We start from the raw sequence: 72089 nt of genomic DNA on the forward strand, positions 1-72089 counted from the left end.
ATTAATTTGTATTGACCTCTGGTGATTTTCTCTCATCTTTTCTAATATTCAAGGATCAAAATATATATAAAAAAAATGTTTAAGGTCAAAATATATTCTTCTAAAAACATAAAAAATCAAATATGCAAAAATTAAAACATCAAAGATCAAGGTGAAAATAAAAATAAAAACTATTTTTTGGTTAATTGTATTCCTTGTTCTTTTAATTATAATCTAAATTTTTATTTCACAGTATCAATTTTAATTTAATGCAAGAATATTCTCAAACACTATGAAAACATGCAAAAAAAATAAAATATCAACACAAAATTATGCTATGATGAAATTGTGCCTTCTTTTATAATAAATGAATATTGAAAACATTATTATTTTTAATTTATTTTATAATTGTAATAAATACCACTGCATTTTGCCTCTCCCTCTTTCCTAGCGTGCGAGAACACATTTGACTTTCCCCGATTCATGTTTCTTTTATACGCTTGTTTTCCCTTTTATAACGAGCCCGGCCCTTTCAAATAGTTGAATTTCCAAGATTTTCTGGGCAAGATATTTCTTTAGAAGGATGTTTCAGCAACTTGTCTGTCATCTATTACAAGAGTGCCATGTGGCCCTCCAAAACGATTCTTTGTCTTGTGTTGTTGAGTTCCAGTTTTTATCCATCTCAATTCCTCATGCAGATTGGTGGTGACTGCTTCAGAAGGAAGTCCAACAAGATTCTTTTTGTGAAGGGTTATGAGAGAAAAGTCCCTCCCCATTAAACCACCAGCTGCTGCAGCGAGCGAGATGGTGTGCGGTTTAAAAGAGGCAAGGTTTATTTGAATCCCACTTCACTTTTAATTTCCAAGATATTGGTTGATTGCCATTTATCACCAAAGGGTGGGCGTTTTAGGTTTTATAAAACCCTCTTACAAATAAAGCAGAGCTTCTTATGGCTTGGTATGCATCAGAAGGTTAAATATTTTCTGCAAAAGTATGATGTTTGCCAGCGGTTCAAAACAGATTATATGAAGCCAGCGAGATTGCTTCAGCCTCTATCAACCCCTACACAGATGTGGACTGATGTCTAAATGGACTTTATTAAAGGTTTTGCCATCTTCTCAAGGATATACTGTCCTCATGGTAGTGGTTGACCAATTGACGAAATACACCCACTCTGTTGCATTAAAACATCCATTTACTGCTGCAGTTGTTGCCAAGACGTTCATCGCCAATGTGCTTCGTTTATGTGGAATTCCATCATCAATTGTTAGTGACCGAGGCAACGTATTTATCAGTTCTTTTTTGCGAACATTGTTCCGGTTGCAGGGAACCAAGTTATGTATGAGTTCGAGTCATCATCCTCAATCTGACGGCCAAACTGAAGGTGTTAATCGCACCTTAGAGCAGTGTCTATGTTGTTTTGCTGGTGGTCAGCCACAAAAATGGCTCGAATGGATTCTCTGGGCTGAATTCAGTTACAATTGTAGCAAATTGTCAACATTTTCTCAATCACCCTATCCACTACCAACCACCCTCTCCTTTACAACCACTATATTTATGCTTCCCCTTCTCATGTAGACAGAAGAGAAAAACGAGAGAGAAGAGAGAGTGCAGTGTGTGTGCAGAGGAAGAAGAGAGAGTGCAACTGTGAGAGTGAAATAGTGCAGATTTGAGAGAAAAACTGAGTGTAAGAGTGAAACACTGGGTTTTGTGGGATTGTACTGGGTTGAGTTGAGTGTTTGTATCATTCCTTCAATAATATACAATCTGTTGCCTCCGTGGACGTACCCGGTTTTGGGGAACCACGTAAATCTGCTTGTTTGTGTTTTATTTGTGTTTGCTTTCGGTCCAGTATGCACAACAAATTGGTATCAGAGCATTAGGGAAGCTTAAACGCAGAAAAACACGTTTTTTAGCTCTCTGTTCAAAGTTGCAGAATTTTCAAAGTTCTCAGATCTTGCTTTTGACCAGCTGCGGAGATTCCTCTCGTCCATACGAATCCGGCGATATAAAGATCGTCGCAATCGGAGTTGAAACGAGCCCTGTAGAGCTCGCCGAAGTTTCGCCGGAAATCTGCCGGAAAAACCAGACAGTGCCGGAATTCTCGCCTGAGTCATCATCCACGTCATCCGACACGTAGGCGCTGAGTCATCATCCACGTCATCAACAGAGGGGCCACATCGCCCTGTCATCAGACACGTCATCAGCAATGTCATCTAACAGTGACAGAATATTTTCTTGACAGAATAAGAATATTCCGTTACCAGTAAGAGAATATTCCCGTGACAGAATATTCTTTATCAGAGACAGAATATTCCTTCCCTGAGTCAACTCGGTCAGATTGGTTTTTTGGCCAACTCAGTGATTTTTTGACCCGTTTTTGGCCGAGTCAAGTTGGTTCCTAGCATTTTCAACCATTCCGGACGCAACCGTGGTGTCCGTTTTGTTAAACAGCATACCGAAGTTACTGTTTTGGCACTTTTGAGCATAAAAGTGTGTGTTTTAACAATTTCGGGATTCCATTTGTAATCCAAAGACGTCCTAATGGCTGATATTCCAGAAGAAAAATCAGCGGGGAATGCTAGTATACCTCCACAATACATCCCGGTATCGAATACCAAATTTGAGGTGGAGAAGTTTGATGGGAAAGGTAATTTTGGCATGTGGAAATGTGAAGTCATGGATATGCTTGTCCAAATGAATTTGGATTTCACTTTAGAAGATAAACCGGAGGATTTGGATGATAAAAGCTGGGAAAGGATAAATCGGTTGGCTTGCAGTTCCATCCGACTTTGTCTTGTAAAGGATCAGAAGTACGCCTTTTCAGAACAAAACTCTGCAAAGGAATTATGGCAAGCACTGGAGGACAAGTTTATGAAGAACAGTATAGAGAATCGTCTCTACTTGAAGAAAAGGATCTTCCGTTTTCAGCACAAGAAAGGTACTTCTATGAATGAGCATCTAAATGATTTCAATAAAATGATAGCTGATTTGAAGAATTTAGATGTGGAAATTGATGATGAAGATAAAGCTCTATTGTTATTGAATTCACTGCCTGACACATATGAACATCTCGTCACCACTTTACTGTATGGTAAAGAAAAGATTAAATTCATTGATGTGTCCAATGCTTTGGTGAATAATGAGTACCGAAAGAAGGACCAGATTGTTCACAAGGAGTCAACGTCAGAAGCATTGACAGTTAGAGGCAGAACAAACCCCAGAAGATTTCGAGGGCGAGGGAGATCTCGCTCAAAATCCAGAGGAGAATCATCAAACAGACGATATCTTGCAAAAGATGAGTGTGCCTTTTGTCACAAAAAGGGGCACTGGAAGAAAGATTGTCCAATCAAGGGCAACAAGGAAAAAGATGAACCAACTGTGAACGTTGCACGAGATGAGGATGAACAAGACTCTGCATTCATGGTCTCATCACCAGAAAACCATTCTGGTGAATGGGTTCTTGATTCTGCATGTTCCTATCACATGTGCCCTAACAAGCACTTATTCTCGAGACTCGAGGAGTTCGATGGAGGAGGTGTGTTGATGGGTAATGATGATGTGAGTGAGATCAAAGGGATTGGGACTATCCATCTGAAGATGCATAATGGGGTAGTCAAGACACTAACAGATGTACGGTATGTACCTGACTTGAAGAAAAATCTCTTCTCACTTGGAGTTCTAGAATCCAGTGGTTATAAGATTATCATGTATGGTGGAGTCTTGAGAGCAATCCGTGGTGCATTAGTTGTCTTAAGAGGCACGAGGATAAGCAACTTATATTTCCTGGATGGATCTACAGTTACTGGTACAGCAGCTGTTTCCAAAAGTATAGAAGATGATAAAGCAGATAATTCCAGACTTTGGCACATGCGCTTAGGGCATGCTGGTGAAAAGGCTTTGCAAGGATTAGTCAAGCAAGGTCTATTAAAAGGCGCCAAGACTGGGAAGCATGGGTTCTGTGAGCATTGTGTTCTTGGAAAACAGACAAGGGTCAAGTTTGGCACTGCAGTACACAACACAAAAGGGATCCTAGATTATGTTCACACAGACGTATGGGGACCTTCAAAGAATGAATCTCTTGGAGGTAATCGTTGGTTTGTTACTTTTATTGATGATTTCTCAAGACGAGTATGGGTGTACATGATGAAACACAAGGATGAGGTCCTTGATATCTTTCTGAAATGGAAGAAAATGGTGGAGACTCAAACTGGAAGGAGAGTTAAGACTCTTCGGTCAGATAATGGTGGTGAGTACACTTCAGATCCTTTCTTTGAAGTTTGTCAGGATGAAGGGATCAAGCGACATTTTACTGTTCGCAAAACACCACAACAGAATGGAGTAGCGGAACGCATGAACCGCACATTAGTGGAGAAAGTCCGATGTATGCTATCACATTCGGGACTAAGCAAAGTGTTCTGGGGCGAGGCATTAAGCTATGCTCGTCATATTGTTAATCGGTTACCTTCAGCAGCATTAGATGGTAGAACCCCCTTGGAGGTATGGTCAGGCTCTCCTGCAAATGATTATGACTCTATGCGTATATTTGGTTGCTCAGCATATTATCATGTTACTGAGTCCAAGCTAGATCCTAGAGCCAAGAAAGCTATATTTTTGGGCTTTAGTGGAGGAGTAAAAGGCTACAGACTCTGGTGTTCTGAATCAAAGAAAGTGATCTTGAGTAGAGATGTCACTTTTGATGAGTCTGGCATGTTACAGCAAGAGAAATCACAGGAGAAGGAAAAACAGTCTGGTGATGCACAACAGGTGGAGTTGGAGACTTCAGTCATCCCTATAAAGACTGTTCAGACAATCTCTACTGAAGGAGATTCAGATGAAAGTTCAGATGAAGAGGATGCAACAACTCCAGCAACCACACAACAAGAATCCATTGCAACGAGTAAACCAAAAAGGGTTATCAAGAAACCTGCTCGGTATTGTAACATGGTGGCTTATGCACTTCCGGTGATTGATGATGGAATCCCCTACACCTACAAAGAAGCAGTACAGAGTGTAGAAAGTGCAAAATGGAACGAGGCAATGGATGAAGAGATGAAATCTCTCCACAAGAATCAGACTTGGGATTTGGTACAACTCCCTAGAGGAAAGAAGACAATTGGTTGTAAGTGGGTATATGCCAAGAAGGAAGGTAATCCTGGAAAAGACAACATCCGATTCAAAGCAAGATTGGTAGCAAAAGGCTATGCTCAGAAGGAGGGGATAGATTATAATGAGGTATTCTCTCCAGTTGTTAAGCATTCATCAATCCGTATTCTGTTAGCCTTGGTTGCACAATTTGATTTGGAGTTAGCCCAACTTGATGTGAAAACTGCCTTCCTACATGGAGATTTGGAAGAGGAAATTTACATGTCTCAGCCAGATGGTTTCAAAGTCACTGGGAAAGAGAATTGGGCTTGTAAACTGAAGAAGTCATTATACGGATTGAAACAATCTCCTCGCCAGTGGTATAAGCGATTTGATAAGTTCATGGCAGAACATGGATACACACGGAGTCAGTTTGATCACTGTGTATATTTTCGCAAACTTCTTGATGGTTCTTTCATCTATTTGCTCTTATATGTGGATGATATGTTGATCGCATCGAAGAGCAAGGTGGAGATTGACAGACTGAAAGCTCAATTGAGAACTGAGTTTGAAATGAAGGACCTTGGAGAAGCTAAGAAGATTCTTGGCATGGAGATTCAGAGAGACAGAAGAAAAGGCACAGTCTGTTTGACACAGACCCAATACTTGAAGAAAATTCTACAGAGATTTGGGGTAGATGGTAAGACCAAGCCTGTAAGCACACCTTTAGCTCCTCATTTTAAGCTAAGTGCTTCAATGTCTCCACGCACAGAGGAAGAGCGCAAGCATATGGCTCAAATTCCTTATGCAAATGCAGTTGGTGCATTAATGTATGCAATGGTTTGTACAAGACCAGATATTTCACATGCTGTCAGTATGGTGAGCAGGTATATGCATGATCCGGGAAAGGGTCACTGGCAGGCAGTTAAGTGGATTCTACGGTACATTCATGGCACAACTGATATTGGTTTGAAGTTTGAGAGGGATGATAGACTCGGACAAAATTTAGTTGGTTATGTGGACTCGGACTATGCTGGTGACTTAGACAAGCGTCGTTCCACAACAGGCTATGTGTTTACACTCGCTAAAGGGCCTGTAAGTTGGAGGTCAACGTTACAATCAACAGTAGCTTTGTCAACAACTGAGGCAGAGTACATGGCAGTAACAGAAGCTTTCAAGGAAGCTATTTGGTTACATGGGTTGATTGAAGATTTGGGAATTGTTCAAGAGCACGTGGATGTCCATTGTGATAGTCAAAGTGCTATTTGTCTTGCAAAGAATCAGGTTCATCATTCCCGCACCAAGCACATCGATGTTCGATTTCATTTTGTTCGAGAAATTGTGGATGAAGGGGATATTCTGCTACAGAAGATTGGTACTGCAGATAATCCAGCTGACATGCTCACAAAATGTGTCTCAGGGATCAAGTTCCAACATTGTTTGGACTTGGTCAACATCTCTCGGTGTTGAGCACCTTCAGGGTGCAGCGCCATACGGCGCGTTAGAGGCAGCATTGATTGATCACGAGGATTGCATGGAAAAATCTTGCCAAGGTGGAGATTTGTAGCAAATTGTCAACATTTTCTCAATCACCCTATCCACTACCAACCACCCTCTCCTTTACAACCACTATATTTATGATTCCCCTTCTCATGTAGACAGAAGAGAAAAACGAGAGAGAAGAGAGAGTGCAGTGTGTGTGCAGAGGAAGAAGAGAGAGTGCAACTGTGAGAGTGAAATAGTGCAGATTTGAGAGAAAAACTGAGTGTAAGAGTGAAACACTGGGTTTTGTGGGATTGTACTGGGTTGAGTTGAGTGTTTGTATCATTCCTTCAATAATATACAATCTGTTGCCTCCGTGGACGTACCCGGTTTTGGGGAACCACGTAAATCTGCTTGTTTGTGTTTTATTTGTGTTTGCTTTCGGTCCAGTATGCACAACAACAATAAATATATTCACCCCTCCACCAAGATGACTCCTTTTGAAGTTGTTTATGGAATTCCACCACCAGACCTGCTGGCTTATGTACCAGGCACTTCCCGCGTCCAAGCTGTAGATAAGTACCTACGTGATCGTGATGCAATTCTACGAGAGTTGCACCACAACCTTATACTAGCTCAAAATCGCATGAAATGTCAAGCAGAGTCAGCAGACCACCACCGACGTGAGATCTCTTACGTGTATCTAAGACTACAATCCTACAGGAAAACTTCTGTAGCTTTTCAGTCCTCCATGAAGCTCGCCCCTTTTTTTTGGTCCCTATAAAATCATTGAGAAAATCGATTATGTGGCTTGTATATTGGCTTTGCCCCCTGGTTCACAAATTCACGATGTATTTCATGTCAGCTTGTTGAAGAAGCAGATGGGGGGGGGGGGGGCAGTCCCTCCATCATCGTTCTAACACCCCCTGTCTCTGATACTTCAATATTCATCCTTTCCATAACATGAGGATATCTTAGATCGACGTGTGATTCGCAAGGGAAATTATCGTTCTATCGTCCCAAGTCTGGAGTTCTGGTTAAGTGGATAGAGGTATCATCAGAAGATGCAACTTGGGAGAATAAGTGGCGTTTCAATAAAAGCTATCCAGATTTCTTGTGAACAAGGATTCTTAAGCAGAAGGGATGATATGGCCATTTTAAAATGATTTATTTTTTAATATATTAAAATAATATTATTTATTTGTCCCATTAATTCATCAAAACAATTTAAAAATTTTAAAATAAAAAAATTTCAAAAACATAATTTTATCTCAAAAAGAAACACTACCTAATAGGGGTGTTCAAAAAAACCAAGTAACCGAAAAAACTGAGAAAACCGATGGAAAATTAACCGAGAAAACCGAACCGAGATGAAAAACCGATTAAATCGATTACTAAAACCAGAAATCTTTTCAGTTCGGTTTGATTTCGGTTTTACTACCAAAACCGGTGAACCGAACCGGCCACCCATAAAAATAAAGTTAGAAACAAGTAAATGACCTAGTATAAATAGTACAGTAAACCTAAACCTAAATGACATTACAAACTTACTGTTGTGGTGGTGGTGGTGGAGCTGGAGGAGCTTTGAGGAGTTTGGTGGTGGTGGAGGGAGGAGGAGAAGTGGAGAATGGTGGTGGATTTGCGGTTTCTGTGGTACTGGAAATGGAGGGGGGGGGGGTTACGTATAGAATGCCTGGACATTCAAATAATAACATATTAATTGAAAACACTATAACAAATGGTCCCGTGGTCTAGTGGTGAGGACATTGGACTCTGAATCCAGTAACCCGAGTTCAAATCTCGGCGGGACCTCCTTTTTATTTTTTTTAAATCAATTTTGATAAAGGCACTGTTTACTTTTAATTACATTACCGTGTCTGCTTCTTCCACCTGATTGTAGGTGACCCATCCGTGTCCAAAATGTGCATTCCACCGATAATACATCGCCGCTGGAGCCATCTAACTGGATTGTTGAACCAATCTTGGGACTGCGAACAATGGTTCATGGTACATCGTCCCAGTCTTTTCTTTTTGAAAAGGGGAAGATTTTGAATGATGAAATTCTTGACAATTACACTTGCATTGCACCAAAAAACGAAGCCGCCATGAACAAAGATCAATTAAGGATAAAAATGGGAGCTTGTTGTAGCTACAAACAAGCTGTCAAAACATAAAATGACCATAATAATCCCCACAAGCAACCCCTTGCCTCCTGACTCTTCTCAAATCTTGTCTATCCAATTAATCATGATGTAACCATTGCTGCTCCACAACAAAACTTTGGATAATCGTTTCCTGTTGAAGTAGATATGCACCTTCAACACCCCAAATATACCAAAAGGGCTTGAGACCTCAATCAACTCAAAAAAACCAGAGACAGCGCACTGGGGGCACCGACTAGCAGGCATTCAAATGGGAAGGCTGCTGTATTATTGACAAAGAATTAAGAAAAATAAACATATGTGCTAATTTTAATTCTGTCTCTCTACATCTTGTTCATCAGATGGTTCAGGGAAAATCTCTCTAGAATGCCGTCTCATTGAAGATGAATGGTTGCCGCTGCCATTTTGGCCACTACCCTGTGAATTTGAAGTTCCTGACCGTTTAAAACTACTTCCTCCTTCTGGCCTGGCACTAGAGGTTGCTGGAATGACTGCTACATCAGATGAGCTGTGACGCCAACTCCCAAATAGAGAAGCATTCCAAGATCTAGAAGATGTTGTTCTAAGCCTTGCGGAACCAGAATTTTCTTCCCTCACTACCTTCAAAGGATTTTCCAAAGCCTTAAGGATGTATCTCATAATGGGGCGCCTTGAAGGCTTTGGATTGAGGCAAGACCTCGCAACAATGGCCATCGCCCAAACTTCCTCCAACAGATCCTCGTCGATGATCAGAGATGGATCCACAATTTTGATTAGAAGTTCCTTGTCGTAGATGCTAATGTACGGTAGAATCTGTTCTGAAAATTCCTTAAGCTGGGCATCACTAGATGCACTAATGCCCAGCTTTCCAGTAACCAACTCAAGTAGTACCTTCCCAAAGCAATAAACATCGTAGGCACACGTGGCTGTCAATGAACCTGGCCATATTCAAGAAAAGATTAACTTCAGAAACATTAGTGAACTTTTAATTATATAACATCATAGTTAGTCAGAATCAAATGAGGAAAACTCATTCCTCCATGCAAGGATCATGTATCAAAAAAATTGACTGTTTGGTGACATTACGACTCTCAAAAGGAACTAAGTTCAGATTTGGTAATGAGAAGACATGCATAACAATTTTCCTTAAATTATGCTTTCTTTAGCACCAAACAGTTCAGAATGCTAATATGAACAGCAATTCTGCATGAGCACAACTGGGTAAAGTACAACACGGCAGGTTATATTATCCCTTTTTCCAAGGCAGGAAACCTGTTTACTCTGGTTAACAATTTTTATTTTTTTTTTTTTTTTTGGAAAAGCAGGGTATCCTAGACCAGCTTTTGTGCACCAAACTAAGTCCCTGCGGCCCGGAACCAGCCTCACACAGGGTGTTTTTCACCCTGCGGCCTGTGGCCCCAAGAATTTTGTTGGCAAGAGGATTCGAACTTGAGACCTAAAGAGAGCAAACACCCCTGGTTAACAACAAACCACATCAATAACTGAAGTACTGTTTTACGATGATAAACAACCCATCTCATAGTTCAATATGGTTAAAAAGGTCTGGATTGGAAATTTTATTGTCTTAAGAATGGATTTGATATTTCATGCTATTTAATCCTCAACCTGAGTTTTTTAATAATCATATGCTGTATAACATCATAAGTTCATAACAAGCTTTTTAAGTGGTGTGTGCATGACAAACTCTACAACGTATGGCTACTCCTAGCTAGATGAATTAATATGGAGAAGCCAAGTAACAAAACCAAATTGGTGATGTTTTACAGCTAAATCTTTACGTACCAGAAGTACCTTGTTCCAATGACCTGCAAATGATAAAGAAACACTGAAATCACTACCTTGATTATGCTAAAAAACACAAGCATACAATATACTCCTTACAATATATTGATGCAGCAAGTAGATATTACCAGGTATAGTCTAACCACAAATAGCAAAAGAAATAGCAACTGAAAATTATACGCTGGTAGTGCATCACCGTGAATTTCAAAGGCATTACATCATGCATAATCTAGCTCATGCTTTTCATTCATAATATACCAAGACAGTAGTTAAACCATAAAATTATGTCTAAGATCACAAGTATCTTTAACTACAATATGCTAGTGTTTTGACACTCTTCTTCTCAACTACACAATGTGAAGGCAAAGAAACAACTCAGATGTCTGCTGCTGAAATTTGAAATCTCCTGGTCTACAAAATCAAGAGCTACCCCAAAGGACAGAAAAGTTGATAAGATGAAATTTCCAAGTTTTCAGAAGACTACATCATAACTATGGAACATCTTATAGTTCAACATACCCAAAATTAAAGAGGATGCTACAGAAAACCCTAGCAGCACAGTTTCTGAAACTTTTCCATAAAAAAGGAAAAGATCAACAAAATCACCCACTTGATGTTGGTGGCAAGAAAATTTATTACATAAATAGTCACCATTTTCTGCCCACATATCTAATAACAATGAGAACCAAAGGAGGTTCATATCGGCAGATTACTAACAGAACTGCAGCGGTCAACAACTTCTGATGGAATGTCCCACTAAAAGCAACACCGTTGAAAAATAAATATGAGAAGTAATTTAACATGGCCAGTTATGGCCATAAGCTAGGTGGGAAAGAAAAAAACACAGAACCTTTCACCATCACAGATCACAAAATGAGGCAACTAATCTCATTGCAAACAACATGTCATGCAGATAAGCAAAATGTTTACATGTTATATGCAAGTGAAGATAGCAAATAGACTAGACAACTTATAATACAGCACTTACTGAGGCAATCGCAGCAACCTGGAAATCCTGCTTTGATGGGTATCTCCTTCTTGTGTACAGACTTCACTCAGGCTCCCTAACCGCACTTCAAATTTATCATCAAGGAGTATACTGCTTGCTTGAACATCTCTTCAAGAAACCAAAAGAAAAATAGCTCATGACATTCATTTAATAGAATTTTAGATGTGCTACAATTTGTCCATGTTTTATTTTAGTTAAAAAGACTATATCAGGCACGTAACTAGGCATCTTCCTACATAATGCATGGAAACTTACTCACTGGAACGATAAGTTAAGTGATCTTACAGTTATTGTCAACAAAAAAGAAATCACAAAAAGAGAACAAAGCATAACAAGAAGCGAGTCTTTAGAGTACCTGTGCACAATGGGCGGCATGCATTCATGATGCAGATAAGATAGACTTTCAGCTGCTCCTATCGCAATTTTCAGTCTTGTTATCCAATCTAACGACTTCAAACCATCATCTTCTGAATCAGTTTTCCTGAACAAGGAACTTGACAAGTCTCCATTTGGAATATGTTTGTAAATCAGGAACTTCTCATTTTCTTTCTCCAAGCAGTGTCCCAAAAGGGGAACCAGTCTGGAATGTGAAACCTTACTATAAAAATCCAATTCCAATAAGTACGCTTCCTTCCTATGAGATTGCAAATCGATCTTTTTTATGACCACAGGAATCCCACTTTCCAGGATTCCCTTGTAGAGATCCCCTGAATGGCCATGTTTGATTAGGTTTACATCTCTAAAGTCACCAGTTGCTAGGAGAAGCTGCTGATATGTGAATGTGTCCCCTAAACTTGAAAAGTCAATTGATACTCCAGGAGGTGGTGGACTGCTCCCAGAAGGAACTGGAGTTACTGGACCGACCCCAACCCCTCCTTGGGTCATAGTGCCCCTCTTACGGATGCAAAAGAGTAGCAGTACCAGCAATATCACCAAAAGTAGAATGAGCCCAACTCCTCCCAAAACACTTGCCCATATAATGACCTTTTTGTTGTTCTTCCCTGTGTTTTCCCCAGCAGGAGGTTGCGTGGAGTTCGGGAGTCCGAAATTATCAAAAGTCAGGCCCTTTTCAGTATAGAAAGATGTACAATCAAGCAAACTCCTCTGATTTGACGAGTTTTGGAGACAATTGCTAACAAGAGAAGCATTGTCACTCACATAATCTGGAACTGTGCCTTCGAAATAATTGCCAGACAGGTCAACAACAAGGAACCTTCTTAGCGTAGGTGTAAGACCTCCATAAAACAAATTCTCAGATATATTCAACTCTGCAGAACTGGCATTGGCATTCAAGCTACCATTTGGCAGAATACCAGTGAAATTGTTGCCGGAGATATCAAGCAAGCGCAATTGAGGTATTGACCACAGCAAATCAGGGACCGAACCACTAAAACCATTGCGCTTCAAAACTACAGTCTGCAACTGACTTGGAACAGGAAATAAATTCACTGGCAAAAATCCACCAAGCAAATTGTTCCCAATCAGCATTCTCTGCAAATTCCTCAAGCCTCTCAATTCAGCAGGCAATGACCCAGACAGCGAATTAAAGCTCAGATCAAAGTCAGCCAAGTTACTAAGATCACCGAGCTGAGGAGGTATCGAAGACGACAAGTTGTTGCTCGAAAGATTCAAATACTGGAGCTTCGAAAGCATCCCAATGCCAAGTGGAATTGAACCGAATAAGAAATTCTTAGAAATATCAAGTCTTGTCAAATTCTGAAGCGAACCAAATGACACAGGAATAGATCCAGTAAACTTGTTTGCAGAAAGATCAAGTACTGAAAGCCCCACCAACAGTCCCAAACTTGACGGAATCATACCCGTGAAGTTATTATCATGCAAATAAAGACCAGTTAAACTGGTCAAATTCCCCAAACTCTCTGGAATGGCATTACTTATCAAGCAAGAAGAAAGATCAAGAACTTGAAGGGAAACAAGCCTTTGACCAAACCAATCAGGAATTGAACCAGGAAGATAAAAACCAGAAGCATTAAAAGATTTAAGTCTTGTTAAATTAACAAGAGAATCAACGCTAAATTGTGGGTTTTGAGAACCAAGTCTAGTCCTTCTAAACCCTGAAATGTTAATTTCACTGACACTACCATTCTCACATTTGATGCCATTCCAAACTGAACAAGGGTCTGCCTTTCTTGGCCAGTCCTTGCTTCTTAACCCCAAAGAAGATCTTAGTTCAAGTAAAGCTGCTCTCTCTATGGGTGAATTAAGCCTCTCTTGTTGTTGTTGCTCAAATGTAGACTCAAAAAACAGCACCAAAAGCAAAAACTTTAGTGCTAATACAATCTTTTGATCCACCATGGCTTATGGGGATTGAATTTCCAATACAAATACTCTCTTCTTCATATCAAAGATTGAAACTTTACATGTAATAAGCATAAATTAGTACAAACAAAAATGTGGGTTTTTTATGTTTTTTCTTTTTCTTGGCTTTCTCTCACCATAAGTTTGTTTCATTCTAGCTTTTTCTCTCACAAAAAAGAAACATAAAAGAGACTAAACTGGAGAGACAGACTCTTACCTCAATCACAAGGTTTTGATTCAATCTTCTTCAAAATTTCTTGGTAACCAATCTGAATCACACTATCTCTCTACCTACTCCCTCTTTCCCTTTCTAAATTCCAGTTTCTTTAGTTGACATTTGACAGGAGAAACAAAAGATTTTTTTCTTAAAAAAAAACAGCAATCATGTAGATATAATATTTGTTTAAAAAATAATTAGAAAGTTAAAAATGGCTGGTCAAGGATACTGTGTGTGGACTACCACACACTCTCTCTCTCTTAAAACTCCTTTAAAAGGAAATTAAAAAAAAAAGATGGCTCAAAAAGGGCTTTCGGGTATTGAGTTTTTAAGCTTTGACAATTCATAAAGCAAAAGATTGATAGTGGCTTAAGCTTGCAAGAAGAGGCATGAACCAGGGCTGAGCTCGTGGGTCAGGAATAACGGACCGGTGGTTCAGGGAAACTGGTCCGTTGGTGCTGAGGTTGTGTTGGTTTGGTACCTCCGGCACTCATGCACTTGCCAGCTAAGTTCAGAACTGCTGCTCCTGGCACTTCCTTCTATTATTTATAGTTTATACTACAAAGTACAAACACACTAATACCCTAACGTGTATCCCCCTCTCTCTCTCTACAAGTATGTATGAAGTGATTTTTATTTTATTTTTTCGTGTGTGGATGTCTTTTAATTTAAGGGAGGAAATAAAGGATGAATTTATGTCACCCAACTGTTCGAGGAAGGTTTACTTCGGAGACTTGCTAAGGTTGGGGGCTCGAAAGTTGGGGGGACCTGTGACATTTAAACCAAATATGTTTTTCCAAGATAGAAACAAGAGTTTACGGGCTAAGTAATGCTAATTCGATAAAAAAAGTTTTTCAAGCTTATTTTTTTAAAAAAAATACAATAATTTATTAGATTTATTCAATGTACGCAATTTTCGTGATAAGACGATCATCGGACTTTAAATGTTTATTCACATAGCAAAATGATTGCTTTTCAAAGCATTAGAGTTCAAACACAAGGGAAGTATTATTTCATGAAGAAAAAAAATATAATCCGTCCAATCGTGCGAGTATTTTGAGTTCCATGAACCCAATAGCTTATCGTTGAAGAAAAAAAAATCATGAATTCTCCATCTGGGATACAAAGTAGCTTGTCAGGAAAATGAAAATGAAAGGGGTGGTGACCTGCTGGTTCTATTGTGGTGGTGGTTAAAATTAAAAATAATAATAATAATAAAAGAATGCTGACCAAGATGGACATCATCACACATAGGCAAACAATTTGATCTCGACGTCTCGCAATAAAAGTCTCTAATTTTAAAGAAGACTTTTGCTTTTTAGCTTGTTAATGTAAAGGGATTTGTTAGGTTTTAAGCAGTAATGTGCCCTTTATTTTTATTTTTATTTTTATTTTTGTTTTTGTTTTTGTTTTTGTTTTAAAGTATATTTATTTAAGAAATGCATCACATGCTTTTGCCCTTTTGCTTGTTAGCATATCATATGTTAATATATGACATGTTAATAGAAATAAACAAAATTCTATTTCTTAATTCAAGATCATTAGCATTTTTTATGGGAAATAGGATTTTCAAAAAAAAATAAATAAATAAACAAGCTATGGATAAATCCAAACGAAACGATTTTTTTAAGCCCAAGCGATCTTTTTGTAAGTGTCTGCCCCCGATTGGATCGGGAAAGCGAATTAATTATAGAAACATGAGTTTAATTAGTTGATTTATTAGTGAACAAGGAAAAAAATCGATTAATTAGTGAAGAGATTCATTAGGTTTTACATAGCAATGTGCCCTTTCGTTTTTGTTTTTATTTTTATTTTAAAGTATGTTTGTTTAAGAGATATACTGAGCGTCACAATTCACATGCAAACACATTTATTTATCTACATTTTAGGTGTTTAACCCTTTTTTTTAGTTTCTTTTCAATTCGATGAGATGAATAGTTTAAGCAGTAGATGCATTGGCACGATAGTTGCGAAAGGGAGGTTAGCAGATGTAGCAGCAATTGTTGCCAAAAAGTAGGTGGCCTGAGTAAACCCACAGTTGAAAGATGTGCTGTGCAGTAGGATTTCCATATGCACTCGTGCTTACACTGCTGGCAATTATTGTTTGAGCTGGCTTTATAATTTTTGGTAAATTTATTTTTTTTCTCAGTCACTTGCTTAATCTTAATCCTTCAAAATAAATAAAGGTTCTAGACTTCTTTTATTATTATTATTATTATTAATGTGAGTGTCTGGGCCAGCTTACGTACATCTCGACTAATTCCACGGGCCCTGAAATTAACGATCATGTAAGTCGCTAGCCCATAATAATTAACAATGTGTCATACATTCTCACAGTAATGTTTAGTTACTGTTTTACAACAGAAGATACAAAGACAAACAAAATTAGTTTAGTTTTGAAAAAAACAGAGAGAAAACATAAAATAAATATTTTTAAGGTAATTTTGAAATAAATTTTTACTACTCTTCCTTCTTGGTTTTTCTCAATCCATTTTTCTTCGTGAGACTCTTATACGAAGTTATTAAAACATACTATTTTGGAGGCAATTTCTCTTGCTTAACCAAGTCAATCTTCTCATGGCTTCTGTTGCAGCAAATAAAGCTTAGCGAATATTCTCGTACTTGCTTCCTTAGTGAAGAAGAGCTTTCTTTCCTTCCTTCCTTCTTTCTTTTTGTCCTATCATGAATGGGCAGTTGCGTTATGTTGTTACGAAAAATAATGGCCTTCCTGCTGATTCTACATGGAAGAGTAGAATTTCCTTTGTTCTTCTTTAAACCCATTGTTGGTTTTTCTTACAATCTTGAAGGTTACTATAAAAATAGAAAAAAAAGGTTGAGAAATTATGGACTAGATCTATTTTGAAGGGTTTAAATTAGCCAAACACAGTATATTATGTTTTAAGAGGGTACGTGAGAGATCTCAATTCATTTTTTTCAGTTTTCTTTTGATGGACTTTGCTAATAAATTTTTATATCAAAATTGAATTTTGAACAACTAAAAGGACCGATCACATATAAAACTAAAAAAAATAAGGGATGAAAATAAAATTTTTATATGAACTTCAAAGCCACTATCTATTTTACCTGTCATTTTCAATTTGATCCTCTTGGTTTAAATCCAACCCTTCCTTCCAAAAAAATTATGCAACGGGGTGTAAATTTGGGTTTAAAATGGCTAAATTGTGCTAAAAAAAAGTTTGAGGATCATATTAAAAATTTTATTTACTACAATCCATGGTAATATGTGAAAGGGTGAATAGTATTTGCATCTATATTATGATGAACAGTATTTGCATCTACATTGTTTTTCTCACTTGGCTTAGTTTCTATTAATATGTGAACAAAAGCAAGGAACGTAATATGCCAATAGGCCAATAAGAAGTTTTTATTTTTTATATGTCCTATTAGAAGTTTCACTTTTGCCCTGAATTTCTTTTGAGAAATTCAAAAAAAAAATATTTGTTTGACTCACGTTTCTTTACAGGTTAAATATTTATTTTTTCAAAACAAAATATAGGCTTTTCAAACACATTTTCTTAAAAAACAAATTATAATTATAATTGAAAAGTCTATACATGCATTTAATTAAATAAATCAAAAACCACATGTGTCAATAAATAAAAAAAAAGTGTTAATGTTTTTATTCGACTCAGCTCATTGTGGGTCGAATAATTTTTTTCTAATGCAAAACAATGAATGTGTAAGTGTTATTAACATATTTTTTGACATCGAGTAAAAAATATAATTGTGAATAAAAATAATTGATGCTTACATATAATAAAATAAAATGAATATCATATACGTTAATAAAGACGTATAAGATCTCAAATTAATTTTTAACATGGTAGAAAAATGGGACAATGTTACAATTGCTACAATGAAACACAATTTACTTTTAGTTTTGTATAATAATTTTTTAAAAAAAAAGTGTAAAGGAAAAATTACAAAAGAATAAAGAAAAGAACAAAAAAAATGGTATAAATAGGTTTAATGTAGAGTGATAAATATTTCAAGTGTAAAGAATAAAAAATAATATATTTTTTCCAAAAAAAAAAGTGTAAATAAAAAAAAAAACTAAAAAAATATTACAAATAGATGAAGATAAGAAAAAAAAAAGGTTATAAATAAGCCAAGTGTAGAGTGATAAATATGTCAAGTATAAAAAAAAAAAAAGAAACAAAATCTAAAATTTTTTCTAAAAAACCAAAAATTATAGATTTGTTACTGCTATAGTAAAAACAAAATAGAAAAAAAAATCAATTATGTCATTTCTACAATGAAATTGGGTTTCCTTTTAGTATATGTACTTTCTACAAATAATATCTTTTTTCCAGGAAAAAATGTAAAGAAAAAAAGATAAAACTAAAAAAATATTACACAAGAATTAAGATAAGAAAAAAATGATAATAAATAGGTCAAATATAAAATAATAAATATACCAAGTATAAATAAAAATAAAATCTAAGAAATTTGTTTTCTAAAAAAAAAAATTACAGATTTGCCACCATTATAGTATCCACTACAACAAAAAAAAATGGGATAAAAAATCTATTATGCCATTTCTTTAGTGAATCTAAAAACAAATAAAGAATTACAGATTTTCCACTACTACAATAAAAAAAAATGAAAAACAATTCAATTATGTCATTTTTACAGTGAAAAAGGTTTTCTTTTTAGGCTCTATTTGTTTGCTGGAAAGTAGTTTTCTTTTGCAAAGTGAATTCCGGGAAAGTGAATTATTTTTTTATATTTGGTAGTGTAATAGAAAATAAATTGGAAAATATTTTCTAGTGTTTAGTTATGTCATGAAAAATGAGCTGGAAAATAACTTATTAATGTTATATTTTTTTCAATTTTATTAAAATAATGAGGAACAAATCTTACAAATTAAAAAGTTGAATGAGAATGAAATTGAAAAAAAATATAATTTCATAAATTATCTCAAATAAAATAAATAATAATCAAAATAATAGAGATCAAATCTAAAAAATAAAAAAATTAAAAGATGAAGAAATTAAAATAATAATAATTAACATTTCATAAATTATTTCAAATAAAATACGTAATAATCAAAAGAATAAGAACCAAATTTGATAGATAAAAAATTTCAATTAAAAAATAATAAGCGAAAAGCAAATAACAATTATAAAAATGAGGACCAAAGTTAATATAAAAATTAAATTCTAAGGGATAAAATTGAAAAATAAATATTCAAAACAAAATATATATAGCAATCAAAAATTTAAGGACCAAATTTGATATAATCAGCAAATAATATGACATTTCTAAATTTTTCACAACTTCCGGAAAGTGTTTTCCGCCCAAAAAAAAAGGAAAATACTTTCCTGAAAACCAAGCAAAAATTTCCGTTGACCGGAAAGTGTTTTCCGTTGATCAACTTTTCTAATGGCAAACAAATACATGAAAGTTTGGAAAGTGGTTTCCCGGAACCACTTTCCGGAAAACAAACACAGCCTTAGTATATGTACAAGATTTTTTTTCCGATGCTACGCCATGGATCAAGTTATATTTATTTTAACATAAAAAAAGATGTATAAGCAATGATAACCCAAGTTAACTAAATTTAACTTAACAAAGACATTGTATACGAGATCAAGATACCTCGTAAAATGAAAAATAAAAAAATCACAAAACTCAAAGTCTAATAACGTTATCTCAAAGGATAAAATTGAAAAAAAAATCATTTTCAAAAAAGAAACGCCAATGAAAAAACTCGAATAAACATTGACTCACTCTACTAATTCGTCATCCATGACATGAGATTGAGATTAAAAAAAATTAAATGTCCTGGAAAAAAAGATTGAATTTAAATAAATAAAATAAACATTGAGAAAAAACCTAAGCCACCCCGAGTTAATTTCATTGACTCGCGACCCGAGATATGGAGGAAAAAAATCAAGAAAATGATATAAAAAAAAGCAATTAAAAGAATGATGATCAAAATTAGATAATAATAAATAAAATATTGAGGGACTAAATTGAAAAAAACAAATTAAAAAATAATAAAATAAGGAATGAAAAAAATAAGGATCAAAATATGATTAAAAAAATGAAATAAAATGTTGAGAGAAACAATTACAAGAAAAATCAAGAAAATAATAATAAAATAACAATAAAAAGAATAAGGACTATTAAAGAAATAAATGATAAGGGATGAAATTGAAAAAAAATTATTAATAAAAAAGGGTAAAATACACCAAAAAAAAAGCAATAAAAAAATAAGGACCAAATTGGATAAAAAAAATCTAAATGAAATAAAATGCCTAGGGACTAAATTGGAAAAAGAAACTTTAAAAAACATTAAAATCAAAAAAAAATTTAAAAAAAAAACAAGGGCCAAAATTGATAGAAATTAAATCTAAAGGACACAATTAATTTTTGAAAATGATGGCATGAATTTCTAGGGTAGGAGAGAGAAAAGAGATAGGAAAATAAAAATTAGTCATCAAAGCTGAACAACACCTCCGCCACGAACATGTATAATACTAGCACAAAGAGAACGATGCGTCACTCCAAACGCTGCCATGAACGATTGATTTTGGTAACTAGACGGCCCCGCATGCACCGCCTGAATAGCACAGGGGCTGCCACTCATTAATGCATGCAATTTTTCTAATAATATTTAATTTTGTAAAAGTACCAAAGCAACCCTAGGTTAACCCAAAAAAAAAAAAAAACATAAGTGAAAGATGAAAACTCCCTTGAAACCATGCTTATATTCTGTTTTTTAAGGGCAATTCCATAACTTAAATGTTCATGAAAATTAGAAAGATGAAAAAACCTTCTTGTGCAAGTTTAATGTTTTTTTTTCCTTTAAGAGCATCAATGTAATTCAACCATGCAAATAATATTAAAAAGACAAAAAAATTCCTGGGATCACAGGCTTGGATTTTTTTGCTTTTAAGGGCAACAAAAACATTTTATTATGCTAAAAAAATATGTATGAACTAATTTATCCTCAATTAATGTTGTGGTGTCCAATATATCCTATTGAAAAGATGATTTTACCCTGATTGCAAGCTTTGTATCATTTTATTGTTCTAATATACAGTAAAATGTGTGTTTTACCGATGAATTTTAATTTTTTTTGTAATAATAATTACCAGCAAAAATTTCCTTTCTCGGCTTAACCAACACAAAGAATTTGTCATTAAAGTTTTTCCACAACATTCCATTATTTTCTACTTGCAGATATTTATCTTTGCTTTATTAATATACTAGACATAAAAATACTCAAATGTTATGAAGGGATTAATTCATGTTCCACTTTGATTATATATGATCACTTTATACATACACAATTTCCCTGTGAACTATAGAAAGCACGATTTTCCAACTTTATTCTCACGTTCTGCCAATATTAAAAAATTAAATGAAGTTTTCCTGCGCATATTTCACACAATGAATTCCAAAATGTCATGAAAAATCCATAACAATTTTAACCTTATTTGAATTGTTGAATTTTCTGATGTATATACTCTTCTGGTTTCCGACGTGTGGAATTTTATACGTTGCTTGTCGTTTAATACGTTCCTTGCCATCTGAAGTCTTCTCAACACTTTGATTTTATTTTTTATTTTATTTTGCATTTAACACTTTAAATTGTCAAATGTAGCAAATGGATTTGTGAGGAAAACTTTGCAACGGGGGAGGGAGTTGAACAAGAGGGAGACAAAAAAAGAGGAGGCCACCCAAGTTGTCTAGAACGCGTCTTGTCACGCTCAAAAAACGAAAAATTCAATGTACGATATATGAAGACTATCGTTTTATATTAATACATTCAAATTATAAAAAATTATTTTAAAAAAAAAGGCCTAAAGTATACCACTTAACTATCCTTTTTTTAATTATGTTTGGATTTATTTTAAATATATATTTTGTAAAATAATGTTAAATTCATATTTTTTATATAATTTTAATGTACTAATATAAAAAATTTATATTAATATATTTTTAAACAAATAATATTTTTAAAAATTATTATACATCAAAATACTAAACACATATCCAGTAGTTTTATATATATATTTTTGATTTTAAGATATTTTCACACTCATTTATATGATGGATAAAATTAAATATTTTTTTTGAGCAATTTTAAGATAGTACAGAATTTAAATGATAGTTTTAAAATTTGAAAAAGGGAACAAACCTTTTTAAGTCAACTTATTAGAATTAAAACTACATGATTAATTAGTAATTTAGTATTGTAGATTCTAGTATTATTTCCTGATGTCCCATATTAATCCAATTGGCCATTCGGCAGACAGAAGAGGGAACCTTTTCTTTTTTTTGTTTTCCTATTCTTTTCTTTTCAGGCAAAGAGGAATAGTGTAGAGCCAAATGCGGGAATATTGTAGAGTTCAAGAGGTATGCGATCGAAATCGTGTTCCCACTAATTTTAATTATTATTATTTTGTTAAATTTTTTTTTATATTTTCAGATCATTTTGATTGTTTTAATATGCTAATCTTAAAAATAATTTTTTAAAAATAAAAAAATATATCATTTTTAATGTACAACAATCCACATAAATGCTTTAATATGCTCCTGACCCATTCCATTCCCAAATTAGTTTCCAACTTGGCTTATACAGTATTTTTAGTTCAATGTCTCCATTTAAGTAACATAAGCAGACTGAATAAAAAATATATCATTGGAAGAATTGCATCAGAAATATGAATCATGTTCCCTTATATTAGTTGAAGAAGAAAGGTAGCTAGCCATAACCATTTACACCCGCATTTGAATTAAATGACCAAACTCTCCCCGCCTCCTTTGATTATTAATAGATACCATCTCGGTAACAATCGCATTTAATATCTTCTTTGGTATCTCTTGCAAAACATGCATGGTTTATTAAAAGCCCTAATCCTTCCAGCAGTTATCCTTTCAAAATCGAATATTAGGAATAACTTGAGGTGCTCGGTAATAAACTAATAATCCTACGAAGCAACAGAGGTGTCAAAAATACTTCCCAAGATTTCCAAACCCACTTATTCCAAGAGTATTTTTCCTTTTTGTTGGGATTGTGGATATCTTGTCATACAATACAGTAGTCATGCCCTATTTAGAGCAGCAACAGCATGAAAATAAAAGCCTGTAAGAGTAATGTTGAAGAAATTCCAAATGGAAGTATTAATGTTGCCACCTGTTTCCTCTGTTCAGCGATTTAATTAGATCTCCTCCCTTGAACATGCTCAGAAGGTTGAGATGATACAGCAGTAGTGTAAAAGGGGAGCCAATTTCAGAGGGGAAGAGGAAGTGACAAGACACAGAAACCCATAAGATCTACTGCATTTGGAACCCATCTTTGCAGATTAAAGTTCAAAAGGTCCATACCAAGAATAACGTAGCCTCCTGCATTAAGTCATGGCGATAACCAAGAACTCAGGCAAGCGAGAAGGAATGGTTTAACTTTAGAACATGGAAAAATTACAAGTTCAATACTATGTTTACATAAATTATGTTTTTCTAGTTTTCGTGGACTCCAAGGTGCAAACCCTCTTCTTAAGAAAATTTGTTTTTTATGAATTAATTTTAAAATTAACATGGCCTGACACAACTAGCTGTAGATCTTGAAGAAGTAGTACATGTAACTCAAAGGAACTTACAGATATCTCAGTAACTGTAAATAAGCATCGCAGCTTCTGAGCATGAAACTCTTTCAAATCAACAAGCCAGTCAGTCAACCACGACTTGGTCCTAAGGTTCACCTGACCACTTGCATTGTGTCCCTCATTGTCGGCTGTCATGTCCTTGTCTAAAATAATTTCCCTTTCTCCAGTGATTTTCTTTATAAAAAAAAATTCCATGGTTTTTTTTATTTCAAAAATATTTTTAAAAAATATTAATTTTTTTTTTATATTTTCAGAGGTTGATGTACTGATATTAAAAATATTTTTTAAAAAATATATATATTATTTTAATACATTTACAACAAAAAAAAACTTTTAAAATCAACCATTAACATAATACCAATCAATCGGATTTTTAAGGTATGTTTGAGATAGATATATAGTTAAGTTTTTTTGTAGGATAAAAAAAACAACAAAAATTATATATTTTTTTACTTGAATGGAGCGTGATTTATACTTTAAATAGATTGCACCTAAAAAAAAGTTAATCACATTTCACCGTATCTCTATTCCCACGCACTAAAAAGACCGTTTGGGAACGCAGTTGAAACCGTATTCTCTTAAATTTCAAAAAAAAAATTAATAATTTTTTTTAATATTTTCAGATCGTTTTAATGTGTTGATCTCAAAAATAATTTTTAAAAAATAAAAAAAAATATTATTTTAATATATTTCTAAATAAAATCACTTTGAATCGCAACCACCATCACAATCTCAAATAAACATTAAACAATACCATGTTTTTTGTGGTTTGTTTTAAAACGAAAAGAAAAGTTAACAAATCATGTGAGTGTTTGATTTTACATTACAATATGTTTTTTAAAATTATTTTTTTAAAAAAATATTAAATTAAAATTTTTAAAAAAATTAATAATTTTGATTTACTGATGTTAAAAATTAAAATATATATATATATTTAAAATATTTTCAATAAAAAAAAAGATATTTTTAAAAATACCATGTACAACAACTATACACGCATAACACGGATACTTTCAATTTCCTCCCTTGAAAGGAACCACAGTAACCAAACTTTCGTCTTCCTGTGTCAGCCAAGTAAAGCAAACATTTAATTATCACACAAGGAACTTTAGTAGATCCCCAGAACCTTCCATAAAGATCACACTTGCAGGTCAAGCTACCATTAATCGCTGAAATCTTTTCAACTGTTCTATTTGATGGAGGCCTCCTGACCGTTCAATTACTTGCCCCTTGAGCACTCACAGGCAAGTAGTTTCAAGCAGCCCAGCCCCGGTATTTGTTTAATGCTCTTAGGCCGTGGACTTGAGATCAGTGGTCTTTTTTTAATAACAAAAGTAAAGAAAAAAAAAAAAGAGGGTATTTTGTTGATTAGGATATGATTCCAGGCAGCGAATGATACTTTGGCAATCTTTTATTTTAATATATATTTCATGATTTCTGACTCGATCAAGCGAGACCCACGTAAAACTAGATGCATCTTTTATTTTATTTTATTTTATTTTAGGTTTGATCCACATTAACACGTCATCATTGAATATTTCAATAATACCTTTTTGCATCTGATAAAAGGTGGTGGTCTTTCGGCATTTCTCTCTAGTTCTTGAAAGATCTTAAATTAATCACAGATGCTAGTTTTTAGTGATTTGCAGTTTTGCACCCAATCAACATGTGTGCCCGCCTGCGTGTGACATCAGCGGGGGAAGGGGCTGCCCGAGTCCCGACAGATAATTAATTTTTATTATTATCAGGTAAAAATTAGGCCCATGCTTCCCTTCTTATCTTTTCAGCAATTTTTTTCTTCCAAAATTGTCACTGTCCTTGGCTCCTTGTTATCGTCGAGAGAATTATCGATGCTCTCGTTTATTCTTTTATAACAAATATGCTAAAAGTGAAGGTGATCTCCCTGTAATAGACATACTTAATTATTCACTACAACAGTAGAGTGATGTTTATGTTCTTGGCTAAAAAAGAAATTGATTGGATTTGAATCGGCGTGTTTTAGTATTTTTACACGATATATTAGTTATTATTAACTTGTTTTACAGTTATTTTATTTATTTAATATTTTGATGAGCACAAAAATAACCAAAATATTACCGGGAGTAAAAAAAATCAATTGTTTCGGGTAGAGATATTTAGGTATTTTTGTTTTTTAATACATAGTACAATTATACATGTACTCTTATATCTAAGAAATTTAATTCATTGGGATCGGGAGTATTAGGTTCCTTTTGTCTTGGTTCTTTGTTAATTGTTGGTTTGGTTGAGGATGATGATATAATTTAACATTAAAATATTATGTTTTTATTCAGAAAAAGATAATGGTGCGTGGGAGCCTTCGTGTATGTTAGGCGGCGCATGCGGAGATTTCCGGTGGTAAAATTTAGGTTTTCACCGTATCATTTTATTCCTCGTCATCTTCTCTTCCATAATAAGTGACACACATAGTCAAAATATAATTGATTTATCGTCCGTAACCCTTTCTCTTTTTTTTCCCATTTGTTTCTCTCACTTACCCCTGAAAAGTACTACAGTCCTAAATTTTATTAGTATTTAGAATTTAGTCCTTTTAGTTTTGATTTTAGTATTTTTGTTATTTTCCTTTTCGTTAAAGATTTATTTATTTTTAATCTAACCATTGGTTTCTAATTTGTATATACAATATGTTTCGATTCGGTTCTTCTGCTTTTAATTTTTAATTTTTTACTTTATCCTTTTGTCAAAGTTTTTATTGCTTTTAATTATATCATTCAGATCAAGTTTATGATTTTTTTTTTCAATTACAATAATAATAATTTCAATTTGGTTCCTCTTCTTTTGATTTCTTGATCATTTTGTCAAGGTTTTTATAGTTTTTAATTCTATCATTTGAATCAAGTTCAAGGTTTTTATTTTTTCTAATATTAATAATAGTAGTAGTAGTTTATTATGATGGTGATAATAGTTGTAATTTTGATAATGATAATAATAGTAATGATAATGATAATTGTGATAGTAATAGTAATAGTAATAATAATTAAAAAAAATACTAGTAATAATAGTGATGATAATAATGATAGTAGAAGTAATAATAGTTTGTTATGATAATAATGGTAGTGGTAATAGTAATGATAATGGTAGCAATAATAATAAAAAAAATATATGGATAAGATATTAGTGATTATGGTATTAGTTGTCATAACCTATTTATGGGTTATTCTCTAAATTTATTTTTTTCTTTTCAAAATAAAAAATAAATAATAATAGCAAGAGAACCGGCAATGTGGCAAAAGCTAGCCGAAGAAGATCTCAGGTACATACAGAAAAATTGGGCTAAAATAATGAACAAATTTGGAGCATAATAATATCTCATTGTAGTCAAAACTGAAGAGACAATGCAAATTCAATGTCAATTTAAATAATCATTGGACGAATTTGTATAAAAATTAAATCCAATAATATAATTAGATTTTTAACAGGTCAATTTGATTTAATCATGGGTCAAATTAAAAGTTTAATTATGTTTAAGAATTAATTTGGGTCTAATTAAAGAATTTAATTAGATGTGAGGACTTAATTATACTTTAAATAGGTCAAATTAATTTTGTTAGAAACTTAATTGGTGAAAAATTAAGTTTGAGAGCTCAATTTGAGCTTAATTGAGAAGATTAGAATTTTAGAGAACCAAATTTAATTTTTACAAAGTCAATTGGCTCAAATCATGGGTGAAATCATAACAGAATCAAAGTTTTAGAGTCAATTAAGGGCTAAATTGAAGAAACTCGCAGCTAAGAATCATTTTGAAAAAGGCGTCAAACTCTAGGGATCCAATTGATTGAAATCAGGAGTGAAAATTGAAGAAAATTGAAAGTTTAATAGTCAATCAAGGGTCAATCTGCATAAATCTAAAACCAATGACTAATATGAAAAGGGCGCTAGAATTCAGGGTTGATATTGAAGTTCAACATGTACAAAATTGTATAAAATTAGAAGTTTAAGGTCATTTAGGGGTGCGATGGAAAGAAATTAAAAGTCGAATGACCAAATTAAACTTTGGCTAAATCCCTGAATTAAAACTTTAAAATCCAAAACGAGGCCGTTTTATTTAAATAAAATTGGGCATTTTGACCAAAACAACACTGTTTTTTACCCAAACAGTAAAAAAATGGACTCAACAATGCGTCATTTGGTTACTGTTCACTGTCTTCTTCCTTTTTAGCCTGAAAAGACTGCTCATGGGACTACCTTTTCAGAGCAGTTAATGCTTCATCTCTCAAGTCTCAACCAAACTAGACAAAATATATTTGTGGCCCCCTCGCATGTTTTTCCAACAATTTTGTATAATATCGGGTTATAGACTTACACTATAAGATACAGACCTAGTATTAAAAATACATGGTTTCCTCTAATACTTCAAAAACAATAAAAATAAAAATTAATTTGAAAAAACAAAAAAATATATTTTTATTATTTAAATTTTAGTCCTTATTTTTTAAAAAAAAATTCTTGGTCCTTTTAAGAATTTTTTACTTGTTTTCAATTTAGTCTTTCAATTACAATTTCTCATATATTATTTCTTCTGATTCAGTCCTTGTTTTTTGGATTTTTAATTTATTTCCTTTTCTACTTTCTTAAAGTCTTATTGGCTTTTAATTTCATTTTACAATCAAAGTTCATGGTGTAATATTGTGTTAATTTGGTCTTCATTCTTTTTTTTTTTTTGTTAAAGTTATTTTTCTCTTCGATTTAACTCTAAGTTGCCCTTTAATTTATTTTTTGTTTTAATTTTCATCATCATTATTTTAATTATACTTTTTTTTGTTTTGGATATTTTTATATAATTGATTTTTTTTTCTAAATTTAATCTTTCAGCATTTCATTTGTTGAAGATTGAGCTTCATTGTTTTTCCATTCATAATGTTTCCAGTCTAATGACTCAGATAACGAGTTTTGAAAGTTAACGCGAGTTGATATTTATTTTTTTATTATTTTTTTTAATTTCATTGTTCAATATTATTTTTTTAAAAAAATTTGGGTCTATAACACAAATCGTTTGTTTTGTTTTTTTATTCTTGAAACATACTTGTGGCACCTAGATTATCATTGTCTTTTTCTTCTTCTTTTTTTAATTCTGCTTTTGTTTTTTTTAATGTCTTTTATTTTTTAAATAATTTTATTAATTTATGCTTCAATTAATTTTCATTCTCTATGATTTTTTATTTTGTTTATTTAACTTTTTTACTAAAAGAGGTTTTTTCTTAGTTATTTTATATCTGTTTAATTTTTTAATATATTATTGTGATTCATCTATAAATATTTCATTATGTTTTATTAAGATTGAATTTATTTTTTAAAATAAAACATATTTATTTTTAGATCATATTTCTAACGTGTGCAGTTTTGCATAATATTTTTCTCCTTTTGTTTTATTTAATTAATTTTTTGTTTGTGTCTGTTTCTATTATCATTTGATTGAATAAAAAATTTATTTTGATAAACAAATTTGATAAACACAACTGAGTAAATATTTCATGTTGCGAGTCAAATATCTTGATCTACATCTGTCTCTCAATTTTTTTAGTTTTGTTTTTAGTTATCGTTAATGAATTTTTTTTCATGTATTTACACATATAGTTCTTGATTTATTTAATAAGATGTCTTTTTTATTTACATTTATAATTTTTTATTTAAAAAAACATGTCAATAAAATTTATATATATGATTTTTTATTGAAAAAAAATATAGCTCTCGTAGTAGTGTTGGCTAGGTAACTAGTTAGGTATTAGTCTAAAAGACATGAGTTTTTCACTGTGCAAGGCTCCACTGGTCATCCTACCACATATTAATGTTGATGGGCTATACAATTTTTTTTGTTTTTCAAATTTGGTCTTCAATTACTTTTTGACGATTTAATTCTAATTAAAGACCAATTGATTTTGATTTTTTTATGAAAATGTGAGATTAAAAGATGAGGGAACAAAATGAAAAGGAAGCCAAACATGGGTGACATGTCGTAAGTTTCATAAATGATGCACTTTGGTCCCTCAACTTTAAAAATCATGCAAATTATACAATTTAAGTACCTTAATATTTTTTTTCAATTCAATTTTGGTACAAAAGTTTATTTTTGTTATTTTTTAGTTCCTGATTGACAGAGAAGAGAGATAGGTCATTGAATTCCAGTGGTAGAGAGAGAAAAATATTGTTGACACCGATTTAGGTCATCAAAATAAACAATATTTATGTGAAATGGTTTCATTTGATGAGGAGGTTCATATTACGTGTTTTTTTACTTTTAAAATTTGTGAAAAGATAGATTTGAGCGAAGGTTGATTTCAGTTTTTTGTGCCCATAAATAAATTTATCACGATTCCTACGATGTTTTATAGGTGTTTTAGGTAAAAAAAAAATGAGTTGAAAACAAGTTTTTAGATAAAAGAAACTCGAGCCCTGATTTTCCAGCCACCATAATGGCTGAAATCTAGGCAAATTAGATGCGTCATCTGATTTGTTTTTCAAAATAATTTGGGGTGGACAATTGCAAACAAAAAAAAAATTAAGAGCCCAAGCAGGCTCGCATGTGATTCCTGACAAAACAGGTCAGGTGGGGTGGTCTGGCTTAATAGGCCTAGTAATGCCTGATCTTTGCTCTTTTTTTCTATTTTTTTAAATTAATAATTTTTTATGGATTTTTCTATTTTTTTAAATTTATATTTAAATTACTACCCCTTCTCTCTTTCATTTTGTTTAAAGAGTCTCTTTAAATGACGATTATTTTTTTAGTTATGCATTTAAATTTAAAGAGTTTTTTTGATTCATCTATAATTTTTTTTTTATCATTAGTATGGATGAATTTTATTTTTTAAAATAAAATAAAAATTATTTTCATATAATATTTCTAATATGTGCAACGTTGCATGATGTTTATTTCCTCTTTTATTTTATACGATCAATTTAATTTATGTCTTTATTTTTATTATTGTTTGCTTAAATAAAAAAATCTATCAAGTATAACCAGATAAATATCTCATCTTTCGAGATTACATATCTTGATTCACACCTGTCTTTCAATTTTTTAAGTTTTATTTTTAAATATCATTTATAATTTTTTATTTATTTATTCATACACATAATTCTTGATTTATTTAATTAAATGTATACATACAAGATTTTATTTGAAATGAAATTTTTTAAAATAAAAAATACATTGAAAAAACCTCTATATATAATATTTTTCTAAAAAATAAAAATATTTAACCAATTACAAAGCGGGGCTCACAAAACTAATTTTTTTAACTAGAAAAGGAAAGTCATGTCTTGTAAGGGCATAAAGGTAAACTAGGCCTAACTTTTTTTAACGTGAAACTCGTGGCAAGTAACTTGACAGTTTATGCACTTCCTACCTGTGGTGTATAAATTATAATATCAATCAATATAAATATATTCAGTGTAAAATAATTATTTTAATGATTTTAAATTTTTAAACATGATTTTAAGATATAATTTATATTATTTTTAATATATTTTTTAAGTGAAAATTTTTTGAACTCGAAACTTATAAAAATTCACATTACTTTATGTTTTATTTTGATCAAATAAATAAAGATGATGAGATTTAAATTTATGACCACTTGATTATTAAAACTCTGATATTATATTAAAATTTTAAATTAATTTAATAATTTAAATTTTTAAATAAACTCTTAATATATATTTTATATTATTTTCTAAGATTAAAATAAAAAACTATAATTACTGATTGTCTTTTTCGCTACGAAGTTGCTGAGAAAGCATGATCATGGACAACAATACGCGTTCTTTAACTTTTGTAACCATGCGTTTGATAATATAAAGTTAAAATGATTAAAAACATATTTTAAAAATTGTGAAGTGAAAATAACTTGTCTGGGTTGTGGGTGGGAAGGGAATCTGAGAGGAAGTAAAGCAAGGACAAAATTTATGCAGTCACACTCATCTCCTTCCTTTTGTGGTGAGAAAAGGAATTGAAAGACGAAGACTAGTTCTCCTGTCTTCTTCCTCCTAAAATTTAAAAATCAAAGATTGTTGTTTTTGACGAGGTAAGCTATTTCCTCTCCCCTCTGTTCTGGACCTTCTTTCAGCCCACATATCCATCTCTGTAGGGTCTATGGTGGTTCGTTAGACAGGCTAAGCCGTGGGTTTAGTAAGGTCAACGTATTTAAAACTGCACCTAATCCTTTACAGAAATATTTATGTGAAAATTGGGTGCCGAGCTATGCCCCGAGGGTGGGGAGCATGGATTCTCAATTTTCTTTTATTTATGTAAAATAAAAACCATGTTATTTTGAATAAAAATTAAAAAAACAGATATTGAAATTGACCCAATAGAATCTTATCTAGATTTAACCTAATCAATATCAAAAATAATTTATAAATAATATAGTTTAAGCTAAATTCTATACCAGTAAGTTATCAAGTTCGATTCAACTTTCAACAAATTAGCTATTTATTTGTCTATATATATATATATATATTATATAGTTTTAGAGTGGAAGAAAACAACATTTTTCACAATGACGTCCTACAAAATGGCTTGCAAGGCAAACTTATAATCATGTCATCCAACTAAACCCGAACTAAAAAATTAAAAAAAGAAGAAGAAGAAAGGTGATGGGGTTGAACGTCTCTAGCAGTTGCTAATTTCGTTGACAGTGAAAGAAGAAAACGGCGACACGCCACCACTTTGGTGTGGACATTGAACAACGCAAAACAAATACTTGAATCTGTGTTGTCATCACAACTGGTCAAGGCACTTCATAGTTTTTTTTTTTTGTTTTTGTGCAAAATGTTCACTCTCAGCCGATGCAGGTTCCAGCAGCAATCATAAATTTAACAAGTTGGACTTTGGATCTCAACGTCGACAGGCACGCCGCTCCTAAATCTACCTAAAATGACTGCGAGAGTGTAGACAATTAAAACAATTATAAAACTTGGAATCTTAAACCAGCACTCGATAAATTGTTTTCTCCATTCCAATGCTGACTTGATCCAGGTTATGAGGCTCCCTCACGACCCGTGATGAAATTAAGCTATTTTTTTTTATTGATTTATCGGTTAAGGATTGGACGATGTATTTAAAATTGGATTAAAAAGAATTTAGTATTAACAAATAAGGACCAAGTCTTATAATGTTAAAAATAAATTTTAAAAAATAAAAAATTATTATTTTAATATATTTCTAATAAAAAAATACATAAAATTTAAACAACTACTAGCATAACATCAAATAAACAATACATCGTTTGTATTATATGATCATGACTTGAATTAAGGTTAAATATATGTTCCACATCACTAAAAAGGCCTATGATTACAGAATAGCCCATAAGCCCAAATGAAGTCAACCCGCGTGGCTAGTTATTGGACAATGGCTTCTTCGATCTCATAATTACACGGGTCGTCGACCAGCTAATAGTCCAAATATTTGTAGTGGGCTTCCCCCCATGGCCCATTAGGCCCTTGATAGCCCACAATTGTTCAAGCAATCAACATCCTTGGCTGTAATATAAAGCATCAATGGACCATTATAGTTTTTCAGATCATTCGAATCTCCATTTGCGGATATTAATATATTTTTATTGTGAAAAAGATATTATTACTATGTTTAGAAAAATAGAAAGAAATCAGCGTTATATTTCAATTTCTTGACAGGGACGATGCCAGGCTATTTTTGGAAGTGTAGATTGCAGTTAACCTAAAACATTTATTTATCGGCATATTTGTGGTTCATGATCAAGGGACCACAAAAAACCGATACAAACGACGAGCAGGTCGGCTGCTCTTTAAAGCCTTGTACTCTTATCCAAAGAAATTATGGAGTTTATTAGAGAGCTGTGGTTATTTTTTAAAATATTTTTTATTTAAAAATATATAAAAATAATATATATTTTTTTAAAATATATTTTTAATATTATCATATAAAAATGATCTGAAAATATTAAAAAAATATTAATTTAAAATAAAAAAAATAAAAATATTTTTAAAAAATTTAAAAATATTTTTGAAATGCAACAAAAAAGAGCCGGCACCAACGTAGAGGGGCAAAGTTGTAATGTCGAATGATATTTAGGAAACTATATTTTAAACCTTATAAATTTTATAATATTAATTTTGATCCCTCAGACTGGAGCATTGAAAAAATCATAAAATGGAACCGTAAAAATCAAATAATATTAGCACAAAATATAATATACATAATCAGGGATCACATTGAAGCTTGAACTTTTAGGGAGGCATGAATGAAACACTGATAACACGTGGGGATGAAAATGAAATTTACCCTAGATATTTTCGAAGCCTGTAGATATTTCTGTAGCTGTATCCCCTTAGCAGCCGCGTGTGTGGACCCCGCTTGACCCCACGCTTTCTGCGCGCTAACTCATGCCACCGCGTTTCGCTAACCATGGTTTACCGGGCCAAAAGAAGGCAAAAGTGGTTGTTAATTTGAATATGATTGCGACTAGGGTAGGGTACGCGGAACCTGGATAGGATAGCTAATTCCTGTTTTTGGCACCAAATCCTGCTGCTGCTGCTGTAACTTTACGTCATGTGTTTTTTTTTTTCTTCTTTTTCTTTTTTTCATATGAGCGGCGGAGTTATCCATTATGAAGCAAATTAACTTGATTTATTAGACCGAAACATCAAATCTATAAAAATCATAAAATTTAATTTTCTATCAATTAAATATTTAAAAATAAAAATAAAAAATAATTTTAATTATACAAATTTTTTTAAAAAAAATTACAATTACAATAACAAAGAACAAAATTAAAATACAAAATAAATTTTATATTTAATTAAATGATAAAATTGAGGGAAAAATTTAATTTAGTAAAAGGACAAAAAAAGAATGAGCATAAAAAATAAAAATAACATTGTAATTAAAGGGTAAAATTAAAAAATAAATTTATAAAAGGGCTAAGAAAAAAAATTAAAAATCAAAACAATAAGAACCAAATTGAAAAACATAATACAATTAATTTGAATTGAATAATGAAATTAAAAACCATCAAAACTTTTATAAAATGACCAATAATAAAAATTAGAAATCTAAAGAACGAGGATTACATTGGAAAATGCTTCGAACAACATGGTGGAAGGTCATTTTAGGACACAGGGAGACGCTGCTCAAACAAGATTTATATTTTTTTACTTAAAAACTCATTTTCAACCTATTTGACCCAAAACATCCGAAAAGAAGCCCAAACACCTGCACAAAACCATAAATGCCCTAAAAAACAAAAAACCACACAAAGACTCGAAATCAACCCCAACCAAAAAAACTTTTTAAGTTTAAATATGGTTTTTTTTATGCAATTTAAAAGTGAAGAAATATCGAAGTGGAACTCTTATCATCAAATGAAACTTATTAACACCAAAATCAATTATTTTAATAGCAGGAATTGGTGTTAACACTGATTTTCTTTCTCTACCATTAGAATCTAGTAATTTCCCTCTCTCCCTCCCTATGTAAAATCAATGACTAAAAAATTAAACTTATGTATCGTGTTTAATTTTTTGAAATATAAAAAGACTTAAATTGTATAAATTATATTATTTTTTAAGACAGGGGACCTAAATGTATTTTTTGCTAAAAATTTGGAACTCCATTTATTTTTTACATCGTTTTTATCTTGATCTCTCTTCTTTCAATCCCATCATTACTTAAAATTCAAAAGCAATTGATCTTCAATTAAGATCAAATTACCAAAAAAAACTTCAATATCTAAATAAATTATTAAAAAATAAATAACGAGTTTTCATCTACAATTATAATATCACACTTTAAGTGTTTTCTATAATAATAGCATTCATGGAATTTTTAATTTCATATGACATCCAATCCATGTAGTGTTAAAATTATATAAAGCACATATAAAAAATATATAATGTTATAGCTATTGATTTCAGTACCCCGCATATAAAAGCGAAAAATTTAGTTTACCTTGCCACTATAATGCACCCACTAGAAGTCAACTTGCCCCTGGCCAAACGCCCAGGATACATATATTCAACACCAGACACTAACGATTCCCTCGTAACCAAACAAGCTCACACATTCACCGCTTCGAAATTTAACCCCAGTTAACTCCCAATGCGCGCAATACGCACCCGCTCCCATCTATAAAGCCATCATCCAGCTCTCGTGATTTCCTCATCCTTTTCTATTCTAATTAACCCCTCGTCTTTATCAAAAATATCGTAGGGTTTCTCAATGGCTGCTGAGGTTGAGTACAGGTGCTTTGTTGGTGGCCTCGCATGGGCCACTACTGACCAATCCCTTCAAGAAGCGTTTAGCCAGTACGGTGAAATCATCGATTCGAAGGTCCGTTTGCCTTCGCAGAAACGGATCTGACCCGGCCCGATCGGTTTCGGCTCTGGCGATCCATTATCTGTTTGATCTGTTTGTGTTACTATTTGTTACTGTTCTCTGTTCTCTTTTATGTTACTGTCACTAACCACCAATCGGTACGTTCATCTTCAGTGCTCTGGCTCGAAGATCGATCGATTTGTTCATTTTCTCTCTCTTTATCACGATACTCCCTTTAGATCTGATCAGGTTTTAATTGTCCGCAGATTATAAACGATCGTGAAACTGGAAGATCTCGCGGCTTTGGATTTGTTACCTTCAACAACGAGAAGGCAATGAGAGATGCGATTGATGGAATGAACGGCCAAGACCTTGATGGGCGTAACATCACCGTGAATGAAGCACAATCCCGCGGAAGCGGCGGTGGTGGCGGAGGTGGGGGCTACAGCCGTGGAGGCGGTGGCGGTTACGGAGGTCGCCGTGAAGGTGGCGGAGGCGGTTATAGCCGTGGTGGAGGTGGATACGGCGGTGGTGGAGGTGGATACGGCGGCGGCGGTGGTGGTTATGGTGGTGGACGTGACCGTGGGTACGGTGATGGTGGATCAAGGTATTCTTCCAGGGGCGGATCTGATGGTGGTAGCTGGAGGGACTAGGTTTGGGAGGCACGTGGTTGTTTTATGATTTTAATGGCTTAGTTTTAGTTGTGGTTCTGTTTGGTTACGGGATCTCTCGTGTTCTGATTATCTGGTTGTTGCTTTTTTGACCGATGGTTACTTATCGTGTTCACCCTGTTAAGAAAATTGAAATGAAGTAATAGATCTTCGTTTGCGAACTTTTACTGCTTGTTTTGTTATATTGACTTTTACCCTCCCTTGCTTTCGTTCTCATACGCATCCAAAAGTCATATAATTAGGTTGCTCGGCGTATAAAAAAATATTAACCTCAAGAGTTGTAATGTAAAAAGAAAATCAGAGAATAAAAAACTAAGATGACCAAAATAAATAAATAAATAAAAGAACAATGTAAACACTGGATTCGGTTCGACTGCTTTCCTGATTAGTGTACAGACTATTCTTTATTATGGTCTTCTTCCAAGTGGGTATAGTTGCTAGGCATGTAACGCCAAACAACAACCAGAAGCAACATTAATAATGCCAAGCAAATGTGAAGGAAAAAACGTGTTGCTAGGGAAGTATAGTGCGAAACAACAGCTCTGATTGGGTGGGTGTGTAGATGCGAAAGATCGGATGATGATGTCAAGGATATATCTCTTGCTTGGCAATGTCAAAAGAAAAAAGAGTAGGATTTGTGCGAGGAAAGGTAGGATAAAAAAGAGACCAGCTGGATGGTGTTTTAAATAAAACATGCTGACAGTTTTCTTTGTGGCCACGTCGTCATAAAGACCAAAAATGAAAATCTAAATTATAGTAAGGAGCTATAACAAAAATTACTAGAGAACTTTTATTCATTTTAAACAGAGAAAGCCACCTTCAATTATTGCATTTCTTCCAAGCCACTAAAAGAGAGCCCAGCGTGCCGACTTGAAAAAAAAAAAAAAAACCCACGTTTAGATCTAATAAAAAATAATTATGAGGTAATGGTTTTTTTTTTTTTTTGAAAATATATTAAAATATATTTTTTAAAAAAATTATTTTTGATCTCAAAATATTAAAATAATATAAAAACATAAAAAAATATTAATTTAAATCTAAACAAACCTTTTAATTTTTTCAAACACAAAAAAACAGTTCTTCCATTGACTAAAGAAAGCTTGACTAAAAAAGAGATTCATTCATTTTAGTATGGGAAAGAGACGAGGGTTTGTACCAATCAAGAAGTTACCGGAGAACAAAATACTAAATCGAATCAGAAAGCAAACAAAATGTTAGACTGAAATTTGAAGTCCAAGTACGGGCTAGTTACATACCTGGAGTGATAGCTAGAGAGATCACGGATTGAGTCTTTCTAGAACCACTTTTAAACATAAAAGAACACTTTTCAGGTAGTAGTTGTGGTTTGGAAAATCAAGTCAGACTCATTTTTAATTTAAAACTCATTTGTAAAAAATCTTTAAAAACACCTACAAAATATATATAGACTAATTTATTAACCTAAAAAAACTAGAAAATAATTCTATCAAATCGAGTTATATCTGTTTTTTTCAATTTCAATATATTATTTTTAGGTAACATTGAGGTTTTGAACAACTATCATAAAATTATTTTCTTTAAATAAAACCTGTGGAAGCCAAGATAAACCAATTTGGTGGTCAGAACATTTGAAAACAACAACTTTCTTTCTTTACTGAAATTCAACAAAACTTTCTCTCATTCATAAACCACATAATTGAAAATATTAAAAATAAAATTCTACACTAAAATTAAATTTAGAAAAAAATAAAGGACCGAATAAGTTGTAATGTTTAAAATTGAAAGACTACATTTTACTTTTCATGCCACCTTTAAACACACTACTTGTTTTTAGTGTTTTTCTAAGTTGGTCCTCCTTTCAATTCTGTCCCTAACCAACAAATACTAATCAATTTGCTATTTACTTTGGAATTAAAAAACTCAATTGATAAAAACAAAAGTTCAGGAAACAAAACAAAAAGAAAAACATTGCTCCGGTTCATGTTACATTATGAGTGTGTGAACAATCTTCAACATTTTCTTATTTTATTTTTTTATACACAATTTTTCTAGAAAAAAATCATTAATAGAAATAATTTGATAGAAAATATATGTAATAACATGAATTTTTATAAAATTTAACATCTATTTAAATTAGAAGTTTTAGGAAATCACTAAACCTATTTAAACAGATTTCTTGATATTTTGTTGATGGAATGGTAAGATTAAAATGATCATGTGACGTGAACAGCAAAATTGATCAATTGATTTGTTATTAATAACATCGAAAACCATCCTAATAGATTAAAAAAAGGGTACTTTTAGACTTTTATTACAGTAAATTACAAATTGTTTTCTATAATTCTACAAGATAAGTTAAATGGTTTTTCTAATTTAAAAGATTTATTAATTAGTTCATATGTTTTTAAATCTATTTATAACTTAATCATGTTCCTTTTAATTTAATTTATTCTTTATTTTAAGAAGTAGAAGAATAAAAAAAAATGATTCGAAAAGATTGAAGGAAAAGTTATATAATGATTGGCTGCAGTTACTTTTCAAAATGCTTTTTACTCGGAAATACATCAAAATAATATATTTTTTATTTTTTAAAATTTATTTTTGACATCAGCATATCAAAATGATTTGAAAATACCAAAAAATATATTAATTTAAAGTGAAAAAAATAAAATTTTTTTATTTTTTTTAAAAATATTTTTAAAACAAAAAAACAAACACAACCGAATTCATAGGAAAGGCAGTAAATGAAGGTTGATGCTGGCAACTTGAAAACGAGAAAGCAAATGAAAAAAATAAAAAGTAAAAAAAATCGAACAATTAAAGTTATAGAAACACAAGAAAGTGTTAGTGCACAACCTTTTACTTTATAATGTGTTGATGTACAAAACAAAGCGAGAAAAACAAGGAGTCCAAATATAAAGTTGTGTCGGAAATATTCTAATATTGTGCAAAGCGTATATTATGGATGTTTTAAAAAAGGAGAATCAACATATAAATAAATTTAATATGATTAATGATTCGAATAATTATCTACTTTTATAATTTCGTAAATTGTACTATAACCAAAAGAAGTATAAATTATAAAGTGAATAACTCCTGTTGGGAAGCTCCACTGTACAAGGAGCACTTCTTTCTTACCATCCAATTTACAAAAGAACCAACAGCACAATTTGTAATGGTTATCTCCAATTTATCTGGAATGAGAAGTCATCTTGGATGATTGTTTATATATATTTTTTAGGATTTGATTAATTTTGGTTTTATACTAGCTATTTGACCTGTATCGAATATTTTTTTTTTCTAAAAAATATACTTACATGGTTTTATGACGTGTTTTTATACACAAAAAAATCCTAAATGAAATTCAAAAACTTTATATATGTATCTAATTAATTAAATTGAGAATCATTGATGCAATAAAAAAATCAGGAACCCGATCCCTACTCAGCTAAAGTCAATCAACCAAACTCGTGATATGGATCATGAACTCAATTGGGTTTAATATTTTTTTTTTATCTAAAATAAACATCTATAAAATTAAGAACCGACCCAATGTCAAGGTGATTGGAAAAAAAAATTAAATCGAAATAAATTATGTTACTCGATTAATAATCAACCAAATATTAAGTGATGAAATTTAAAAAAAAACAAGATTTTTTTTAAAAATCCAATTGTAATGGATAAGAAAGGAAAAAAAAAAGACTCAATCTTTCGGGTTAGGAAGGCCTAAAGCTCCTGGGCTTCCAGAAAAAGACCCAAGCATGCGAGCCTAATTTTTTTTAAAATATTTTTTAATGGATGGGCGACAAGTTGTTTGCCCTTTAATTATTTGAAAAAAAATTATAGTCGACGCGTTGCCTGCCCTACCCATATTCTAGTGATCTCTGGTAATCAAAAAATCAAATTGGCCTATTTCAGATCAAGAAAAATTTGTTTTCAACTATATTTTGACCTGAGAAAAATAAACCTAAACACATAAAACATATTCATAGCCTCAAACAATCTAAAAATTGATTCAAAGACCCACAATCAACTCGAAATCAAAATTCTTTTTAGATTCAGATCTACCGTTTCAGGCAAGTTTAAGGAAAACACCTTGGATAAACTCTTCACATAAAAAAAACATATTGACATCAAAATCATTCATTTTTGTGGTAAAAATCAGTCTCAACCAAGTTCTTTTTTCTCTACCATTAAAATTTAGCTATTTTCTTTGTTCTCTTTTAAACCAAATACCAAAAAATAAAAAAAATAAAGTCTGCGATTAAAATTGAATTTAATAAATTATTAGAAAATGAAAGTTTATAATTTTAAAAGTTGGAGAACCAAAATATATATTAAGCCCCAAGTCTTAAAAACACCATCTTTTTTTGTTGTGATTTTTATTTTAGTCCCTTATCTCTTAATCTTTCTATTCTTTAATAAATATGTTTTAATTTTCCATTAATTTAGGTTTATAAGAGTGTGTAATTAGAAAAAAAAAAAAAAAAGGACAGGCTTGAGGGACAAAATTTTCCCCAGTTTCTTTTATCTTTCCGGTGGTGAGTAGAATCGTTGCAGATGTAGGCCCAATTCATTCTCGCTCTGATGTCCTTGGAACTTGGAACCATAAAAACTGGGCGTGCGTTTCTTGTGCATTCGTACTCCAATGAAGAAGCAGATTTTGGTGGGCTTAGGCCAGATTTGAAGCTGGCCCAACTTAATGAAGAAGATGGCGTGAAAAAGTGCCCATTTCAATGTAATACACCCCGAGAAGGAAGTATTGGGCTTGTCTAGATAGTTTGAAGCTTTAACTGAATCTTGCTTTGATCTGTGCATGGTCTATGTGAATGGGGCTAAGGCCCTTCAGTTAATGAAAAATCATTCTTGTTCAAGGAAGAAAGATAATTTGACCCAAGAAAATCCAGATAGAATAGTAGTCTTACTGCAACCCGGATCATGGTGGGCCCTTGTGCAGGATTTGAAAATTACGTTTGAAAATCATTTTCTTCTACTTTCCTTTCCATTATTAAAAGTTACGGTGGGTTTGATATTACGATAACTTTTATGGTTGTGATTTGAAAAAAAAAGTTTTATAAAAATAACTTTTAGTTAAAGTTTATTTTTTAAACTAAGTGTTTGATTAAAACTGTAATGGAGATTGAAGTTGAATAAAAAACAATTTAATGTGTTTGGTTAATATGCTTTTCATATTAAGGTTTGATAATGAAATTACTAAAAAGAACATATATTAATTTTTTTTTACTTTTAATTCAAATAATGTAGATTTAATTATTATTACATAATGAAATGACTAATCCCTTTAGAAAAGGCGAAGGAAATACTAAAAACAAAAGATTAAGAAAGGGCTAAAAGTAGAAAAAAGCTCTAAACAGGAAAGGCGAGAGAGACTTTAATTAAGAAAAGGCAAAAAAATGTCAAAAGTTGATGATTGGGGGCATGCGTGAAAAAAAGAGAAAGAAAAAAAGAGAAATAAGAAACAAAACCGAAGGAAAAACACACCCAAAAGATCGAAAGATAAGAAAGTGAAATACCAAGTCTTTTGGTATCTATAATAAAGCCTCTTGTTAAGGAAAATATGATTCAGATTATATTATTTTCAAATGATTAGATAAAAGACAAGTTATCCATCAAATGAGGAGTTGGAGTTGATTTATGATATCTGTTAAGATAACAAAAAGATGAAGGAGTATTATGAGATAAATGATGAGCAATGAGCTTTATTCTTCTTTTTTAATTTTAGATTGACAATGAAAGGAATGACATGGTTATGGAGCTTACTGGACCATTGATTGATAGAGGTAAAAATTCTGGTTTAAATGAATGTCATGGTTGTATGCCATTTCTTTTACAAAAACAACAAAAGAAAGAGACTTGAGTGAATAATTGATGGTTGTCCTAGGTCATTGAAACCCACCAATACTTTTTCAGGCTATGAATTTCCCTTCCTTTTATAACCATGAGCTATAACATGCATCACGTGCTTTTAAAAGCATTTTTTAATCAAGCAAGCAATTTAAACTGATAAATAATACTCTCAGAATGTGAAGAGCTTTTTTATGAAGTTCAAGACTTCACGAACTAAGTTACTGGTTATTATGCATGCTGATAAAATGGTTGCTCAAAAGAGATAATCTTTTTTGATAGAACCATGAGTCTTGACTCGAACCTCTTGCCGTTGAAATCCATAGAAGGTCACCTCATCATGTACCATCGGATGATATACCCAAAATGAGAGATTAAAATTTACATAAATAACCATAAAAGAGCCAAACAAATTGTTTTAATTTTACATCAAGCTAATTTTTATTTTCAAAATGCAAAATAATCAAAAGATTGCATGTATTGAATGGCTTGTGTTGGGTCTTTGACTAAGTTAATTTTTAAATACTTTCAAAACTAGCACCCTTTTGGTTTCATTTTAATAATAAGATAGGAATGAGCATGATCTTTGAAAGCTCTTGGTTAGCTCTCGAGGAAAAGGTGATTGTTTGAAAACAAGTGGTCCATTGATGGGTCGTGCAAGATTCTTTATGAAGATAGTATAAAGGAGCCTGGTCAAATCAGTTGATAATGCTTAGATCAGAAAAGAAGAGTATGGTTCAATTTAAGGCAACTTCGTGACTAATTGACAATCTAAAATGAGGTCAACACTAAAAAGCCTTTTGATAATTGTTGGCAGGATGCACACAATTAATTAAAGGGTAGTTTTTGAAATAATTCAAGAAGTTGAATGATTTGTTAAACTCTTTCATGATAAAGCAAGCAATGCCATACTTGGAGGCATGATCAAGCTTAATAAACAATAAGAGTAGTAATCATCACAGACAGCCCAAGATAGGCACTACACTTACATTTGAGTAAATCGTTGACATACGGTAAACTCGAATGAGCCGGTGAATCAGAAAACTAAGAAAGCTTTGGATAACAAGTAAAGACACCCTATGACGATGGAGCATCGAAGATGGGGGCTATATTCCAAACTAGGTAAGGATGCATGTATGTCATTTAACCCTATTGCATAAATATTTTTGAATTTCTTAGAAAAAATCCCCAATTACATCTAGTAAGATTTTGATGAATCCGAGTTGACAAAGAAAGAATCATTGAGCTATGATAGCAATGAATCTCAGTTAAACCCTACAATCAGGAAGAACCAAGTTCAAACCCCTAGATCGGGAAGTATTAACTTTTAAACCTTGCAATCAGGAAGGAAAGTGAGGAGAACCCTACTATTCAATTCTTAAGATAAAGGAGAAGATCAACCCTGTCATCAGGAAGAGTCTTCAGGTCAACCCTGCAATAAAGTAGCACCAAGTTTTCAAACCCTGCGATCGAGAATTATTAGTTTTTAAACCCTGCAATCAGGAAGGAAAGTGAGGATAACCCTATTATTAGAAAATTCTTAAGAAAAAGGAGAAGATCAACCTTGTCATTAGGAAGAGTCTTCAGGTCAACCCTGCAATCAAGAGGCACAAAGTTTTCAAACCCCGTGATTGGAAAGAATCAATTAAACCCTGCAATTAGGAAGCACTAAGTTTTCAAATATCGCGATCGAGAAGTATCAGTTTAACCCTACCATAATGAAAGATACATCAACTCTACAATCAGGAAGCACCAGGAAATTCAACCCTATCATCAGAGAATCCGGTTAACCCTATCATTAGGAAAGACATATATCAACCCTGCAATCAGGAAACACTAGGAAAGTTTAGGAAAATCTTGATCAAACCCTATCATCATAAAAGAAGAAAAAGAGGAACCTACCATCAGGAATCCTAATTGTTAAACCCTGCAATCAAGAAGAAAAGTGAGAAGAACCCTACTATTAGAAAATTTTCAAGAAAAAAAGAAAGTTCAAACCTTGTTATAAAGAAGAACAAGAAACACTACCATTAAGAATCTGATTTTTGGGAACCTTACCATCAAGAATCTCAATTTTCAATTATACAATAAAAATATTTTGGATTTAATTAAAATAGTTAAAGACACCCTTATAAAGTTCTAGTTGAAGAGGATCGCTGAGATTCAAGAGTTTTGGTCAATTGAGCTGAAAAAGAAGACAATTGCGCATGAGAATAGCTGTGAGCATATGGTTCTCTTAATAGCTGTGAGATTTTGGTTCTGGTTAAAGAAAATCGCTAGATTGAGATTTCAGGTTAACCGAACTGCAGATAAAGATTTTAATTCTGGTTAAAAAGAAATGCCAGATTGAGATTTCAGGTTACCGAGCTGCAAACAGATATTTTGGTTTTGGTTAAAAGGAATCGCTAGATTGTGATTTCAGGTTAACCGAGTTGAAGACAAAGACCAAGGTTCATGTTAAAAGGAATCACTAGATTGAGATTTTAGGTTAACTGAGTTGTAAACAATTGGGTTATTGTTCTGAATTAAAGGGAATTGCTGCAAAAATAGAGTTTCAGGTCAACCAAACTAAAAGCTTTGAGAAGATTAATTTTGAAGAACAATTCATTTATCCTTATAAACTTACTATGCAAAACACTGGACAAGTCTTTGCTCTATAAGTATTGTAAGGAGGGGACATCTATTGTTACCCATTTTGGGGCATTTCATAAACAAAAAATATAAAAAAGAGAAAATACAAAAACAAATTGAAAAAAATATACCAATAAGAAGAATATACCAAAACACCTAGGAAATTTTCAAAGAATGGTCGAGGAAGATCAAAATATACAAAATTAAAAAATTTAGCAGTGTATTTTCGATCGATGAAGGCCTTGTTGGTGAAGAAAATTCAATTTAAAGAGAAAAAAAAGGTATTTAAGGACTCAATTGAAATTTTTCAAGGATTAATTGAATTTATTGAGGGTTTAATTGCAAGAGAATTGATTTTTGAAGTTAATTTAAGCTTTAATTGGGAGAAAGTAATGTTTAGGGGTTAAATTACAATTTTTAAGAGTTAATTTGCTCAAATCAGGGGTCTAATTGCATAAATTTTAAAGTTTGTCGGGCAATTAAGGACTCAAGTGAAGAAATCCAAAATCGAGGACCGAACTAAAAAAGACGTGTGAATGTAAGAGCTGAAATTGACCAAATCAAGAGTCAAATTAAAGAAATTAGAAGTTTGTTGGTCAATTGAGGGTCGAAATGCACAAATTTAGAATCAAGGACTAAAATGAAAATAACAATCAACTTTGAGGTTGACAATTGAGTTTGACAAGGGTGAAATTGAATGAATTTAAAAGTATGGAGGTAATTATATGTACAATTAAAAGCAATTGAAAGAACATGGACTCAATTGAATTTTTTTAAATCCTAACTTTAAAAACCTAAATGACATGTCATTCAGACTTAATGAAGAGAAGGTGAATGACATGTCGTTCATCAGCTTGTATCTTTGTTTTGATAATTTTAGCTGATCGAGTTGACAACTTCAAATGCATGAATATGGAGTTACAAACCTCCAAATCGAGCAAGATTGGATCCAAATGAAAAGTGTGCACCTCAACCAAATTCAGGTGGTTTTAGGCGATGATGACATTAGAATTGCTCCGACAAGTCCTTAAAAGTGAGTAACTCAGTCATCCTCGACAGTACAACCACCATGCAAAAACCGATTTGGTTTTCATGTGTTCACATACAAAGGCTCTTCAATGAGTTCTTATCAAGAGTTTACAACACTTCCCTCAAGATCAATATGTCAAAAATGGATTCATGACCTTCCAAAACCATAACAAAACCTTATAAATACTCTCTCAAGATAAAAAAGGGGCTGAATAAAATAAAAGTGAGAAAGAAAGAAAACAAATATTGACAAGGAAGCTAAGTTTGAAGGTTTGAGACGCTAACACAGTTTTCTCAAGTTTCTTAAGTTAAGCAAGTTTGTGAGAGGCAAAACTTTTCAGAGGAAAGAAGAGAGAGAGAGAGAGAGAGAGAGAGAGAGAGAGAGAGAGAGAGAGAGAGAGAGAGAGAGAGAGAGAGAGAGAGAGAGAGTAACTATTCTAGGTATATCATCTTAGTCTTCTTAAGGTGTTTTTATTTGTTTTTGTTTTATATTAATGTTTTCAAGCATAAAAAAATAGTTTTGGAATGTTTAACAAATGATGCATTCACATCTTTGTTGCTGTGATTCTTATTTAATGAAGTTATTTTGAAGTTTTTTTTTTTTTTTTTTTTTTTGATATACAATGTTGTTTTAGTTTTTGTTTAGTTTAAGCTATGCATATTAAAGCAAATGTTTTTATCTTGGGTTTGCTAGGCCTATTCATGCATAAAATGTGTTCAAAAATCTAATTTTGAATCCATGTTGTATGAACATGTAGGCTGTTTTAGGTTGGTAGTTTTTTGGATTGGTACCTTATGCTTGATTTTGATGCTTTATGTATTTTTTTGTTATTTTTTTGGTTTAAACATGTTTGTGTATGATGTTGTGACTTGTTGGGATAAAAAAAACATGTTTTAGAAGCTAAAAATGCATATTTCTAGGTTTGGCAGAGGTTGTCTTAGGTTGGAAATTTTCTAGGTTTTTTTTTAGGGAATGTTCTTCGAGTTGTTGGGAAGAACATTGCTTTAGCCCCTAGGTTTGGACTAATTTCGATCCATTTCTTTGCTCGAAACCCTTTCTTATGCATGATTAACAAATAATCTAGTGTTTATTTATATCATTAACATGATTTTAACGTTTTTAATCCCAGGGTTTCTATTTAGAACCCAAATATATTTTGACAAAATTATGATGTTTAAGTGATGATCGAAGTGAATGGATACTAGATTATTGATCATTGCATGATTTTCAACATGTATGTGCCTTTATTTTGACCAAATTTGGTCTGTTTTGAGGTTCATGTTGCTGGGTTCGTTTTAGTGTTCTTGATTGTTCTTGGTATTCTTCATGTTTTTTTGACGTTTGATCCGTTTTGTTCAAGTTTTTTTTTTTGTTTTTTGGATGTTTAATTTAATTTTTTGGTTTTGGTTTTTTTAGGTTGTTTTTTAGTCAAACTTGGATTTTTGGTTCGGTTTATGGGCGAACCAAAAATTTCATGTCAACCCAGTCGGGTTCGGTAAAAACAATTAGGTTAAAGGGTTTAACACTCTGTTTGGTTTGTCATATTTTTTGTTAAAGGGTTTTTGGGTTTAAGGGTGTGTTTGACAAACACCATATAAGTTTATTTTTGGTAGTTTTATTACAAAGAAAAATAAGTTTTTACTAAACAAAGCCTAAAATAATAAAAAGATATTTTTCTTTTTCTTGCATATGGCTAAAAATCCTAAATTTATTTTAGCAATTTTTTTTGTAAAAATCTAAAATATTGACATGTTTTTTAAAAAATATTACATGTATTTTACAACAAGTTTGTAAAATTTCAAAGGATTTTTTACCTTTCAAAAATACCAAGAACTTTTTATTTTGTTTCTTTTAATATGCGAGATTATGAACTTATATGTAAGACGTATTCCTGATATTAAAATAAAAAATAATGTTTTTTGTTTCTTTTAATATATGAGTTTATGAACTTATACGTAAGACATATTCCTGATATTAAATAAAAAATAGTTTTTTTTTATGTTGGCTTTAAAACGGTTAGGTTTTTAATTTGATAAGATAAGAAACTCTTTACCGAGAATGACTTTTCTTAAACCTTAGACAAATCAACGGTTAGAAAATACAACTTTTCTTTAGTTTATATCAGACAAATAAACAATGCAACTTGCTTTAGATAAGACGTACTAGGAATGCTAATACCTTTCCTTTACACAATCAGTTACCTTACCCAGATTCTAAGACCAGTTAGGGTTTTAATGACCAAAATACTAGGTAGCGACTCCTATTCCTCTTTTTACTGATAAAAGACAAGAATTTCTTACCATTTCCACCCACACAATTCTCTACAATCCCGATCCGAGAGGATGATCGTCGCGATGCAGTTTACGTGCGACAGAGGGCATGTTACTTTTATTTCCTATTATAAACAATAAACTCATCAAACATACAAAACTCCATCAAACATGAGTTAATACAAAAAAGAAAAAATATATAAAAAGAAAAAATTACCTAACTTTAAGAACAAGTTTGAATATGAATTGTAAAACGCAATGGTAAACAATCTATTTCGGTTGCATGTGAGTGCAATAGTTTATTTAAGGAAGATATACATTACCAAAGAAATATAGATTAACAATACCGACAATTAATCATAATCAAAATAAAAAAATCAAGCATCACACAAATTAAAATTTCTAGTTAATTAAAACAAATATTTGGATGGAGATTAATCTAAGGAAGAAACTCACAGTCTGTGTTTGCTACCAGAACAAGTTTCTCAACACCTTTAGTTGTTTTTGTTTCAGTTTCCCAACATAGATCTGTCGTATATTTATGCAAAAAAAAAAGAGAAAGCATTGTTAGAAACATCATAGATAAATCTAAGTTAAATTTGTTTTGATTTGAACAAGAATAAAGAAGGGGGTTTGGGGATATCATATTTGAATTTGAAAAAAAAGAAGAGAAAATGATTACAGTGCTTATTCTATGATGAATGAGCATACAAAATCACTAAAAATTACCTTTTGTAAGTCGAATCTAACAAGGTAATCTCAAGAAAATAGGAGGAAGCAAGTTGGAGAGAAGATCAAGAGGAGAGAACAAAACAAAGGGAAATAACAAGGCTGAAAAAATTTAGGAAGGAGATGATAGATCTCAACAATGGTAAACAACTATGGTGCTAGGGCAAGATTTTCAGATCTTCTAAGGGTTGTTTTTTAATTTTTTCCAACAGTTATTTCTCCATAATATTTGTGTGGCTATTTTTTTTAATGGGCAGAGAGGCGAGAATGAGGTGTTAAAAGCAATTTTGGATTGCTTTTCAAAACTGAGGTTTAGTCTCAATTTCTAGTGGGTTCTATAGTAATAAAAAATGTGAATCATATCTAACCAAACACTAGTTTTATGTGTTTTACCTAAACGTGATCCGCAACAGCACTATCAAACACCTTAATTATAGAGAAACGAAAAGGCCTATTGTTTGAACTTGATTCCTACCCCACGTCTCTGTTTTACAGGGAAGAGTAAAGATTTATCAGAACGACTTATTTACTGAACAACAGTACAGATTTTGTGATCCATGCTTTGATTTCTCTTATTCGTGGGAGAAAAATCTATTGGCATTTTAGCTCACAAAACCAAATATGAAGATTGTTAAATTTGTGGTTGCATTTATCCGGGTCTTTCAATCTAGATGAAGAGCATTTCCCACTCTAGCATGAATCTATCTATGATTGCATTGTTCACCGAACTCGGAAATTATTAGTTAAATAGCATGGAATTATAACTTCAGAATATATCCTCCTCTCATGAATATTAGAATGGACCCTGAGAGGCTATGCTTGAAAATGTAAATTTTCAACCGAAGGAAGACAAAGTTTGAAATGACAGTGAACTTGGTGAAAACATTTCAAGAATCTAATAACTCTCCAGTGGCCAACATGACTAGTTAAATTCTTCACCGTCCAATTCCAGAGGCAGAGGGAAAGGTAGCATTTTTCCTGACATAAAGAAAATCTCATATCCTGATGAACATTAATCTGACTCATAAAGTGTATCGCTTGTGGCAGATCATGATCAAAGGTTACTTGAGACATCAGCTTGGACTCGTTTCTGCACTTTTGCGAGAATGACAACAAAAGATCATCATAAGGGATAGAAGAATCCATGCCCCACCATATCTTGGTCTGTTGTAAATGAATCTTTTGATCACTACAGAATCAGCGTGCGGCTGTTAGCTTAACATTTAAAAATGATAGGAATAATAAATAAACAAAAGAGTTTCCTCATGGAGAAACCACATCCAAGTTCTCTAGTCCAAATACAAACATGATCTTGAATGACTATAAGAGAAATTGTCATTGGTGCGTACAAATCGGCTATAATACTGATTGGTTATACAAAAAAAGAAGTCTTCTTTATTTTTTTATCTGTGGTCTTTCTTTTATTTAAATTTATAGCAGTAGCATGGTCCATGCCCTATAAATACATTTACATCATATCCTATCCAGCTTATACAAACCACAGATGTATTATCAATTCAGAAAGCTAGCTTGCTTCTCTATATGGCTTGAACCTGCTTACAACTAGAATCACATACACAAACAAATGCTTATCATCATTGAGTGTAGGGTTGTACAAATCTCATTCACACAATAAGCATTTCCCTCTCTATATTCCCCACATGCTCTTCCTTTCAACAACCGAAATGTTCCAATTACAATTACATTTTTCTCTCTATTCAAAGATTCCGCCAAAAAAAAAAAAAAAGCAATAAAAGAGTGCCTTTACGGCCACCTTAGGACCAGCCAGGCAGGCTAGGTGGACTCTTTTCTTCCCCATAAAGTTTTGGATTCCTGGTTCTGTCAGCTCTCGATTATAAAAGGCCAAAAGAAACCCAACTTGAACAAGACAACAACACAATAATATGTAATATTAGTTGACTGAACTCTCTGAAATTTACTTAAATACTTGTTAGCAATGTATACAGTCTTGATCAGTGATGGCTAGAGAGACAGTCCATGGTGACACTTCTCCAACTTGGAGGGAAGGACCACTGGCAGAGGAAAAAATAGTCTTGGTAGCGGGGAGGAATCCACGGATACTAGTCCACTTGGGATGGAATTGATGACGTGGATCTCAAATATCAGCAAGGTGTATGTATCTCTAATCACCTTTTCTTCGTACAGATTCCCATAGAGTTGCTGTTGCTCAAGTTATTTTCAACTAATCATCACCGACAGCCCCACTAGTTTGTGGCCAGAATCCTATGACCATGACTCCTTCAAATTGACATCGGGGCCTTCCTAATTTATTTCCATTACTTCCAAACTTGATTCATTTTTATCCAAGGAACAACACCAATCAACAATTTAACTAAGAATATTAATTACATGTGTGGCAGCACAGCGTCCACTGAGAACGAATTTGATGGCATTCCAAAATTAATATGCTCAGAAATTTAGTAGTATTTGTATGGTGTTTAATCACACGTTTAGGTCAATATTTTTTTATCTGGAGCTCAGGAAGTAAATGGTTGGTGGTAGGAAGTCCAATACCTACAAAATAATCTTTTTTGGTGGAGTTTATAGACCTTTAAATGATAAAGTCAGTGACTTTTAAGTAAGAGATTGTAATAAATATCACAAAAATTCAACGCTTTAAAAAAAGGCTGGAAGCCCCTAGGTTCCCCACCCCATGGCATTCCCTTTTCCTTTCTTAGCAGAATTGCATTAATTGTTGAGTCCGCCATAAACAGGTAAATAAAAAGGCTTTTGTTCTCCCTTGGTTGAAATAATATCTTAAGAGATGAAATGTGGACTTTGAGCTCCTCAAAAACCTTTTGACAATATGAATTCTACTCAAAGTTAAAAATATTCCTCAAAGTATTAAAGAATAGTACAATACACTCCTTTAAGTATGTTATGAATCAATTGAGGACAACCAATCTCCCTATGAGGCACTAAACCTCTTTTATTGACCGAGAAGGAGTCATGTCTAGAATGACTTAAAATCTTTTCTAGGTTAGGCTCGATTCCCTTACTAGTTACTAGAAAACCCCAAAACTTTCTTTCTTTGATGGAAAAGTCATACTTGGAAGGATTAAGCTTCATTTGATGGTGTCCAAACACATAAAAGACTTCTTCTAGGTCTAGTAGATGTTGCTATGTTGCTCAAAGGTCATACTCTTCACCAGCATGTCATCGATATATCCCTCCATAATCTTGCCAAGTTGGTTTTTAAATATTTTATTTACCATCCGCTGGTAAGTGGTCCCAACATTCTTAAACCTGAAGTGCATAACTTTGTAATAAAATGTTCTCCCTTCAATTATGAAAATTGTTTTTTCCTTATCATTTAGGTGTATAGGGATTTAGTGATATCCAGAATTGGCATCCAAGAAGCTAGATACTCAAAACCCGTAGAGGATTTAACTAGTCGATCAATCTTAAGGAGATAATAATTATCATTTAGGCAATCTTTGTTCAAATATGTGAAGTCCATACACATCCGACACTTTTCGTTGCTTTTCTTGACGACTACCATATTTTTAGCCATGCAAAGTACATCACTTCCCTAATAAAGCCAATAGCCAAGAGCTTATCCATCTCTTATGTTATTATTTTTTGTTTTTCACCCCTAAAATTCCTCTTCTTCTAACGGGCTGGGTGAATAGTTGAGTCTACCTTCAACTGATGAGTGACTATTTCAGGACTGATTCCTGGCATGTCGAAGGTGCCCATTACACAATTGGATATTTGGATATGGAGGAGCTCTGCCAGTGTCTGGTATTGTGTTGGTTCTAGGGTGGAACCCACTTTTATGATTGCTTGTTCATTTTCTTCTAGAAAGACATCCTTCAATTCTTCAACAGCTTTGGTTCTAACCTTCACCTTTTCTTTTAAAGATCCTTGTTGGTTCAATGTTAGGGCTTTTTTACCCTTCAAGTAGGTAGAGACACATTACCTTGAGGTCACTTGACTCACTCAAACTGTGGCCACTACTTTCTGAGTTGGAAACTTTAGTGCCAAGTTCCTGGTGCTGATGACAACATTGATTTAATATAGTAGATGTCTGCCTAGAATGGAGTTGTAAGCCAAGGCCATGTTAATGAATATGAAAGTTTGCTGGAGAGACACACACTTAGGGGGAGTGCCCATAGTAACTGGGATTTTCAAGGTGCTTTTCATTGGCACCCTTGAGCCTTCTATCCCGATGAGAATCGTCTTCATTAAAGTCAGTCTTGAGGAGGGTATCCCCATCTATGCCATCACTTTACTGGAAATGATATTGACTACACTGTCATTATCCATTAACACTTGATAAACTTTGGAAAGGATTATAAAGATGACTAGGGCATCTTTATATAAGAAGGTTACTCATTCTCTATCTTTCTGGGTGAAGGGTATTATAAAAGCTTATTGAATGGTTTTCCATGATAATAACCCCTCTTAATCGATTAACTCAAAAGGAAGTTAAGTGAGAATGGTCTAAAGATTATGAAGAGAGCTTTCAAAAACTGAAAAAGAGGCTTACCACTGCTCTGGTATATTAGGATAAAGTGTTAAAGGCCCAACAAAAGAATGACAAAGTGAATAAAATTGTAAGCAAAATGGAGTCAGGGGTTGAGAATCATTTTTAGATCTTAAAGGATGGGATGATAATAATGGATAGGCATATGTATTTACTGGATGATAATGCTCTTAACGTTGAAGTGTTGAAAGAAGCATATGAGTCGAAGTTTGATGTACATCCAGGAAGTACTAAGATGTACAAGGACTTAAAGGAATTTTATTGGTGGCCAAATATAAAGAAATAATTAGTTGACTATGTGGACAAATATAGTGTGTGTCAGCAAGTGAAGGTAGAACATCAGAAGTTGGAAGGACTTTTACAACTATTTTTGATACATAAATATAAGCGAGAAGATATCGTTATGGATTTTGTATCAGGTCTGCCTAGAGAAAAAATGGCAATAATGCTATTTGGGTTATTATGGACCGACTGACTAAGTCAACACTTTTTTTTTCCTATAAAGATGACAAACTCAGTGGATAAATTGGCAAAGTTGTATGTAAATGAATAGTGAGGTTACATGGGTGCCAATATTGATTGTTTCGGATTGAGACCCCTTCGAGTTTACTTCTCATTTATGGCCAGACATTCAGTATGCTTTGGAAACCAGGTTGAACTTAAGCACTGTTTTTCATCCTCAAACAGATAGGCAATCTGAGAGAACAATTCAAACTCTAGAGGATTTGTTAAGGGTATGTATATTAAAGTTTGAGAGAAATTAGAAAGATCATATATCTCTTGTAGAATCTACCTACAATAATAGCTATTAGGCTACTATAGGGATGGCTCCATATGGTAGGAAATGTCGACCACTAGTGTGTTAGGAGGAGGTAGATGATAGAAAATTAATCGGGCTAGAGTTGGAACATATTACTTCAGAAAAAAAATAAAGATCATAAAGGATAAAATGAAGATGCCCAGGATAGACAAAAGAGTTATGAAGATAACATGAAGAGGCCTCCTGAGTTCAATGTTGATGATAAAGTGTTTTTAAAGGTTGCCCTTTGGAAGCATATATTGAGGTTTGGCATGAAATGATAGTTAGATTTCAGGTATATTAGGATTTTTGAGGTCATAAAGAGGATTGAACTTGTGGCAAATAAATTGGTCTTACCTTCGTATTTGACCATAATTCATGACGTGTTTCATGTCTCTTTACTACAAAAGGCTGAAATAGATCGTTCTTGGGTGTTGCCACAAGTTCCATTAGAGGTTGAAGAGGATCTGACCTTAAAAGTAAAACCGGTGTAAGTGTTATATCAAAGTGAGAAAAACTTAGGAATAAGAAGGTATCTATGATAAAGATATTATGGAGAAACTTTCAGGTTGAGGATGAGACATGAGAACGAGAGTCAGAAATGAGATGGAAGTATCTTGAGCTATTTCTAGACCCAAGTAAAAGTTTAAATCTCAAGGAAATTTTTTTTAAAGGAGGGGAGAATATAAACCCTTGATTTAAAATCTTACGATGTTAATTGTTTTTTGAAAATTAAACCCGATGACAAAATGAGTCAATATAAAGTTTAGAATGGAGGAAAAATAAATAATTAGAAAGAAATTTTTATTAAATGAACTTTTAAGTGCGATATTTTAAAAGTGGACCAAGACTGAGTATCTGGTTAAATGAAAAATAAAACACATGAACTAAACATAAGGACATTGTTGTAAATAACTTAAATTAGAACTATATAAATGGCTCTCTCTTAAGCCATAGCTGACGACTCAATAAGAAAGACTTTTTTCTTATTTTTTCATCAAATTATGAGAGAAAAACATGAATTCAAGTTAGATTAAAAGACCAAAAAAAGGGTTAGAAGATCTAAACTAAAAATCTAAAGACTTTCCTTGAGTTTTAGAACTTAAAAGTGAGAATTTTAGGAGTTAAAAGAAGAAAGAAGAGAAGGTGAAGAAAACTTGATTTCGTTTGCAATTTCTCATTGATATCTTGTGTTTAGAAGGTAAGAATCACTTTCACCATGATTTGTTTTAATTCTAGCATAAATTGAAGCTTAGTTAGTAATGTGTAGAATATATAATATTGAGTTTTATGAGTTAGATTACTTAAAATAATGTTTTGTTTTTAGAATTATGTTTTTAGATATGAAAAACTAATGGGTAATATAAAAATTGTGGAAACTTTGAAGAAAATCATGTTCCCCATTTGATATGAGATTTTAGCCTAGACTTAGAAATATAAAATGAATTGAATTGGTTCAAAATGTTATGGAATTTGGGTTAAATTGTGTTAAGATAGGTAGGAAATGGATGGGTAAAAAGCTAATCTTACAAAAAACTTGGAGAGAAACCCATAACCATATTTAAGGCTAAGTACTAGTTAGGAGAATAAAAGAAAATTTAAACTAGTTGACATAATTACCGTGATAATTGTGTTAAATTGTGTCTGTATAAGGTGTCGAAGTGTAGAAAAGGATAAAAAAGAAAGAAAAAAAAAGGGCCAAAGGTATAAGTCATAATAGGAGAAAATGAGAATTTATGGGAGCTAAAGCAAATATTTGTTCATTTATGAGTGTTCAAATGAGTGTTGATGTATTAAAGATGAAGGGAAACATATTTAATTAGATTATTAGATTATATAATTGTAATGAACTTTGAATTTTTGAAAGTTGATAAGACATTGACGAGATAAATAAGCATAAATATATAATTAATTGGAGAAAACATAGAACAAATGGTGGATTGATGAAATCGAGATAAAATCGTAAATGTAGTATAGATATGAAAATATAATAGAAGCAAATATGGATATGACTAAATTAATGGTCAGTTAAAAACGAAAACCTTAGAAAAGTTTGAATTAAATAAATTGACATTTGCTATAAATAGAATATGTATAGTATGTTGAGTGAAAAAAAATTGAACTAATATTTGATAAGTTGCACAAACCAGTCGACCGTTTAGGATTACCAAATGATCTAGTCGACCGATTGATAGGAGGAACAATGAAATTGACTATTGTCAAATTCGGCTGATCAAATAGCAATCAAACCTGTTAACTGTTTTTTCAACCATTAAGGAAACTAATGAAATTTAGTAGTATTTAGTCGACCGATTGGTTGTACCATTATGAACCGGCCAACTATTCTTACTGGTAGTGAACTATTATTATTTCAAAAAAAGAAAAAAATCATGGTTTTTCTATGTAACCTTGATGACGAAAAGATCTGAACATGTTTAAAAGTAAAGGATGTTACACAATGGTTCTAAAGACGAGCTGTTGTAAGGACCTACTTCCCATAATTTCTCTTCTCGATGCAGGAATCATTCCCTGCTGAGGTGCCTTCTAAGATCACATTGATTTCGGGTAGTGTCTGTATGGATTGGTTGGGCTCTTCCCTGTTTGGCTCAGGATGAGAATCCCTCTTCAAGAAAAGGAAAAGATAGCATTTAACTATCAATCTTTTAATTTCTTCTTTTAACATATAATACTCTTCGGTGTCATGTCCTTTAACCTGATGGAACAGATAATATTCTCGGAAGTGTGAGTACTGAATGGTGATCTCATGGGTGAAGGGTATTGAAAAAATTCTCGAACCTCAATGGTAATGAAGACTTCTATTAGGAAAGCATTTAATGGAGTCATACACATTTCATGGTAGGTCATGCGTTCTATTACTGACCTCTTCTAACTCTTTATAGGGTTGTTGTTCCTCCTAGAAGAGCAATCTTGCTTAGGAGACATTTTTGCAAAAACAGGAAGGCCTATGACGCAACACATTTGCCTCTTTCACTTATATATGGTTCTCCATGACATGCTTCACTTTTAACAAGCTTCTATTTGGAAGAGTGTACAACTCTTTCTTTAAAGCTCTCCTCTAGACTCCAATTATCAAGCCCTCAGAAACCACGAGCTTAATTAATTCCTAGATCTTGAGCATCTCCTCCTTAAACCTTTTCAGGTATGCTTATGTGAACTCGTCATCTGCATGAGTGACCATAAAAAGTTATGTGCAACTTCTTTTTAGTTGGGATGCTTGTGATGAAACACACCACTAGCTTAGTACAAAGTTCACCAAAACTTGTAATGGATCCTAGCTCTAAGCTATTATACCATGCACGTACTGACCTTATAAAGGTTGTAAGGAGGATCTTGTACATGGCATAGCTATCCTCGATGACCAATTCCAGGTTGCTCTGTATGTTTTGCACATGCTCCCTTGGATCAACAAGATCATTATAGTTGTCCAAGGTCATCTTAGTGGATATATAATCCTTGGGTATGCGAGTATGCAACACTCATCTTGACAAAAGAGAATCTTGAATATGATGAGGGGTATAGACATCCTCATGCATATACTCCCTCATAGGCTGCTTCTCACTCCTATATTTATAAGGTTTTAGGGAGCTTGAGGTTTCTGATATGGAGTGGTGGTGCCGATGGGTAGCCTTCATCCCGTGATGGCCAAATAAGCATTAAGAGTGTTCACTATATGTATGAGCATTATGATGACATGAATGCCATCTGGAAGGACTTGCTGGTCATTGATGCTAAAATCCCCTCAACACTTTATTCTAACCAAACTCTTTTGGTTAGAGTAATTGTTTACAGGTGCTGGATGTAGCCTATGACCACAAAGCTGTAAATGAAGGTGTTACGGGAGCCAATATTTGTTGAGTTAGCAAAATCTGATTTGGCCCTTGAGCCGCCAACACAACCTAGGTAAGGAGTCGCACCTAGTTGATGAGATGTTAAAGGTTTGGTTAGACAGAAGTGTTTGCTATGGTAGGAAGGTCTATCACACGTCCTATTCTAAGAGTGTTTTGATTATTCGCCATTAATGGTGATTAAGGATGTTAAAAACCAATTCAGGGATAACAATTGATGGCTTTTGATCAGTTTCCCATAAACGATGCCAATTGATGATATTCCAAAATCCAATATGCTCAGGAATGAGGTTATTTGGTGTTTAGATAATGGTTAATCCACGTTTAAGACAATATTCTCTTCTCTAGAGCTCAAGAAATAGATGGTTGGTGGTAAAAAAACCCATTACCTATAAAACAATCATTTTTTGTGGGGTTTATAGGCCATCAGATGGTAAAGTCAGTGAGTTTTAAGAGATTGCAATAAATGATAAGAATGGGCTTTAAATTCCAAGAACAAGGATGTTTGTTCTTGTTTTTGGATGATAAATGCTCTGAGAATTGAAATATGAATACTTAGATAAATGAGAGAAATTGTAAACGCTTAACCTAGATGGTTCAGAGGGTATATATAGCCTCTAAACTTTGTCAAGTTGCTTGAACAAAAGGGTTGAAATGTCATTTCCTCCTAATAGTATTGATGAAGGATAAATATTCATTGTAAAACATTAATGAGAGATAAATATTCCTTACACAATATTAATGCTGATGGAAATATGATAGGCCTTTTAATAGACTTATATATACTTAGGGGTGTAGGGATATTATTATTCTTGACATTTAATATTTCATATTATAAGCCATAAGAATAAACAAACACAACCTCGTGATCTAAAATAGAGCTTATAACAATCGTCAGTCCCATAACCACTTGGACTTGGAATGATGCCAAGTCCAAGAGCGATGGGTTTAGCATCTTGGCATACTTATGCCTATTTGGACTCAGTGCAAAGCTGAATCTAGGGATGTTGGGTCTGACAACTCGCTAGACTCATATGTACTTAGGCTCAACGCATAGCTAAACCTAGGAGTGTTGAGTTTAGCAGCTCGTCAGACCTATTTGTACTTGGACTTATCGTATAATTGAACCCAAAGGTGTTGAGTCTGAAAGTAAGTTAGACTCATGTCATCTAGACTTGGAATTTTACAAAGCCTCTAGGTATATTGAATTATCACCATGTTTTTGATCTTTATAAACATGGACTTAAGATAAAAATGAAATTTAAAAAATATGTTGATACACTATAATCCTACAAGGAAAACAATTTGCTATTATTTTAAGCTTGTTATTTTGACTGACTTTTATCGCCAGGTCACATGAAGATTTAAAGGAATCATATACATTGTGCCATTTATTTACTACTTTCAAGTTTTTCTAATCTTATCTCCTGTTCCTTTCTAATTCCTAGACCTTTAAGACTAAACTTTAAGTTTCCCTTCAAGATTTCAGCATACATAGACTTATAGGTTGGGACTACCCTAACCAACTTGCAGCGTAAAGCCGACATCACCCCCATCAGCCTCAGAATTCTGATTCTTCCCTAAAATTCAACCTTTTATTCCATTCAAATGCTTATATTTAGTTTCCTCCGAGAAATTATGTTGTTTTTTCGATTGGTATACTCTACGATAAAGCAGATGCTTATAGACTACTGCTACAATTTAACTAATATGACTCAGAAACCTAACCAGACTCGTTTTATGGTCTTGACTGTCACCACGTATATCAAGTAGACAATCCCAGCACCAAATGTATGGTTTGTAAGTAGTGATTTAAGTTCACAAGACAATTGAGAGTTTGTATATATATATATATATATATATATATATATATATATATATATATATATAAATGGATAGAAATAGAATGGTAATAAGATGGATAGGTATTTGAAGATAAGGGTTTGCCTGCTGATTTTCTGAAAACCTCCAAATGAAAGATTATATCATTGTATCATGATGTAAACTCTTTTTAGCAAAATAAGCTAATCATTTTCTATTAATCTATCACAGTATTAAAGATAATGAAAATCAACAAGCTAATTAATTAAAGATCATGAAAATCAACGAGCTAATTATTTTCTATCAATCTATCACAGTATTAAAGAACATGAAAATCTTGTAGATGGACAAGTTTCTCTAATAATTAAAGATCATGAAAATCAACGAGCTAATTATTTTCTATCAATCTATCACAGTATCAAAGAACATGAAAATCTTGTAGATGGACAAGTTTCTCTGATAGAATTGGCCAGTCAAAAGAACTACAATAACTTAAATCTTCTTCTAATGTTCCTAAGATGAATAAAGGACAGGTGACAAGAGTCAATAGCTCCACTGGGGCATAAGGCTCCTAACATATAGGCCAATAAAAAGATTCTGCAATCAGATATCTATTCAGATATTGTAATGGATGTTCATCATTGACAATTCAAGGGTGAAACAGATACGTATGGGCCATCAAAGATAGAAGCATCTGCTCGCCCTCAGAGAAGTAAACTTTGTACTCAGCTATCCTTTTACACGAGGGATAACCTGATTGAGCAATAAAAACAATAATATTTACTCTATAAGAGGATAAAATAAACAAGTGGGAAAATGCTGTGAACCCATCTTCGTTACTCCAGCTAACACACCATCTTGAGGTAACAACAAAGCAGAGAATTCATCTATTGATTATACCCTTGTTATATATGGTGGCACTGAAGCTTGTATTATGTAATAAATACCCTGAACGTGTTTGGAGACTGAAAGGGCTAATATCTTACATAGTTGCATGGACTGATTACCAATTTTTCATGTTTTCTTGTGCCTTGTTGGTAACTTTTCCACAAACACTTCGATTATCAATATTACTCACCCGCACTGATATTATTTTCTTCTAACCATATAATTAATGCATCTCTGTTAATCATGATTAAGATGTTTAATTTGTTTTCACAGATGTTGATGCTTTGATGGATGAAATTCAACAAATAAGTTTTCACTAGAGTACACGGTGATAAGATGTGCCAAGTAAGACCATCAACTTTTTGATGGGGAGTGGTAAGAGAATGTTCATTGAACATTAATGAAAGTAGACTAGAAAAATCTGATAGCATACTTTGTTTGCTAATCAAGTGTCTGAACATTTTTGCATAAATAAACATGAGTAGAACGTATAAAATAGTGTCTAAATATCTAATTATATTTGCTATTTAAAACAACACTACAAAGGGAAAACCTAACTTTATGGAGAGAGAGGGTCCCAAAAGCTATAAAAGGGTTTTTTTATTTTTTTTAAAAAAGAAATTAGCATAGTAAACTTAAAATTTAGTTAGAATAACACCGTTTGAAAACGATTTGGTGAAATAACATCTTTTGACCTTGTTGCGCTTTAGAAGCGCGACATTTACTATTAAGATGCACGACAAGGTAGTTGTCGCACTTTAAAAGTGCGGCATGTTTAAATGTTATGCTTTAGAAGCGCGACATTAATTCAAATTTAAACTCTCCCTCAGACCAAATAACACATAGACTAGACACAATCTCTCTCTCTCTCTCAAAACCAACCGATGCCCTCACCATCTCTCTAAAAACCCACAAAATACATTTATTTTGCCCTTAAAAGTTAAAACAAGAAAAAACCAAACTCCTCCTAGTCTCTAAGCATCGTTGGATGTTTTTGTGTTCATAATCCACCGTTGTGTTTGCTATCACCGCCGCCACTCTTTTTCTAGTCCTACAAGTAAGGTAAACATACTACATTGCTATGAATTTGTGTTTGGTTTGGTTGAAATAAAATAGTTGTTTAGGTTGGATATAGGGTTTATGGTGAATTTAGAGTTTGTTGAATTAATGATAAATTAGTTAAGAATATTATCAATTAGAATTGATTTGATATAGTTGAACATGAAAATAAGTTAAAATATTTATGAATTAATAATTTCAATTAATTATGTATTGCGTTTAATTTTGGTTAAGTTGTTGAACTATAAATTTTATGTATATTGTTGTAATCAACTAATAATATAATTAACTATGCTTGATGATTTCATGTAAAAAGCATGAATGCGGTAGCGTTATGATGAATTACACGTTCAATTGAATTGATGATAAGTTGATGAATTTAATATTTTATTTTAATTATATTAATTTGCTATGAATTTGAGTTTGATTTAATGCAATTGAGCATGAATATATCAATTAGATTTCGTATCATGAATTATGTTTAATTTTTGGTAAAGTTTGCTTTGACGTTAAATTTTGAAAATTTGATTGAATTTGTTAGAATTTTACCAATTAGGGTTGGGGTAATGCAATTTAGTTAAAATTACATCCAAGTGACCAAAATCTGATATTTTTTACATAACATCTTATAACATATTTATGTTATGTCATTATGGTGTCACTATTGTTCATAATGTAAACAATAGTATCACATATAATGACGAGAATAATTTTTTGTTAAATGGGAATTTGATTGAACTTGTTATGAATTTTGTCAATTAGGGTTGAGGTAATGCAATTTAGTTAAAATTACGTCCATGTGACCAAAATCTGATTTTTTCACATAATATCTTATAACATATTTATGTTATGTCATTATGGTAGCATTGTTCATGATGTAAACAATAGTATCACATATAATGCCAAGAACAATTTGTTGTTAAATGATAATTTAGGCATGTCATATACAGAAATGAAAGAAACCATTTGTCATGGACTTGGGTGGAATTATAATGATATTTATAAACCCCGGGATAAAGTAAAAATAATATAGTAGAAATTAAGGTATAATAAAATGAAATAATAAAAATGAATATAAAAAAAGTTAGGAAAATAAAAGAAAAAAGGTTTATAGCCAAATATGTAAATTGTTCCAAGACTAGAAATGGTCTAGCCGCTTTGAGAAATGACGAGACCGATTTAATAAAACAGTCAGATCGTTTCTCAAAATGGCTGGACCATTTTGGCTACTAGATCTCTTAAAGCCGACAATGTACAATTAAGAGAGAAAAATATCATTTTCATTTCTTTTTCTTTCCTTTCACCTTGAAGGGTTAGAGAATGATGTTTAGGAGTGAAAATAGAGTGTTATGAGAGAGAAGAACCCATCCACACTAGAAATCAAGAAAGATCAAAGAGAGGGGAGATCGTATTAGAGAGAGAAAGTGAAGAAAAGAGAGGAAGAAGAAGGAGGCTTGTTAAAATATTAACTCGTTGGCATTTGAAACTTAAATTGTAACCATGTAAGGTTTCTAGAACCCATCTACATCAATTTGAATAAGAATTACTTGATTTCCATCACAATAATAGCAAAATTGATTAGAGTTCTAATGTAAAATTTAGGGGAAAGTTAAATTCAACGCGAGAACTTCGAACATAACAGGTAGGTGTAAAATTGTTAAATTAGGGCATTTTAAACATTATGGGAATCTATTTCTTTGTCTTTGGTATTGTTGTGTGAAATAAGTGAATAAATAAATAATGGAGGGAAATAAAGATTATGGATAAAAACCTTGGTTAGCTGCTTTTGAATGAAGGCTAATAATGTCAAAGGACTCTTGACATCGACATTAACGAATGAAAAATTAAAGTATCTAAGATAATTTGATTAGTTATTCCAGGTTTGGATAGATAATGATATCAATGGGTCACATTGATGTCAATATTTATATGGAACTTGATTAGCTGCTTCTGAATGGAGGCTAATGATGTCAAGGGGTTCTTGACATCGACATTTTCAAATGATGAATTGAGGTACGTGTAAGGGTTTGATTAGTTATTCTGAGCTAGGATAACTAATGATATTGATGGGTTACATTGATATCGATATTATTTTTAAAATGTGATTAGTAGATCTCGGGTAAGGGAGACTAATGATACTAGTAGGTTTATTAGCATTGCCATAACCCCAAGGATTGAGAGAATGAAAATGAATGTGATTAAGTATTTCCAGTCATTAGAAAAAGATAATAATATAAAAGGGAATACCTTGATATCAGCGGATTGTTAAGATTTAGATTAGATATCCAAGGAATGAGAATAAATGATACTAGTGATCTAGTATTAGCATACCCTTAAAAAATCCTTCTTGAGATGAAGGGAAATGTTACTTACTAATGATTAACGATGTTGTTTTTAGTATTTGATTGATATTGTTCCAATGTAATAATTATTTTTATAGTTGGTTTATTTATCATACTGTTTTTATTGCACTTTTCAGGGTCATCTCAGTTACATCAGGAGTAGTCCTCACCTAATTCTATTTTTGTTATTATAGATTATGAATGATATGTATAATTTTAGGTACTGGCTGTAATTAACTTAATTATGTAATAACAACGTTAAATCTCTATTTTTGATGCATGGATACAAATGAGTTCCACTACTATGATATTCTTATAACTTTCTATGCATATGCTTTTATTTTTATTTTCCTTTGGACACGTAACTAATGAGTATATTTATGCGGACATGCGTGAAACAATGAGTACCATTGTTATGGTTTGAGATCCAGGATGATTGGATCAAGAATGAAAAATGTCAAAATCGATAACTTGGACCTCTCGGTATAGGAGAGACAATGCTTTTATGCATCTGTTTGACAATGTATTACTCATAGACCTTACATGGAGATATATAACATTAATTTATTTGACGCTTTTTGATGATTTTGATGTCATCACCACATATACCAGGGGATCTGCTGTTTTGACATGCTTGTATAAACATCTATGACATGCTTGTTATATGCATGCATGAAGAGGGCCAAACAGGTCAGGTCAATATTTAATATTTCTTCAGGTATGAATTGGAAAATAAGGTTATAACAATTTACATTTAAAATATTTATTCTTAATAATAAATAATCAACTCATTTTTATTTAATAATAGTTATAGTTTCGGGAGCATCTTCTTATTGGCCGAACCCACATACCCAGATTGTCGCTCATGACTGTCAAGACTATGGGGGTTACACTACAACTCCCACTAGGATGCAGGTATTACAAAGTTATTTTGCAATATTCACGCAAATTTATATTATCTAATTGTAACTTTTAAAAATACAATTAAACTAATATATTTGTAATGCTAGGTGGTGTGCTGATAGAGTATTTGAAAATAATCCAACACTTGTATTGACATTTTATCTGAGCGAGCTAGACAGATAACATGTTATCCAAGTATTTTTTGAGCCATTTGTTAAATAAAATACTTAACTTCACTGAATTGTATCTGTTTAGTATTTAAGAAACTTCTATTTTAAAGGTCATAAGAACACCTTACTCGGATGAAAGATTAGTGGTTGCTCCAGCTATTTGCGCTAATAGGATGAACATGTGGACATTAGTGGTCTAACTAATATTTTTTGAGATGGTCTAGCTACGTTGCCTAGATTAGGTAATGCACCAATTCAGCTACAAACATCATATTTTAGTCGATATTAATACGAGTGATGCTTTGCACCCCATAACTTGTCAGGCTAAAAATGATGATTACAACTAGTTAAGCTATAATGGAGCTTATGTATCACAATGAGATGCACAGAGGAATGAGATATTTATAGAGATGTATCATGTGATTACAGATGTTGAGTATTTGATTTGGTACATGGATATCACACGTCAAGTCATTAGTTTGAATCCAGAGCAGGTTCCTCCACCTAGATACATGCAATATAAGCAACATGCCCAACGAATTCAAAATATCATAAGTAATCTAATTTCTTTATAATTAATATATGTTAAACATTGGGTTTTATGTATTAATATTTTAATTTAACATTAATGTTTTATTAATATCAGGTTGACTTCATGCTATGAGAGGGTCGAGAGGCTGCATTAATGCTTTGTAATATTGACAAAGAAAATGAAAGTTACACCTATACATCCTAGTGGTTCAATGTTTGCCGCACTAGACTTGAAATCTACTCTTGATAATGATGTGGTAGAGGATGAGACTACTCTGACAGATGCAGGAGTTGGATCAACTCGTGTTATTGAGGAGCCCAAATCTTCTAGTAGACAACGTAAACGTAATTATATTAGTTATGTTTATATATTTAGAGATTTTAATTACTTGAATGTTGTATTATTAAAGTATTTTAGATTCATTTTGCATGTATATACGTTTTCTTATTTTTGCATTTGTAGGGCTACATGTGATAATGAAATGTGATAATGAAATGTAAAAATATGTTGAGTTTGATTATTGTAGATTTTCACGGGTATTTTTAAAAGAGAAAAAATTTTAAGTGTAGTTTCTATATAGACGAAACTCTGTCCAAATTTTGTTAACATTATAAAATCATTAACTTTCTAAAATCATTAACTAAATTAAATGTCAAATTAACAAAGTAAATAATAAATCTCATTAAAAAAACATTTTTTTTGCTAGATTTAGATGTTGGGGAAATTTGGTGCTGGGAGGGGCAGTAGCCTCATTATCAATTTTCTAGCCTAACCGGTCGATAAATTGATTTAGTTGTTTAAATCGGTTGACCGGTTCACATAAAAACTATAATTTTTTATGAATCTTTTTTAAATATGTTTTATGCGTTAAAAAATATATTTTTGTCCAACTTGTAGACTAAAAAATATACTACAATTAAAATCTCTAAAATTTATCATTCACACAAAAGCTTACTTTTGTTTTTCAGTGTTAACTGGCCTGCTGGTGAAATTGAGTAATGTGAAACCGTCAACTAATTTGTAAGAAAATTTAATTAAATATCGCAGCAACATCCTAAAAATATGCTATTTTGTTAAAAAGTTTTTTTTCGCTATTGTGATAATTCGTCATCTATTTGTATTTTTGCATGCTAATGGACTAATTTATCCCTATAAAAAGGTAGCATATGACCTTTTAATCATTGTACGGTACAAAGCAGCCAGTTGTTTTGCTTGGAATGTTGTTCAGGACGTAGTACACTTATAAGATCATCTCCATAATAATGAAACAGAACACGAGGGATCTTTTTTCAGCAGTTAATCCTTTCTGAATTGGAAAAAATATGGGGTTGTGGTGCGCGCGTGAAAGGTAAAATTGTAAGGTCTGGTTGTGGCTTTAGCTTGGTGTTGGACCACCCAACTCAGAGCCCTCTGTGCAAGTTAAGGGTAGAGAATAAAACAGGGAAAGAGTAATAATCTGCATAAAATCTCAACAGGTGCAGAATCCTACCAGGGATTTCCACTATGTTGTTCTCTATTTCTCTATTGGAATTTATCTTTTAAGGTTCTAACTCAATATAATTTCTAACTTGGAGTTGGTCCAATGGTTCAAAATGCTTGTTTGCATCATCAAGATAGTCATGTTTCGAGTCGTGAAACTGTAGTTTTATTTGGTTGCAACTCTACATTTAGCACTACCCGCTGAGATATTCCAACCTTTAGCTCGCCTGAAATAATTGGGTGATGTATCATACCATAAGTTCGAGATAGCCTATCTATACTCATTTTATGTATCAAAAAACAATCAATATAATTACCCTTTGGTTCAACAACATAAGAAAGTTCCTAGCGAACTAAACCACGTGAATTTTGATGGAACTAAGTTTATTTGAAAAATACGAGATGATTAGCTCCACTTGTTTTGGTAATTATTGATGTTTGTTTTATTAGTGTATGAATTGACAATGGTTAGAACTTAATTAGATGTTAGATGTTATATTTTCTATCATATGATGTGTATTATAAAGATAGACAAGAACTTAATTGTGTTGTTAATTAATCATTGAAGATACTGATTCTCCTACGTTGTTGCTCCACTTCAATATTTTGTGGTTCCGAAGGAGACACATTAAAAATTCTCCTGCATTTGCTAGATTTCTTTGCAACTAGCCCTACCCCACCTCATCACCCCCTTCACCTCGCCTATAAAGAGCAGGCATTGCCACCTCTATTGCACATATCATCCTCTTGACTTGCAATCTCTTCTCTTTTAAACTCCCTTTAATCACCCTTTTCATCATCTTTTGCCCTTGCAGCCAGCCTCTCCATAACCTTCACCAAAACATCATTCAAACAAATGGCATCAAGCTCCGTGTCCTCTCGCGGTTCGGGCTCGTGGACTGCTCAGCAGAACAAAGCCTTTGAAAGGGCTTTGGCTGTTTATGACAGGGACACACCCGACCGTTGGCATAATGTAGCCAGGGCAGTTGGTGGAAAAACTGCTGAAGAAGTGAAAAGGCATTACGAAATCCTCGTGGAGGATGTCAAGCATATTGAGTCAGGCCGAGTTCCCTTCCCTAATTACAGGACTACCGGGGCAAATGGCCACTCAAAGACTGGTGAGGAAAAGATGTATATATATAGCAGTTTATAAAACCAAAGTAAAATCACAATAACAAATGCATATTTAGCTACTCAAAGACTTTATAGCTAACCATGTCATGCCACGATTAAGGTATCTGAATCTAATAAAGTGAACTGTCATGGAGTCACTACTGCTGTCTAACTCTCTAACTTTAGATGGATTCTCTAACTCTTTATTAGTGCTTTACACTTCTAGATCAGGGATTGCTCAACAGTATTAATATTCTTTTAGGAGTAATTTTTCTTGCTTTTTGAGAGCCAAAACCACCTATATATATATATATATATATATTGATTTTCAAATGTAAAAAACTGTGCATCTACAATCCAAACCAAAATCACGGTTCCATCGACAGGAATAAAAGTTCATGGAGACTGACCTTAAATGGTTAAAATTACATGCAGAAAGTATATTCCTATCAGAGAATAATAAGATATTGTAGGAAATTATTTGCAAATTAACTCTCAAATTATATTTTTTTGAGACCCCACAAGCACTTTTCACGTGGCTTCGATGGAGTGATTTTGACAACTAAATTATGAATTTAACAAGCAAATATATATATATATATAGCTTTCAAACTTAAAAGCTAACAGTTCAGTGGTATTTCTCTTTCACGAGTTTGAGCCACGGCAAAACATAATTTCTGGACAACAACATAAACTTAATGACCCCCCACAAAGATAAATAAATAAATAGTAACAATAACCATATATTAATTAGAATTATCGATCACAAGAGAGGACTAAATGTGCTGATCTTTTTGTTTTGACATGCAGGATGAAAAACATGAAGCTCCAGTGAGCTATAGCTCTACGAACTTCATGTTTCCGCAGCAATATAGATTCACTGCTTTCTGCTCCTCCTATTACTATGCTCCACTCATGAGCTAGCTCTAGCTGTCACAGGTTAAATAATTTCAAAAGAGCACTGATTTTGATTGAAGAATCAAAACCAGTGATTCTACCCTTTATTTTATTATTCTAGTTGTCATCTATTTTAAATTATTATCGTGCTGCTAATATAAGCACTTAATAAATGTATCAAGGAAGAAGGTATCTTGAATCTTTTGATGATTCTAATCCCTTCCTCATCATGTTCCTAAGTTTCTAAGCAATGAAATATATTATTATTTTATGTTTTTTAACCTTTATGATCAGTGCTTGCATTTACTCTTCCAGTAGTATATATAATGCAACATGAAGTTACTATATGGACGAAAAATATGTCGAGATCTAAACTATATACAGTATATAACGGTCCTACCTCTAGTTTTTGAATAATTGGAGGACAGAATACAAACCAACCAATAAATTAAAGATAATATATATGGGAATAGAGAGGGTTGCGTGTGTTAAAGCAAATAGAGAGGAGGGTAGCGAATGAATAGGCGGGATTCTGGAATATTAATTATTTATTTTGAAAATTCCTGTGCATATATATTTAATATTTCCTAATTCTTTGTGATTAAGCAATTTTTTTTTTATTTTCAAAAAACTATATATAGATACATGGAGAGACAGATCAAAGGCATTGGAAATTGAAAGGAACAGTAAATGAAAAGAGAGTACTGCTAACTTTGTGGAATATGCTTTGATCTTTCTTGAGATTACTTTCCAAACAATCTCATATACATTGATGAAAGAGTCCTGCGCTATGATCCCATAAATGCAACCATATCCACGGCATGGCATGTTCCTTTAGGGTTAGCTAGCTAGCCTAGGCATCCAATGTTGACTCAGATACTTAATCAAATAAAGAACAGGAAGAAATGATCATAAGTTGTTGTAAAGAATCCCATGTAACCTTCTTACCGACAAATTATTTTAAGGTAACAACCTTATTGGTTCATTAAACTCTGAATCTTTCCAGTTATATACAATATCATTAATTATTAAGCATTGGGAAAGGTTCTTAAAATCCAGTGTAAAATTATGTAAAAATTAAAAAATAATAAAATTGAACTAAAATCAGGTAAAATCATGATTTTACTACCACTTTTACAATTTTACAATAATTTTAAATTCTTATTTTTTTCATTGTATACCCTTATCTTTATTCACTAACACATGAGCCTCTCAAACGCTTATATTCATGGATTTTTTCTTCAATTAATAATACAAGCATGAAGGAAACATAATCTTGCTTAAACCCTTCCTAACAAATAAGAAATTATCTATTATGAGATAAAACTTTTAAAAAATTATTTTATAGGGATATTTTTACAGACAAGAGTGACAAACCATACTCTGAAATCTAATCTATGTACCATGTGTTTATGCCTAAATATCATAGTTTTTTAAACAAGTTTACAAAATTATGATTTCTTTATATAAAATCTCATAACTTGTCTAAGATATGATCTAATAAGAAATCAGACTTCAAAATTAAAAAAAGTCCTACTTTGAATTCTTTGATTCATTCATTTTACTTCATACAAAACTTACAATTCCTTATTAATTCACTTGTTAGAGATTTATGGTGTGTAACAAATAATATCTAAAACTTATAAAAATATAATAATATTTAAAAGAAAACGTAACAATATCTAAAATTAATGTATTATTCATCAAGACAAAAACATCAAAAAAGCTAGAACATTACAAATGATCATGCATTTAGAGGGAGCATTGAAATTGGTGTTAGCTAATAAAAGAGCATGGTTACGAAAACATAGATGTTTTAATGTTTTTTCTTAGACGCAAAGTCTTACCAACCACTTTTAATTTTTCTTAGATCTTGTAAGGTAAGATTTTATCGTGTAATAATAAGTACATTATATTTTAATTGATGAAATTGCTTATTATTTGTATAAACCATGAATGAAAAAAATTATACTTATGATTTTATAATTTTATAATTTTACAATTTAAATTTACATTGTATTGTATTTTTCGTATAAAAATATATTTTGGACAACCATACTGAGAACATGATTAATTATATAGGTATCTAATCTTGCAACTAGCAGCCCTATACATCCAGGTTTAATAAGAAAAAATAATAATTAAGGCAACCATGTGCTCATTATACACCGCACTTACTGCTTTAAGTTACATGATGCCAAACATGTTCCTAGATCTTTACCACTTAAAGAAATGATTATATATATGCCAAGTCTCGAAGACGATTTGCCATAGATTTAGGCCAAAGTTAAGACTTTAGAAGGTTAATGATAGGATAGTTTCCAACCTTTAAGATAAGAATGAGAAATATCTTGATTTGATGTTATGTTGGCTCGTCGAACAAACTTACTCAGTGTAAGAGATGCATGTGTCCCATGGCCTTGTCTCTATATCACAGGCGAAGAACTGCCATTTGGCTCTAAATTCCAAATTACTTCAAAAATGAAATTAATCTGTTTGCTATTAAAAAAAATACTAAAATTCATCAAATT

At 32.4% G+C, this 72089-nt stretch overlaps 3 protein-coding genes, 1 long non-coding RNA gene and 1 other non-coding gene across 7 annotated transcripts; 3 read left to right on the forward strand and 2 right to left on the reverse strand.

Annotated features, from left to right (window-relative positions):
- The first annotated feature begins 8286 nt into the window (after positions 1-8286).
- TRNAQ-CUG (transfer RNA glutamine (anticodon CUG)) lies at positions 8287-8358 on the forward strand. Its single transcript has one exon. It is a non-coding gene; the product is annotated as a tRNA-Gln (tRNA).
- Positions 8359-8652: 294 nt separating this feature from the next.
- Positions 8653-14591, reverse strand: LOC7461221 (probable LRR receptor-like serine/threonine-protein kinase At2g16250). 2 transcript variants are annotated; one of them, XM_024599789.2, is made up of 4 exons: positions 11855-14591; positions 11479-11607; positions 10500-10513; positions 8653-9625 (listed from the first exon to the last, which is right to left on the reverse strand). In XM_024599789.2, the coding sequence occupies exons 1-4, from the start codon at positions 13813-13815 to the stop codon at positions 9018-9020; spliced, it is 2712 nt and encodes a 903-aa protein (XP_024455557.1). In that variant the 5' UTR covers positions 13816-14591; the 3' UTR covers positions 8653-9017. The 2 variants fall into 2 exon arrangements, with proteins under 2 accessions (XP_024455557.1, XP_002306108.2); XM_002306072.4 differs by having other exon boundaries at positions 10491-10513; positions 11855-14583.
- Positions 14592-35837: 21246 nt separating this feature from the next.
- Positions 35838-36842, forward strand: LOC7461222 (glycine-rich RNA-binding protein). Its single transcript, XM_002305393.3, has 2 exons — positions 35838-36019; positions 36271-36842. The coding sequence occupies exons 1-2, from the start codon at positions 35909-35911 to the stop codon at positions 36655-36657; spliced, it is 498 nt and encodes a 165-aa protein (XP_002305429.1). The 5' UTR covers positions 35838-35908; the 3' UTR covers positions 36658-36842.
- Positions 36843-43658: 6816 nt separating this feature from the next.
- LOC112327147 (uncharacterized) lies at positions 43659-49501 on the reverse strand. Of its 2 annotated transcripts, none has more exons than XR_002981192.1 (7): positions 49180-49501; positions 48907-48978; positions 48481-48575; positions 44422-44446; positions 44234-44339; positions 44083-44113; positions 43659-43951 (listed from the first exon to the last, which is right to left on the reverse strand). It is a non-coding gene; the product is annotated as an uncharacterized LOC112327147 (long non-coding RNA). The 2 variants fall into 2 exon arrangements; XR_002981191.1 differs by having other exon boundaries at positions 43659-43982.
- Positions 49502-68273: 18772 nt separating this feature from the next.
- Positions 68274-69839, forward strand: LOC7469992 (protein RADIALIS-like 2). The gene is made up of 2 exons (XM_024599318.2): positions 68274-68666; positions 69472-69839. Exons 1-2 carry the CDS (start codon positions 68405-68407, stop codon positions 69474-69476), a joined length of 267 nt encoding a protein of 88 aa, XP_024455086.1. The 5' UTR covers positions 68274-68404; the 3' UTR covers positions 69477-69839.
- Positions 69840-72089: the final 2250 nt, after the last annotated feature.

Source organism: Populus trichocarpa, chromosome 4 (genome assembly GCF_000002775.5).
Source record: "Populus trichocarpa isolate Nisqually-1 chromosome 4, P.trichocarpa_v4.1, whole genome shotgun sequence".
Taxonomy (NCBI): domain Eukaryota; kingdom Viridiplantae; phylum Streptophyta; class Magnoliopsida; order Malpighiales; family Salicaceae; genus Populus; species Populus trichocarpa.

Coding starts and splice junctions, on each gene's coding strand:
- LOC7461221 (XM_002306072.4), bottom strand. CDS start 13,815: ATGGTGGATCAAAAGATTGTATTAGCACTAAAGTTTTTGCTTTTGGTG. Junction 10,514..11,478: donor AGGTTGCTGCGATTGCCTCA/GTAAGTGCTGTA, acceptor TATCATTTGCAG/GTCATTGGAACAAGGTACTT. Junction 9,626..10,490: donor ATTGGAACAAGGTACTTCTG/GTACGTAAAGAT, acceptor GAATATGGCCAG/GTTCATTGACAGCCACGTGT.
- LOC7461222 (XM_002305393.3), top strand. CDS start 35,909: ATGGCTGCTGAGGTTGAGTACAGGTGCTTTGTTGGTGGCCTCGCATGG. Junction 36,020..36,270: donor GTGAAATCATCGATTCGAAG/GTCCGTTTGCCT, acceptor AATTGTCCGCAG/ATTATAAACGATCGTGAAAC.
- LOC7469992 (XM_024599318.2), top strand. CDS start 68,405: ATGGCATCAAGCTCCGTGTCCTCTCGCGGTTCGGGCTCGTGGACTGCT.